Consider the following 72,089-nt stretch of genomic DNA (forward strand, 5'->3'; position numbering starts at 1 on the left):
AACAGGTAAACCAGCCAACAACAACTACAGCAGAACTACATGTCTGTCTAGTTGTGGTATGGAGTGGTCGAGCCAGTGTAGTGTTGTTATGCCAGAGTCCAGACAGCAGTTCCTGTAAAATTGCGGCTATGTGGCTTGCTGCATACAATTAGATATGCTTTGTCTGTCTGTGTCAAAGAGGTATGCTACATTAGGTTGCTTCATTCACTCGGTGGTGCCTGCCTTGACCGTCTGCATGGTCCTGGCCTGCTGTGTGCTAATTACTATCCTTGAAAAGGAGACTCAGAGTACGCACTTTAGAAATGATGCTTGTATGTAATACTGTCTCCTCTGAAACTGAAAGTGTTATTTTTGCACTACACACCGTACCTTATATTTTTTTCTCCGTGGTGTTTTAATATCACTTCCTGATTTTCCATCAACAATTACAGGCCGGCTTTTACCATGTGCGATGGAAAAAACTATCAACTGAGGCTTACCATTAGCGATCCGCAATTCCGCATCCGCCAGGCTGGCAGTGGATGGTGTGTCTGGTCACCAAGATTGATCGACAGAGCGTCAGATGGAATGGAGGAGTACAGCGAATAAGAGGAATAGCTGGATGCATGCAACTTCCCAAATTGAACAGGACAACTACAACATACAGTTACAGTATCCTCTTCACATCTCCTTATCTTTTAAATAATGTTATTGTTGTGAACTTCTATGAGTGTGACTCTGTGCGTTTGTTTGCTCTCTGCTTCAAATTCATCCCTCCAGCTATTTGATAAGTTTCTTTGCTATTTTTAAAACTAATTCAATGCACTAATAAGTGTTTATTCTCTCTGAGGGCAGATAGGCAAATCGCCTGGTTGTAGGTGCGCCGGACCCCAGACTCCCGATACAAGGCCCGGCACACCTTCCCCCATAGCTGGCCATGCTCCCGGAGCCCGTACCCGGCACCGGGCCTGCCGCAACGGTCTTAGGGAGGTGGCGCTGGACGTAGAAAATCAGTGCGGCCACCTCCACTGCGCTGAAGATCTCTCAGGCTACTACTGCCTCCCCCCTTAAGCGCCCGCACGCAAAGCACCCCGCGAACATGCAAAAATAAAAAATTCCACAAATTCGCAGATTTTGCGGACCGCAAACTCGCTTTTGCATGAATTCGGGAACCAAGAATTCGCAAATTTCGCCCATACTTACTTAAGTGGTCCAAGGAGAGCAAGAGACAGAAGAAAGGCCAATTACCTAGAGAGAACCAATTGTGGCATAATAAATCTGAGGGCAGAATAGCTCACGTTCACCTCAGCTTTACAAAACCATAGGAAACAAGGGTGTAGAGTTGCATATCTTTCGATCCCTCCATTATTCCCCCCATTCTGCAGAAAGAATGCTGGGCCATTATGGACTTGGGGGCACAGCCAAATGCCTGGATACCTTGTGGGCGCTGACAGCCACAGTGGCAAAAACACAATTCAGGACAGGATGGAACAACCTTCCCAGGCGTTCTGAATTTTGTTTTTTGAAAAGAAAATCCCTCTGGTCCTTGCCCCAGAAGCAATATGGTAGGGAGAGGGGGGCGATATTGTTGCACACAGTATTCAGGGCACTATATTTCTGTCGCACAATGTTTAAAGTAAAAAGAAGCATTTCTTCAACATGCAGAAGCATTTCAGATTATTTTTGTAAAATGCACACACTGAACTCACGTATTGAAAGGTGGTTTCATATTTGATAACGAAGAAAAACGATGCTCTATAAAATAACATATTTGGCTGGGATCACACAATATGATAAAAATGAAGCACCAGGATTGGTCAGAGGTTTTCTGGTTTCACATTATGCAATTCACACACTAGGGCCTTAATTTATGGGGTTTTGGATTAGGGTAGTGCTGCTCTACGTCAAAGTTAAACTTAAGGAATGTGCCATAGTTATCCTACACATTGCATTCGTGACCTTTCCCCCTGTGCTAGCGCTGTTTCAGCAGCCTAGTGCCAAAGCAGGCAGTAAGTGCAAAAAATGCCTGTGTTGTCAGCAGGATTGTTTTTATGCAGGAAGGGGCCCTTTGCGGCACAAAAACAATCCTGCGTGGCTCAGGAAAGAGGAAAGAACTAGAAAAATAAAGTCTCCTTGTGAGGCATAAGGTGTTGGTGCATTCTCAGGTTTACTTGGTTTTGTAAATATGGAAAGCATCAAAATCCATGGGTGTTGCTTGGGAACACCCACTGCATCGCCCATGGAATGCCTCCCTAGCGCGGGGTAAGGCAACAAAGCAATTTACACTGCATTGCCTTACTCCATAACTATGCAGCAATTCAAAGCCACGCAAAGTGGCTTTGCGTGATCTCATAGATATGATTTTGTAGTTTGCGCCGATGAGCATCTCAAAAAGAGACGCTCTGCTGGCGCAAGGGCCTCATAAATATGGACCAAGATGGCCATCTCTTTCTTTCCTTTTTAACATTAAAGTTTTATGCATTGGTTTAATTCTAGGTGCCTGATGGTTAGAGCGTGGGTGGCAGGCAGAAGCCAAATTAATGCTCAGCTTGTTATGGGTTTGAAGGTACAAGAGGGCCTTGAGCTGAGCCAGACGAGGCCAGCGTCAAGCCTCTGGCTAAAGCCTGGCTCAAGCCTTGAGTGGCTCGCCCACCTTTATGCTGCAACTTTTTATGTTAAATTACGTCAGTCTGCAGGTCAGTTACTAGTTAGGCAGGCCTGCCTGAACTTTCTATGTGAGTACAACAGTTTTAGAGTCCTAATTATTCATTAGGGCTCGCCTGCTGTGCGCACATGCGCATAGCTGGCGAAGCTCTAATGTGGCTTATCCAGTGGTTAACCACCACTGGCGATTCCACTGGCGATTTCATGAAGTGCATGTGCTTTTTAGGTGATTGCGCAAGCGCAAGCCCTAAAACGCGCGTGCACAATGCCACCAGCCGCCTGCCTGCCTGCCTCGCATTAGCACATCAAAGGCAGCCCTCCCAGAGCATTTCTCACCCCCTAATTATACTTTCAGTTTCACGGCCGGAGGCCGTGTCTCCTTTTAAAAGTTGTTTAACTTGTTTCTTTCAAAGTCCGTCCTGATAAATTTTGGTAAACTTTATTTATTTATGCGGTTTTTATATAGCGCAGACTTTACCCGAAGGTGTCAGAGCGCTTCCAGGAACAGAACTGATACATGAGAACATTACAAGCCCCATCCCACCAGAATTTCAACGCTTCAAAAGCAGCAAATTTGAATACACCAGAAACATTATTTGAGAATAATTCAACTCCAATAAGTCTGCCTACTCCACAGACGCTCTCCTTCTGCCCAGGTGTGGGCCTGCACTGGCCCCTATGGGCTGGCTTGAAAAATGCACGCGGGGGCAGAAAGAAGGGTGGAACTTGCGAGTCTACTGCTGCCATGAGACTCCCGGACCTCGTTGGAGTCTCTCAGAGTGAACGACAATCTCATTATCTCACTCGTTCTCGTGTGACCCAAACCTTTGCCTAAATGGCCGGAAATGATCTCAAGTCCAGTTTAAATAATACGAAATGTGTCCTTTGGAGAAAAGGCCTATGTTTGGTAATCATGTGCGTGCACGTCTGTGGGAAAGTAGGTGAAAAAAACATGTGTGTGCCTTTGTGTGAAAGAGCACGTGTGTATATGGATGTCTATTTAGATTAATAAAATGCAGGATGTGTATGCGTGTCTGAGTTTGTCTGAAATTCGGTGTGTATAGATAGGTGTGTTTGTACCTGTGTATCTGTTCGTGTGCCGGTTGCGTACGCGTTTTTTTTTATTTTAAACTTTTTACATAGCGCTATCTTGACCCGTAAGTATCAGAACGCGTTACATACACACAGTAAACAGCAGAAGTGTTTGCATTACTTTATCTGTGTGCGGTGTATCTGCTCCTGTGTGCGTGTGCAGAATAATATTGAGTGAGTGCATGTGTTTGTGCCCGAGTTTTTGTCCGCGCCTGGTCATGTCTCTTGTGAGGGTCTTCTCTTACTGAGATGTGTGTGACTGTGCTTCCACGACTTTCTATTGGTCTCTGGTGTCTGTATTTGATTGAAAGTGGCCGTTAGCATGGTCGCGTGCATTTGTGTGAGTTTTAACTCCCTGTGTTTTTTTCTTTAATTTCTTTTTTTAATGCAGTTTTATATAGCGCGGACTTTACCCAAAGCAAAGGAGCGCATTACAATAGAACCAAGTACGATGCATTAGGAGAATTACACACTAACAAGTAACAAATACAATCAGGCTAATCAATAAAAAGGTAAAGATCAATTAAGAGGTGCAAGAAATAGGTTAATTCCGGTATGGGAGACATATTTACAGTGTTGCATTCATGTGTGTGACTATTGGTGCACGGAGTGTGTTTGTGTGTGCTCGTTTACTAAAATTTGAGTTTACATATGTTTGTCTAGTCCGACGAGCGGGCCATGTACCTTCTTTTGTGTGCAGGTCTCTGACTTTAGTGTGTTTGTGTTTACATCTGTGTGCAATTGATACCTGTATGTGAGTTCGTGGATGTGCGTGCCCCTATGACGAAGTGTTCGTTTCTGTGTCTCTACCAGTCTGTGGAATTTCACACTCACACCCTCAACCCCCCTCACAACCCTCTCACCCTCACTCACCCTCACACCCCTCACCCTCACACCCCTCACCCTCAGACCCCTCACCCTCAGACCCCTCACCCACCCACACCCTTACCCTCACCCCCTCACCCTGACACACCCCGTCACCCTCACACCCTCACCCCCTCACCCTCCTCACACCCCCTCACTCACCCTCACACACCTTCACACCTCCTCACACACCCACTCACCCACTCTTAGCCTCACCCCCTCACCCTCACACACCCTCAGTCACCCTCACACTTCCTCACCATCACACACCCTCACATCCTCTCACCCTCACAAACCCTCACCCACTCTCACACCCTCACCCACCCTCACACCCTCACCCACCCTCACACCCTCACCCGCCCTCACCCACCCTCACCCACCCTCACACCCTCACACCCTCACCCACCCTCACCCTAACACCCTCACTCATCCTCACCCTCACACACCCTCACTCACCCTCACACCATCACCCCCCTTCACCCTCACACACCCTTACCCTCATCCCCTCACCCTCACACCCCCTAACCCTCACACCCCCTACACCCCCTAACCCTCACACCCCCTAACCCTCACACCCCCTAACCCTCACACCCCCTAACCCCCACACCCCCTAACCCTCACACCCCCTAACCCTCACACCCCCTCACCCTCACCCCCTCACCCTCACCCCCTCACCCCCTCACCCCCTCACCCTCACCCCCTCACCCCCCCACCCTCACCCCCCTCACCCCCCTCATTCACCCTCACACACCCTCACCCTCTCACACACCCTCTCACACACCCCCTCACACACCCCCTCACTCACCCCCTCACACACCCCCTCACTCACCCTCTCACACACCCCTCACTCACCCTCTCACTCACCCTCTCACACCCGCTCACCCTCACCCTCCCTCACCCTCCCTCACCCCCTCACCCTCCCTCACCCTCCCTCCCCCTCACCCTCACCCCCCTTACCCTCACCCCCCTCACCCTCACCCTCACCCCCCTCACTCTCATCCCCCTCACCCTCACCCCCCTCACCCTCACCCCCTCACCCTCACCCCCTCACCCCCCTCACCCCCACCCCCCTCACCCTCACACCCCTCACCCTCACACCCCTCACCCTCACACCCCTCACCCTCACACCCCTCACCCTCACCCCCCTCACCCTCACCCTCACCCCACTCACGCTCACACCCCTCACCCTCACACCCCTCACCCTCACAACCCTCACCCTCACACCCCTCACCCTCACACCCCTCACCCTCACACCTCTCACCCTCACACCACTCACCCTCACACCACTCAGTGCTACAACACATATTGTGTTACAATAGGTGTCACATTTGCGAAAGATAAAACTATTGGCATTGTAAATAACAAAGCTATTAATTTCGCTATTTTCAAAACAAGCACATAAATAAAAAAGTGTCCTTTACAATACCAATAGCTCAAACTTTCCTAATGCGAGACCTATTGCATTGCTGTGCTTCTCTCCCCTGCTGCACTCTCCTGCTCTCTAGAGATGTGGCCTAACGACCAGAGCTGCCATCTAAGTCACGTAAATACAAAACATGTTGCATTCCAAATGCTATAGGTGTCACATCCGCAAAAGTTATAACTATTGGCATTGTAAATGACAAAGCTATCAATTTAGCTATTTTAAAAAGCAACAAATAAATAAAACCTTTGTCATTTACAAGACCAATAGCTCCAACTTTTCTAATGCGAGACCTATTGCATTTCCAATGCTTGTTTTTAAATGAGTTCATTCTGGAACTTGTAGTTGTATTTCTTTTTTATATTTCTTTGTAGGGAGGCTCGTATTGTGCTAGACATATCATCGTCCTGCGACTTCAGGTCTTTTGGCAGAAGCAAATATAAAAATAAGAGTCCTATAAGTACAATGATCCTCAAGAGGGGTTATGAAAGTTACAAAAAACAATCAGTTCAGCGGTAGTCAGGTCACTGGAAACGGAGGCTAAGAAATCCTAAAATAGAAGTCAGGGTTCTAAAGAATGGTGCTGTGGGCCACAGAACTGTTACTTTTATATGGGTGATCCCAAATTGGCAGTAATGTATGAAACTGGGAATAAACATAGTGTTTTGTATTTTTCTTGAACCTGAGGTAGTTTGATGGCATTCTTAAAGTGAGTCTTAACCTCTTCGATGCGTCTGACGGCCGCTGGTCGTCCAACGTCATGCTGGGAGTGTGCGGAGGACGGCCGGGGTCCACCCGAACCACGCACGCATCATTTTTTTCAGCACTGAGGTGAAATGTCCGCTGCAGCGATGCGGCTAAGGGTGGGATCCTCCATTTTATGGTGTCTTCCTCTAAATTTAATTTTCTTGGAATCTTTTGGTCTGGTTGAATAAATATTCTTGGATCACAGGTTCATAGAAAGTCAATAGTGGGAGATCAGATTTTGAAGGTACTTTAGGCATCTTTTTCAGAAGGACTAGCTCATGATGCATAACATCTTAAACTGTATTGTTCGTTTTTGGATAGCCAGTGGGCTGATTTCAGTGCAAATCTAGAGTACACATGCTTTTTAAGGCTGTAACACATGTTGTCATCCTGGTTCTGGGAGGTTTGGGTAAGCCAGCATTCATTATGTTGTAGTAGTTCAACCTCAGTAATACAAATGTCATTGTTAATTCGAAAAAGAGGTTGACATGTAGTAGCAATTGAATTCTTCTCAGCAAGCGCAGTTGGTACCTTATACTTCCAGCCACAGCATTAATCTTGGAAACAAAGGGCATTTCAGTATCAAATATTTTGTGGTGGATTTGGGCCTTAGCCCAGCAGAGTACAACTCCTGATTTAATGAATTCCATTGAACTCTGCACCCAATCACATGCTCTTAAGGGGCGTGGCTATGGAGCCAATGAGGGAGGACGCGTGAGCTACGAGCTCCGCGCCGGCCCCGATAATTATCCTCGATCAGGATATCAAATTGAAGCCCTGGGCACCTGGAAGGTCAACAGCGGGAGGCTGGAGGCCCTAACGGCGGACTTGGGGATTTTAGGCAATCAAGAGCCTGGAGAATAGCCGAAACAAGCTGGGTGCCCGGATGCCGCAGATGGCGATGCAGTATAGCGGTGAGATGAGTGGAAGTGCTGCGGAGCGGCGTTGAGAGCACGGAGCGGACTGGAGAGGTGAAACAGGAATCGATCATCAGGACCCCGATGCAGCGCTGCGGTTCCGGAGTCACCTGGGGAGAGCAGAGGATTGAAACCGACTTCGGCTGAGGTCTCGCAATGCTGGCCTGGCCGAGAGAAGCAAAACTAAGATGGTGGTGAGGGCGCAGGTGTGAGCCCAGTAGCGGAACGGCACCCGTCCAGCAGAGAAACCAGGCGCGACTGCAGGGGGAGTAGGACACCATCCGTGGACACCTGGACTGGCGCCGCCACGGAGGAGAAGGTTGGTGGCCCCTGGGGACCTGGGGCAGCCCTCTGCAATTGCGAAGCTGAGACTGCTGTGGTGCGGTGCGCTTGAGGACAGGAGCAGTGGGAACAACTCTCACAGGGAGCTGGCAATGTAATAGGCCATGGAAAGGAGCAGAGGCACTGGGGTTGGCCCGATCATTGCACGAGGGCCCTGCTGGGCGGCCGCCATTCTGAAGGCATCACGAGCAGGGGAAGGAGGACAGGGAGAGAGGCCGCAGCCCCCGTGTGGGCAAGGAGGCCTGCATGAAACTGGACAGGGGTGCGGTGGATTGAAGCACCCAGCGATCACTCTGGACGGTGGCTGCCTGAACTAGAGGATGGAAATGGACACTGGCTGGGGCCTTGGGTAAAGGCAGAGCCAGAGGGCACTAGGGGCTGGAAGGGAATACCAGCGCGACGCAGTCAAGGGAGCTGAAGCGACAGCGCTGGAGCGGGAATCTGCCCTGCTGATTGACACCCTATCAGTCCGCAGTGGTTGCGGAGCAAGGGTCGGACTGCAGGGTGGTGCAGAGGTCCATCATCTTGGGCTCTTGCGGTAGTGGAGCCATTGCCGAGCAGAGAGAACAATCTGACGCGGCTAGGCGGGACTGAGGTCCTGAGCGTGAGGGTACTGTGGCCGGCCCAGGCTGGAAACTCCTTTGAAGCGGGGCTGGAGGCCTCGCCAGCAATAATGCGGAATGATTGGGTAGTGGAAGCACCGCTCCAGTGGTGACTGGGGTCGTCTGCGGCTGCATGAGGAGGGTAAAGAGCGGAGACAGCAGGGACGGCTAGTCTACCCGGGGAGTCAATGGGCCACTGTGGACTGCCACGAAAGAGGTGGACCACTGGAGGAGAGCCTAACTGATAACTGGGTCTTCCGGTACGAACAACCATGGGGAAGATCAGAGGGAAACAAGCGGGGGCACCATTGGAGCAGGAAGAAGATGCAGGTTCCTCGGGCACGCAGGAGGGGAACCCACCCGGATCGGAAGGGATGGTCCAGCAACAAGTGGAACAATCAGATGCAGGCAGTGGGCACCTACCACACGTGACGGCTGGGACCGCGGACGAGATCGTGGATGGGTAACAATGCGGCTCACTGTGCATGGGCTGAAGGCTGAGAGAAGAGATGGACTCGGCCCTGGGATGCTTCCCCTAGATTTAGTAGACTATTGATTGACTATTAGTGGATGGAGGGGTCTAGCGAGGTCGGCCGAGTACGCAATTTGGTGATTCCGTTATAGTGTAGCCTCAAATGGGGCAATTTGGCTCTCACGGGGGCCGAGCGCAGATGGGTTGCAGGCTGGGGGACCGTCCATCTGAAGCTCTGGGCACACTCCCCTATTCTTGGGTGGGTATAGCTCCTTAGGGGATTTTACTGAAGGAGCAGTTTAAATATAAGTTTGGATGGGTACTAGTGTTGTAGCGCCTGTTCTGGGGTGGGATATTTGGGGTAGTTCTTGGGGATTGGATGGGGTAGATAGAGCCACTGGTGTGATCTTGTGTGGGGAATGTCAGTTTGGGACGTCATGGTCCCACAATGGGAACGTTACATGATTTGAAATGTGTTACCTGGAATGGGCAGGGGCTTCATTCAATGCAGCGGCAATACAAGGTGCATGCCTACTTGGTTCGGCGGGGAGCACATATAGCCTTTCTCCAAGATACGCATATCAATCGGTCTGAGGGGCTAGCACTGAAGCGTAGATGGAGGGGGAAGTTATTCTATGCGACCTACTCTGCTTTTGCCAGGCGGGCTCTGATATGGATCTGAGCAGGTGTTCCTTTTGAGATGACGCAACAACTAGTAGGCCCAGAGGGAAGATTTGTATGGAGTATGAAGATTTCGATGGAGTAGAGTTGATGCTGTGTAGCGTATACGCCCCCAATGTGGACCGAATTTCCTTCTTTGATAGTTTTTCTGGGAGCCTAGCAGGGCACCATTCACCGCTTTTGAACGCTCCAGTCCATAAGCTATCCAAGGTGAGAAATGCATGGCAACATAATTGGGGGCTGGTGGATACGTGACATGCACGTCATTTGGAGGAGCGAGATTATTCCCACTATTCGGCCCTCCATGATCTGCACTTGCGGATTGACGCAGTGTTGTGTAGTCCCGAAGTCCATGCCAAAGTAATTCACAGTGAGTATTTGACTAGGACGATATCAGATCATAACCCATTATTGGTGGGATTAAGATGGGACCGAGTGATTCTGACCTGGTGACTCCGACCGGAAGCACTGGAGGACCCGGTTTTCTGCGAGGACCTGAGGGCTGGTATTGGCCGGTACTTTGATGAGAATGAGGGGATGGCAACGTCGGCAGCAGTCGTATGGGATGCTTTTAAACTAGTAGTCCGGGCCTCTGTATTGGTAAATTGACAGTGGTGAGGAAAAAAAAACAATCTGGCAGATTTGGAAACGGCAGAGAAGCAGCTACGAAGAGTAGAGAGAGCCCGCCCTGGGGATCCGGGAGCCCAGAATGCGGTCTTGGAGGCTAGCGAAGCGGAGGCGGTGCAGGTGGAAAGACTCCGCTACTTTGACCACAGGTCCTACAGAGCAAGGGTGCATGCTGAGGGAGACAAGTCAGGGACCCTGCTGGCGTGGCTGTCTAACCCGAACCCCCGTGGGACACCCATACTGGGCTTGACAGCTCCGACAGGAGGCATGGTATAAACACAACAAGGGATAAATAGCTTATTTATGGACTATTACACTGCGCTCTACAGCAGAAAACTGGACCAGGGAGCAAACGATATAGGGGAGTTTTTAGCGGAATTGGACTTGCCACGCTTGAAGAAAGAGCAGGAAGACTCGTTGAGGTGTGAGATCTCGCTTGGGGAAATTAGGAGTGCAATCAAATATATGGCACACAATAAAACGCCTGGGGTGGATGGGCTACCCATAGAATTCTTTTCCACGTATGTGGATAATTTAGCCCCGCGCCTACAAGTGGTGTATCAGAAGGCACGGAAAGTGGGGCACCTACCGGCGACTACTCGTGAGGCAATTATTGTTCCCCTTTTCAAACCGGGGAGAGAGCCGTCCAACATGAAAGCATTTTGTCCTCTCTCAATGTTAACTACCGACTACAAAATTTTGAGTAGGATCTTGGCATCTCGGCTCCTCCCGTACATGGCGGGTTTCATCCCCAAACAGAATACGTCTATTAACGTACGCCGCTTACTCTGAATTTTGGGAGAGGACCACGGTTTCTCACCTATCGCAATGGTTCTCTCAGTCGAAATTGAAAAGGCTTTTGATAGTCTGGAATGGCCGTTTCTGTTCCAGGTAATGCGGATAATGGGTCTGGGAGAGGACTTCGTGGGATGGACCAAGATTTTAGACAATTCAGCAACGGCCCGGGTGCGGACAGGGGCGGTGATATCCGTGAGTTGTTTGGTGGGTATGGGAACGTGACAGGGTTGCTCCCTGTCTCTACTGCTGTTTGCATTAGCGATTGAGCCATTAGCTGCACAAGCCAGGTCGGGGAGGCATTATGCTGGCGTAGACTTATGCTGGGACAAGCAGTACATCTCGCTATATGCTGTCGATTTGCTCATGTTTCTGGCAGCCCCGGGAGAGGCCTTAACTGGGGCAACAAGGCTCCTGTACAGGTTTGGTGAGGTATCCAGGCTACAAGTGAACTGGGCGAAGACTTGCCTGTTCCCGGTGCGTCAGACAATGGAGAACCCCGGTTCCCTGGAAGGAATACGATGGGAGCCTCACTGCCTATCCTACCTTGGGAATAATATCTACCACAGGCAGGAGGACCTCCTGGAGGGCAATGTGGGCAGAGCAATACAGGGAATTAGGGGGAGTATGGCATTCTGCAGCACGCTGCTACTGTCAGTGGCGGGCCGAGTGGCACTCCTGAAAATTGTGGCACTGCCCAGGCTGCTATACTATTTTAGGACTCCCTGTCTGGATTCCAGGCTCGATGTTTAGAACGCTCCGGTCCTTGATGGGGGGATTCTTATGGGGGAATGGTAGACGGCGAGTGGCGCTAGCCACGATAATGCGACCCCGGGCGGAGGGTGGATGGGCGGCCCCAGACTTTGAATTGTATTATTTGGCCGCTCAGTTGCAATGGCTTACCCAAGAGGTAGCAAGGGAGTTCAGGGGACCGGATGGCCCGACGGACCGATGGATCCCACGCCATGTCTTACCCTTCGTTGTTTTCTATCACCCGGCTGCAGATAGGTTCGTTGACCCATGAGGAGCGGACACTGCGATCATGCTGGAACCGCGGCCTACGTAGAAGTTGAATAACTCGACCATATGCCCTGGAGATACCTTTGGGCATGTGCACAGCTTTCCCGCATGGGGGGACTGGTTCCGCGCTGGCGATATGGCAGGAGCAGGGGTTGCAAATGATTGGGGATCTGTATGAGGGGGGAGCTCTTCTGCCATTTCAGGCTATGCAGGACAGATATGAACTCCCCAGGGGTGATTTTCTATTGCAAGTGGCCCTAGTCACAGCTATTCAGCGGCATTGGGGGGGAGGATTATCGGCACCGCAGATGTCCTTGCCCTGTCAGTATGTCGAGATAGCGGCAGGGACGGTTAAGGCTATAACATGCTTATATAGGCGGATGACGGAAGAAGGGCTGCAGCCGCTGACTCAATTGCAGGCGAAATGGAAGGCGGACCTGGGTAAAGAAATCCCAGAAGTGATATGGGCTAAGATAGTAGAAAGAGCTTGAAAAAGCATGCGTACTGCTAGATTCCAACTCATTCATTTTTATATATTGCATAGAGCTTATCTCACCACAGCGCAGATTAATAAATATTTTAATGTCGATACGGCCCGATAACCCCAATATTAATCGGATGCGGCGGACTTTGTCCATATGATGTGGAGTTGTCCGCAGCTGGGAAAGTATTGGGAGGAGATGGTTGTGGTGCTGTGTGGAGGGACGGATAGGCAACTGGAACCCCACATGTGGGCGTGTCTGCTGCACTGGTTCCCTCACACGGCTCTGACGAAAGTCCGGCAGTGAACAAAGCTTGTCCCTTGGAACATGCCTCTGTATGCAGATGCCACTAGTGCAGTCCCAAGCCTTTGACACCTGTGGTAATATGGTTCCATAACAGGTTACATAGCTTAGAGCCTCCAGTGGCTATTAGGTGATTAAGAGCAGAGACAGAGACTGCTTTCAACAAAAATATTTACTTGGTTATGAGAAGATCTGGGTGACTCTTCATAGGTATCGTAGACCACCTCAAGGCCACTCGCCATGATTAAACAAAGTGAAAGCTGCCCCTGGGCCTGGGAGACAACTTCCCCTTTGCAAATCAGTCACCACCCCAAGTTTGTAACAGATTAATAGTTTGTGAGTGTGGTTTTGCTTTCAAACCCACTGATGCTTTGCTTTATGGCTCGCAAATGGGAGGGGAAAGCACTTTTGACTTCCCATTTATGTGAGAAATTGGGGTGTTGGTTGATGGGGTGTTAACCGTTCTCAAGCAACAACCACAATTCTTGTCAGGGTGAACCACAAAAGTCATTAAATTAACCTGTGCTTAGCCCTCTGGTAATTTAGCACAAAAGCAGTCAGGCTTAAGTTGGATGCACTGTGCCAAGTATTTATGCAGCATACAACACACAGTAATAAAGGGAAAACACAACACAAGAAAAAATCCCACACCAATTTAGAAAAATAGAGTTACATTTAAGAAATAAAATGAGACCAGAACAACAAAATCCTATCAGTAGAACTGGAGCTATGCAATTTTAAAGGTGTGGCTAAAAGTAGCTCCAAGAGGCAGAAAGCATTTACTGTGGTGATCTGGTGGCGCTGGACCGGGACAAAGTCACAAGTTCAGGCCGACTGCGATCAAGTGCAGGTTGGATATGGAGACCAGATTAGTTTAGCTACAAAGTTATCTTCTCAAAGTCCGGTAAGAAGAGTTTAAAACTTCAGGATTTCACAGGATGAAATCAACTGATATCAGCCAAGGGTCCAGGAGCTGGGGAGCTACTTCTTAGGGGCCAGGGACTCACTCCAGCAGAGGCTAGCAGGGTTTAGTCTGGGGGTCAGTTGCAGGTCCAGACCATTCCAGTTGTAGGTCCAGGCAGAGCCAATTGCAGCAGGTCAGCTGCTGGGAGGCCTCCTCTGAAGCTTGTTGTGTTCCTGTAGCTCAGAACAGGAGGTCAGCAAATTGACACTAGGAGTCAATATGATAGTCCTCCTAGGGTCAAGGAGATGGAACTCTCTCCTTCAAGAAGCAAGACAGGCCACAAGCAGCAAGGCAGTCCTCAGAAGAACAATGCAGGCCTCAAGCATCAGGGAAGTCCTGTGGTAGCATGGTGGCAGCAGCCAGTCCTCTGAGAAACAAGGCTGGCCTCAAGCAGAATACTGTTCTCTGAGCAACAAGGCAGGCCTCAAACAGCATGCAGTCCTCTTGAGTACAAAGCAGTCCTTCTGTATGCTTCCGCCAATCCAGGAGTGAACTGAAGAGTTGCTCTGAGGGTCCACAATTTTACCTGATGCCAGCTTTTACTTGGAAGAAACATCTAGAGTACCCTAGCCAAACACACAGACACATACAGATGTTTTTGGAATTGCCTTATTCACTGCCCAGGTCCCGAGATGTCTGGGGGTGATAAAAACCTGGTGTCAAGTTCTTTGTGTGTGCGTGTTGTGGTAGTTCTTTTGAAATTTAAGCAGGGCGGGGAATAGCTCTGCCCCTCTCATGCTGACAAGAAGGCCCTCTCCCAGCTATACTCAGGTCCTACTGTTCACAGCCTGGGTCCAATATGCATTCCTGATGGGGGAGCAAATAACAGGCCCAGGCAGTCGGAAGCTTCTAGAGAAAGAAAGTCCAAAAATTGTAATTGAAAATTCAACTTTACCATTAAGGGTTTTAAATTATGATTCATTTGAGTCTGAACATGACATTTCTTCCTGCTTCCAAAGAAAAGTTATCCCTTATTAAATGTAATAAGATAACTAAGTATGGGCGGAAAATTCATTCCGCTCGCGAATTTGTGGATTTTCCGCGACTTCGCGATCCGCGAATCACTTGAAATCGCTGCAAAATCCGCAAATTCGCGAGAGGGATGAATTTTGCTCAGGAAGCACTTACAGGGTTACAGCAGGTGCCCAAGTTGAAGCTAATTTCTTTGTAACCATTTACAAAATGGCTACAAAGAAATTAACTTCAACTTGGGCACCTGCTGTAACCCTGCAAGGTCTTCCTGAGCGGCGCCTCCTTGCCTACTTGCAACTATTCTCTGACCCTGCTCTGACCCTCGAAACAGGGTCAGAGAATAGTTACAAGTAGACAACGAGGCTCCTACAGGAAGCACTTACAGATAGGCGCTTAGAGGCCTGCAGGTGATTAGGCGCGGTATAAAATTAAAATAACAATAACAATAACAATATCGATAAAGCCGGTGCCTGAGTTGAAGGTCAAATTCAGTAACTCTTTAATCAGCCCAAAAAAAATGTGCGTTTTGTCGAGGCTGGGCAGGTGTGTGTTCTCCCCATATCTACCGTCGAAAATTAGCTATGAAGCTTGATGGAGGCCTTTGCATCCTTGACTTTCACGAGCTCTATCCCCGTGCAGTTCCTGTGACCACAAGCTTCTTTCTCCCCATCTGCTGCTCTGATCGGTGCCTGTCCTTTTATACACACAAGAGGCATGTGAACTCGCATAGAAGCCCCCCCGTTTGCCCCCCACACACACTAGCGGTGTGCACCGTCTTCCCGCCCTTTAGCCACTATGATGGACAGCTCACTCGAGGGACCCCGGCACACTTCGGCGCGATGGTAAAGTTATTCAGCCCCCAAAAAATGTGCGTTTTGTCCAGGCTGGGCAGGTGTGTGTTCTCCCCATATCTACCGTCGAAAATTAGCTATGATGCTTGATGGAGGCCTTTGCATCCTTGCCTTTCACGAGCTCTATCCCCGTGCAGTTCCTGAGACCACAAGCTTCTTTCTCCCCGGATCTGCTGCTCTGATCGGTGCCTGTCCTTTTATACACACAAGAGGCATGTGAACTTGCATAGAAGCCCCCCCGTTTACCCCCCCACACACACTAGCGGTGTGCACCGTTTCCCCGCCCTTTAGCCACTATGATGGACAGCTCACTCGAGGGACCCCGGCGCCCTTCAGCGCGATGGCAAAGTTAATCAGCCCCAAAAAAATGTGTGCTTTGTCGAGACTGGGCAGGTGTGTGTTATCCCCATATCTACCGTCGAAAATTAGCTGTGATGCTTTTTGGAGCCCTTTGCATCCTTGACTTTCACAAGCTCTATCCCCGTGCAGTTCCTGTGACCACAAGCTTCTTTCTCCCCATCTGCTGCTCTGATCGGTGCCTGTCCTTTTATACACACAAGAGGCATGTGAATTTGCATAGAAGCCCCCCCGTTTGCCCCCCCACACACACACTAGCAGTGGTGCAAAATCTAAAAAAAATCTGCGATTTCTCGGGAAAATCCGTAAATTTGTTGATTTCTTTGCGATTTCGCGCGAATATCCGAACCGCCGATTCGCAAAATTCACCCATACTTAGAGATAACCCTATGTTGTCATATGGGAGAGAAAGCCCTCACAGTAGTGAAAAACACATTTAGTTTTTTTTCTCTCGCAATCAGGACATGTAAAAACTTAAAAACACATGTATTACTTTTTAATACAATGCACTGTGCCCTATGGGCTGTTTAGGGCCTACTTTGGGGGTGGCTTTTGTGTATTAAAAAGGAAGGTTTAGGCTTGGCAAAAGTTTTATTTTATACCTCACACTAGGGGGTTATCAGGGAATAACAACCTACCAAAAGATGTACTATCGCTATCTATATACTAATACACCCAAGGTATGTCTGGACTCTACAGAGATAAGAAAGTGAAACAAAGGTTTGTGTTATATGTTGTCTGTAAACGAGAAACAGTCTTAGGACAAGAACCCTCACTCAGCCATAGATAACCTGATTAATCATCGAATTCCCTCCTCACACTAGGACCGCAAGGTGACTGGTGTGGGCTACAACTCTCCAACGGAGAAGCGCAGAGGTGTTTTAGGTCAGATGAGCAGGTGGTTTTGAGTGAGGGGCAGAGTGTAAATAAAATAAGAATGCGATGTGGACTCAATGTCAACTTTATTCTGGGGCCCCAAGTAAGAGGATGTGACGAAGGGTTAGTGAAAATGCCCCTTATATATCATTGGTCTGGTCAACATGGGGACGTGGCCAAGAGGCGGATGGGAACAGACGCATGAGCACGGAGCTCCGCGCCGACCCTGACCCTGTAGAGGGGCTGTGTAAGAACCCCCCCCAATGACCTCAGCGAAGTAGTAGGGGTACCTGGGGGCTCCGGTGCTGCTATTTCGGCATGGGAGGGACGCCGCAGTGGGGCGATCAGCGAAGGGCCGCCCGGACCGCGGGTCGAACCCAAGATGGCGGCGTGAAGGCTCCGGCTGCCTGTGGGAACTGTGCAGCCCGTGAGGCTCCACGGGGGACCTGGTGCTGCGGGATTGACCTGGCGCCGCTTGATATCGTGTCTTGTGGCAGGAGTGAGGAGGCGGCGAGACGCGGAGGGCTTGGGGTCCCAGCGGCTGAGGTGGCCGTCTGCGACCAAAATGGCGGCCGCTTTGACTGGCTGAGGACTGCAGCGGTGAGGACCTGAAGCTGCCAGCAGGGCTGGAGGACTTGTGTACCGCTGTGGTGCCTGGGCGGCTGACAGGTACCTGAGCAGGAGGAGCAGCTCAGGCAGCGAGGGGAGCTCGGTGGAAGGCAGCCTCCCTTCCCTATACGCTTCAGGAACAGTAGCGGAGGTGATGCGTGAGCCTGGGGCGTGCCGCGGGCACGGCCAAGTGTTACTGGTGCGTGCGAGAGAGCGAGGGTCAGACCGCGGATCCACTGGGACTCTGCCTGCATTGTGGAGGACAATGGAGGTGAAAATAGAAGCGACCATTGGGGGAGCAGCCTGGAATTACACCCGGGGCTGGCGGCGGTGTTGACTAGTTGCAGGCAGTATGGGGATTTCCTGATAGCGGAGAGACGGACTGACCAGAGACAGTTGGAGCATGGGAGACAGATGATCTGCAGCTGAGGACACCTGGAGACATCACTGGGGAACTAGGGACCTGAGAAGCTACTGGCATACGGGTCCAGCGGAGCGCTGAGACTGCAGCAAGCAGGCCCGGAGTGAAGCCTTGGCACTGGGGCACTAATGTGGCACTGACCCTGTGGAGATCGCGGGGTAACTAAGGTACTGTATGTGGTGTGGCCTGTTTGATGGGACTTTTGGGGGGAAGCTAAGCCACAGCACGATTCTTGATAATGCAGTGACCAGAGAGCAGGGCATAGTTGGCTGCTGCTGTTTGACTGTGTCCGTGCCCTCCCCATCTTGAAACCTTCCCAGTCGGCAACAGAGAGGGAGGGTGGAGTGAAGGTGCCTGGCTAGTCAGCAGGGCACTGTGAAAGAGCGCAGCAGATCTGTAGCCTGGAGAGGGTGCGAGGGCAGCCACCAGTGGGAGACCCTGGTAGGGAGTGGACCGAGCAGGGCCACAGTAGAAGATACGGGCTGGAGCAAGTAGTGAGCAGAACGACCGGAAGGCTCTCACCGGTGCGGGGTGGCGCTGCGTATCTGGCAGGTGGCACGGCGCACAGCGGAAGAACCTGCCCATCACTGATGCATGAGGCGGAGCACCACGGGACCCTCCCACGAAGGGAACGCGGTGACCATTGACGACGGGCCTTGTGTGAGCTGCACTTCGGGACGGGGACTTTGGAGGCCCGGTCGACTGCTGGCCTGAGCTGAGGGCTGGATCAGGGGCAGTGCTGAGGACCGGTGGAGAGCGGAGTGCGGCTCTGCTTGGGGTGTGCCTTTGGAAGAGGGCGAAGAACGCCGAGGGACTGGCGTACTACCGCGCTTGATCGGGCTGTGGAGTGAGATGCCGCTAAAAGCTTGCGACTGATAGTGGTCCCACCTCTGGGGACGTGCGGGATTAGTGACCCCGTGAGACCATGGTTAAGCCAAGAGGGAAGCAGGTGGACGCGCCAACGGACCAGGATGAGGAGACAGTGTCTGGAGAGGCTTCCAAGGGTATGCAAGTACAATCAGAGAGGATGCTCCAGCAGCAGGTTGATCAAACACTAAAGGCCATTACAGATACCAGGGAAGCACTGCAGTTGGACATCGCACATGTGGCGCAGGGATTAGGGCTGCTTCGGGCGGACCATGCCAAACTGGCAGATAAGGTGAAACAAACGGAAACGACTGTGTAAACCTTGGGGCCTGCTCAGAAGTCGATGGAGGCGCAGATGATGGACTTTCAGACCTGGCTGCAGACGCTGGAGAGGCGGGCAGAGGACGCGGAAGGGCGGAACCGGAGAAACAATATTCGCATCGTTGGGCTGCCCAAAGGGGGTGACGGGACTTACATGGTGGACTTCCTAGAGGAGTGGCTGAAGGCAACTGTTGCACCGGAGGGTTTGCTTGAATCAACGAGAGAGAGAGGACTAGATAAGCTAGACCATATCCCCTGGGTTATATATATATATATCAATAAGGACTAGCTAGTTTAAGGGAAGTAGGGGACTCAGAGTAGTACGTCAAATAAGGAGAATCGTTGTTTTCCTTATAAAGCCCTCACCCACCGACCTAGTCGGTGGCATGCTTCATCATCGGGCCGACCACAGTGGCACCGAATGTGCCCCGGTGTGCTTCAACGCCAGGTAACTGCGGAGCTGGTATGTTGCTGAGTGTGCAGTGAATAGGGTGAGAAAGGTGAAGATTAAAAAGCTATACAGTGGGTCCCAGTACCCGAGGGTAAAAATATTTTAATGAACTGGGCCTTTGTTAGCAGATAAAAGGCAGGTAGACGTTAATTGGAGTGCTAATTATGACCTCCGGCGTCTAGTGTGGTCTACATGTTTCAGCCAGTGCCTTGTAGATTTTAAGCTGGCTTTCCTCAGGACCGTTTTAATATGTGAAAAACGTGCAGATTAAATAATAAAATTAAATTTAAGTGGTTGTGTTGTCTTTTGGCTAAGTGAAGCGCACACTAAGGCGCTATAACTGTTAGAGGGGGATTCCCTCAAGCTTGACTACAGATAACACATAGGACAAAGACAAGACGTACATGGAAGAGTCATGTTAGTTTGGTATTTGATATACCACAACATATGCAGACTTATAAGGTGGTGTACGACCTATAATCGGCTATTGTGGGTTCATGCCATGGGCACGAAGCTGGTGAGGGTTTTTAAGTGAAACCGGTAGTGTTGGTGGTGGGCTAGAGAGCGTATTTACAAGGTGAGATACAGGTAAGTATAATACTAAGTCCTCACTCTGTTTTGTCTTGTAAAAAGCTTCATGGGTCGCCTGGCAGAGAAAGAGACCCTGTTGGAATAATAACTTGTTCACAATATGTCCAGCCTTTAGGGAGAAAGAGTAGTGGCTTACCCTTTTCGTAGCTGTAGCGGTTCTATTGTACTCACGAGTATTGCAGTCTAGTTCCTCCTTGGACCTATTCGTCCTTCCGCGGCACCCGTTGTGAGAGAGGAGGGCCGCCCGGTCTCTTATTTGTAGTATTTAATTGATTGGTTTCACCTGTAGTTGATGGAAAGAGAGGGAGGGATGCGCGCTGTTCGCCGTGTCATGATCTGGGCCTTTGCGCATGCGTCGGAGAATAGCGGGAGTTCTGCGCATGCGAGGCTGTTTAGCGCATGCGTGTTGCGCCGAGTGAAGTACACTGTTGGCCAAAGTATGGGCAGATTGAGTTATCGGCTCACGTTGTGCATGGCGATGTAGTGTGGCGCATTCAAGGACAGTCAGAGTTGTGGCTTCAAGTCATAGAGTTGTATGACTGAGGCAAGGGTGGGTATTACCATGATGGGTGATAGTCCCCACACGAGCATGGCCGAACACGGGGGTGAGTGAGGGCTGTTCATGAGTGCACAGTGTGCAAGGGGGACATGTAATTTAGGGCACCCATAAGGGGTACTCTAGGGAGGAGGGAGAGAGGAGGGATGGGGGCGCTCATGCAGTGATGCCCTGGCACAGATATCACAGCTGTTTGTGGGATATCTTCTACATCAGAGAGATTATTTACACAGTTAAAGAGTTCCATGGTATGGCATCGTTAAGTATAACAACAATTCGTAGGGGAGGGTCCGAGGGAAAAGTTTAACGACCTGACAGGTAAATACCCCCAGTGTAACAACGTAAAGAACAAGAGTACCTGTCAGTCGAGTGACGCTGAGTTGCTTCAGCTAACGCTGGACAAGCTGCACAGAAACAGAACAAGTCAAAGGCTAACAATCAAATTGACTATCAACAATTGCTGTTTAAGTCCTATCAGCCCACCCAACTGGCGGAGCCTCATCATGTAGGACACTCAAACCATGGTCAGTCTGCAAACGCCCAGATGTATTTTGGCAATGCATCACTTAGTCATGGTCAGAACATCGCAAATGTTAATACAAGAGGTGAAGCTGATGTGTGCAGTGCAAAAATTATATTTCAAGTGAAGTGGATAAAATGGCTGCCAAGGCAAACAAAGACCTTTAATAGTGATTGCCCGGACGTCAGATTAAAAATAGTGTAGTGACAGTGTGAAATAATCACTGTCTGGCATTGCTTGGTGGAAAACAAAAATCAGGCCAACATGTTTCTGCCATGTTGTGTAAGTTCACTGGCATTCATCAGGGCCAAGCTCTCATATGCTACTGCAAATGCACTATCAAATGTGTCAAATAAAGTAAGAAAAATTAAACAATAAACCATATTACAAGTGGAATAAGAGTGGTCGTTCACGACCATCCTACCGCATCTTCTTAATTTGCTCAGTGGATGCAGTTGGTCTTCCCTATGATAAAAGTCAAAAAGAGGGAAAAACCGTGTAGAAGGTGTAGACACATGATACTTTTTAAGACATAAACAACATTTTACACCTTAAGTATAAACTTAGTGACACGTGTTATTACTGTGCAAAACCAGCGATAGTTTAAGCAGAACTCAGACAAGTCCATCACTAATTTATAATGGTCATTCAAGGAGTGCGTGATATAGCGTCACCGACAGTTATTCTATATAATATTTCAGGAACTTAGGTGTAACACTTACCCATCAATCTGTGGGAAGTAAGCCTCACCTCACCCGGCAACTGCTCGGAAGGATAAGGCCCGCTCTAGACGTGTAAATAAAGACAGTTCTTAAATTAGATCACTGTCAAGATTTTAGTACTGTGTACTGTCTACCTAACCCAATAATTTTCTGATCTGCCCACACATGGTACCCCACCACGATGAGCCAGATGTAAGCACTAGACGACTAGCTTCTATCCCAACCTTTATGCATATATCTAGTTTGTGTTGCCTGCTGTAAAGTAGCTCAGTTTTAAACTATACTGAACAGTTGCGCAGTATTGATGTTGAGAAAACGAGAGTAATTCCCCCGTCCTGACGAACATCCCTCTAGTCATAACTGGCATTGTTGGGCTAATGTCCTTATTAAATGACCAAAACTTAATGCCAACAACCATCCAAACTTTCTAATCCCATCTTACCTGTCCGTCGGTACCTCACGGCGGGAACTCGAGCCGAAGGGGAGGCACCGACGGACCGGTTGGGCCCAGTTTTATATTAGCGCTGAGTGATTAATTTGTTGCAGCTGGTCTTCGCAACGGTGTAACGGCGCATGGGCGCTATTCTGACTCTATCTACCGCAAGCGCAGATGTCACCAGTAGTAGTAAGCCTTCCATTGTCTGGTTTGATGTTCAGGTCAAGAAAAGCTAGTTCGGTGGAACTACTAGTACTTGTAAATCGTAAGTAGGAGTCTTGGTGGTTGATCCAGAGCATGAAGTTGTCCAGCTGTTCTTGATTTCCGGAGGGTTTATCATCTTTCTTTACATTGGAAGGGGCTCACAGGGTGCCGGCCAAGCCCTTGTCTCCTAGGAGACCGCTGAGGCCGGTGGTGGCCAAACTGCTCCATTATAAAGACAGGGATCTCCTGCTGAACAGAGCAAGGACAGGGGGACCCTATACAGTGGGCAACAGCAAGGTGACACTATTCCCGGACTACACGCTTGAGGTTCAGCGCGGGAGGGTGTCGTTTGTGGCAGTTAGGAGAGCATTGTGGGACAAAGCTATTCAATACTCTCTAATGTACCCGGCACGTCTGAAGATCATGATGGATGGCAAGATGTCCTCTCATGACAGCCCGGAGGGAGCCTGGGAGCCTGGGACTGGCTGGAGTTGTACAAAGCAGGTATCGGAGACCCAGGAAGTGTTGTGGGGGCTGGGACGGAGGGACCTCGACCTCGCAGACTGAGACGCAATCGGAGACGTCAGCCAACAGCCCAGAAGCCGACAGAGACACAAACGAAGACGGAGAGGGTAGCGGCGCTGCATGCTGTCACGGCCATTTCACAGATAGGAGGGGGCACCCCCCGGCAAGGTTGAAATCGGACGGTGGGTCTCTGGAGGAAGACGATAAGCACTCGGAGGCTGGGAGCTTGAAGCTGTCACAAGTGACTGCTGGGACAGCGGATGAGATCGTAGATGAGTGATGTTGACTCTGGACATGGGAGGGGCTCTGGTGGGGGGATGGCAGGGAGGGGGGCCGGCAGGGGAAGAGGTTGACACAGACTAGTTTGCTGGGGTCTGTAGCACGTGGGGGGTGGTGGAAAATGTGATGTAAAAGACTAGAAGATACGAGGCCCCCGAGGGGACTGGCATATTATGCTGGGGTTTGAGCGCGGGCTGGAGGTCTATGGAGTGTCCCGTTCTCTGAGGCTGAGGGCTCACCTCCCGTAATTTTGGGTGGGAGTAGTTCCCTGAGAGTGTCGGGGAGTGATTAGATTCGTAGTTTGGATGGGTTCTAATGTTGTAGCGCCTGTTCTGGGGGGGAACTGTGGGGGGCTGGGCTAGGTTTGGGGGTAGTTAGAGATACTGGTGTGCTCTTTGATAGAGGGCGGGTGCGGGGAAGGTCTATCTGACTCATGGGGACATTGCATGACCTGAAATGTATAACTTGGAATGTGCGAGGGCTTCACTCCATGCAGAAGCGTCACAAGGTGCATGCATTCCTAGTTAGGCGGGGGGTGCAGGTGGCACTCCTCCAAGAAACGCATATCAACCTGTCCGAGGGGGCGGCATTAAGGAAGAGATGGAGAGGGCATGTATTTTGCACGACTTATTCGGCGTACGCAAGGGGTGCCCTGGTGTGGATAAGAGCGGGGATCCCGTTTCAGCCCACGCAGCAACTGATTGACCCAGAAGGGAGGTTTGTGGGGGTGATGTATGTGGCATTGTGCAGTGTGTATGCCCCAAATGTTGCTTAAATACCAAAAGGGGGTTACCCTTCAACCGGAAAAGGGATGGGTTACAATGTCAAAAAACAGCAGGTTTCCCTTTTCCTCACTTTATCAAGGATAATGATCCTCATGGGTCACTAGATCTTAGTGCGCCCTTCCCACTCAACATGAGTATGGTCAATGCGAGAGTTACCAAATGTACAAAACTATTTTGGGACAATTTGTTTGTTTTATTTTTAACTATAAAGTGACCAAAAAGAATTGTTTGCAATAAAATGTGATTGTTTATGATTTTAATGGAAAAGTTTTTTTAATTGTGATTACTGATTTGGAAATAATGTACACCATGACCCAAATAGAATACTGATATTTTAACCATTTTTTCAATAAATCATTGAAATTTTAAACTCATGTGTGAGAATGTGCTCTTGTGGAAGAATTGTCCCGAAATAGTTTTGTACATTTGGTAACTCTCACATTGACCATAAAGTGAGGAAAAGGGAAACCGGCTGTTTGTTGCCCCAAATGTTGACCAGCCATCCTTTTTTGAGAGCTTATCTGGGAGCTTGGTGCCCTATTTGACCGGGGCAACTATATTGGGGGGGGGGGATTTTAACTCCATAGCAGATGTGGACAAAGACAGGTCCTACCCTCCCTTCTCGGGTGCCCCGGTGCATCGGAACTCCAAGGCGAGGAGAATGTGGCAAACTAATTGGGGCCTAATCGACGTTTGGCGGACCCAGCACAAGCACTTTAGCGCTGGTTAGCAGTGGTAAAGTGATTATACTCCTAAAAGCCAACAAAAATAGGCTCAGAAAACATCCTCCTATTTGCACATCGGAAAATCACTTTCCAAGTCAGAAGTAATTTTCTACGCACCAAAGCAATTTTTGTACACTGCAACATAGACTTGTACAGTTGTACAGCCTTTAATTTTGTGAAACGTTGACTTTAGGACTACAAGATCCTTTGTACATTGTCTCAGGACTTCTATTTGTGTTTGACTTGAGCCACATCAGAATATTTCCAATATTGATCATTAGTTTCCAATTGCATACATTCCAACATTCAAATCTGGTGTAGTGGCTAAACTGCTGAATTTGGAGCAGGGGGGGGGCTGTGACTGACAAAAAAATCGTGCTACTCACTTAATATCTCTATGATATAAAATGTAAATAAGTTAAATATATTTGCATTGTTCAAAGATATAAATCCCCACTTGGCGTTCTCAATCTCCCAAAACTGCCCACGCCCTGTAATGTACAACACTCCATTACTCTTCTTAGCAGTGCTTGAAATGGAAACTCAGAAGCGCCGTACTCACAATCACAAACTACCTGTTTGCTACTGAGAATAATTTTTCCATTAAAAGTATTGCACCCTAGCTCAGAAGTCCAGGTACTCTCATTCAAAGTTAAGAAGTGCAGTTACTCAGCACCTGAGAGTACCTGCCAATTAAAAACTCTGGCTTTTAGTTTTTAGCCAAGTTTGACAACCTACATCAATTATAATACACAGATATGTGCTCCTCTCTTTCTTTTCCGCAGGCCCTTCTATTCTGTTTCTATGGGACACCTGGGCCCAAAGTCTTTCCTCTCTGTCCCCACTCCTCTCTCTACCTGGCCTTAAGTACTCCCTTTTCTCTCTTGCTGACTCTGTTTCTCTTAGAGGTAGGCAACCCACCTTGAGTGCATAACAAGCCCATCTTTCAAGTGGCTTCTACCGCCACACTCCCTCTGCCAGGATGTGGCTTTACGGCCAGAGCTGCCTAATCTGGCACTGGAGAACCGGAGTTCAGGTCACAATGTTGACTCCACATCCTGTGATTCTGGGCAAATCACTTAATCTCCCTGGGCCTATAAAAAATGAACATGACCATGTGTAATGTAACTGATCCTCATGTAAAGCCCCAATACCTTTGGATTGAGTTTGCGCTTTATAAAATCTTCAGAAAGGAGCACAAATAAGTCAAACAGAGCATCAAAATAAAAAGGAGAGAGATACCAATTTAGTGGCTGATTTTTAGAAAGTGAACCCAAAAACCCTGCATGAATTGAGGTTTACCTGCTTAAATTGTGTGATCTTAGGTAAAAAATGTATTTCACCAAAACACCCTTTTCCTCATTATTGTGTATGAAAGCACTTTCCAAACTGTGAGTTCTGAATACAAGTGGTACAAAACCCTATTGTGTTTGATTTAACAGACTATAATGTTGCTGTGTAATAATATGGGCCACGCACAGGGTTTACATGACAACTGTCTTGTCTCATAGTTCACTAATTAATAGACATGTTTAAAAACTATTACTTTTAGTTAATATTTTTCAGTGCAGTACTATAATGTGACATATTAATGTCAAGCTTACGCATCTTAAAGAGATACACTTTAGAATTCTGAAGACACTTTATCATATTTTACGTGATGCTTGTATAATTTACATAGCAAACATTTTCAGAGCTCGGCTCACTCACGGGCTCTAGGAGCCAACCAGACCCTTGGCTCAGCTCTGATTCGTTTTGACCTGTTAATTTGCTGGCTCGCCCACCTCTAGTTTTTCTGTCTTTACCTGGCTGCCAACTTGAAGAACCATCTCACTGTGGGAGGAGGGAACAGGGCCTTAAAGGGGACGGGCCTCATGCTGAGAAGTACCTACAAGGCACTTTTGAAACATCCCCCCGACCCCCAAAAAAAGCTTGCTGAGGCTGGTGCCGATGTTCTGGGGTGTTTTTCACACCCCTTATTGGACATCTGCAGTTCAATGCCTCGGAAAATGAAATGGAAAACCACTACTTTCAGTGGTTTTCAGCTTGTTTTCCCTGCCACCGTGTGATATGGGCTTTTCACCAGGAGACCGTGTGATGGGTGTCGATCTTGTGTGTCACACGGTGGTGCCACCGTGTGAGTTGGCAGGTATGTGGCCTTAAGTACTCTACTACTCGCCAACCCCTTCTCTCTGGCTGTGTGGGAATGCCATGTGTTGGCGCTGCGCACAGCCTGCCCGGCTGCACCTTCCCAGCAGCTGTGGAGTTCCGCGGTGCTGGTTCTGTTAGCAGAAAACCTATAGTAAACGAAGTGGTCCCCGAAGAAGCTCCAGATGGGTTCCCTATAATAGGGCCATTATATGTAGAATTAAAAAGCCGGGGAATGTGGCAGTAAAAGCCCAACGACTCGCAGATCACATCTCTTTGCTTTGAGCTTTCGTCTGCATGGCTGCATCTGCAATAAACGTGAATTAAGCATCTGCGATAACCGTTCATCACATGTTTATCAAATAATAATGAGGGGATAAATCGGCAAGGCAGGCAGCTGGAGCGCGGCGAGAACAGTATGGCAGCCGTAAACGGGACGGGCTGTGCTCAGCGGGGCCATGCGCTACCAGATTCTACCGCTGGCTCTCCGCGCCTCTCCCGCCATTACTGTACACAAGCGAGCCCTGAGAGAGAAACACAGCGGCGCCGCGCATGCGCTTTATGCGCACGGCCCTACACCACCTCACACACTGCTCCCGCCATTAATCTAAACTGCGCAGGCCTTTCAAATACCGGTAATGAAACACCTACACACTGAGCGTACTCCACACCAGTGGAACAGAGACAGACACATCCATGTACATTCGTGTGCTGCTTGTGAACACGTGGCACGTAATTTATTTGTAAAGCACTTTTGCTGAGAGATTTGGTGCTAGAATGTTGTGGAAGGCGTGTGGCCAAGCAGACCTGCTGCCATTAGCCCTCAATACAACAGATATCAGCAGAGATGGGATTACAGGACAACTTGATACCAAAGCTTCATGAAAGCTATGCCATTTTGCCTACAAAAAGTTGTGCTAAAGGTACACTTGCAGGGAAAAAAGCTGCATACTTTTGTAACTTGTGCATAGTAAAGATCCACAAAAGGAAAGCCAGCAGAAAATTCAAAGTGAGCTTCAATTATCCTGTCATACTATGAAACTCCTTTCACAACGCAGAGAAAAAAAAAACTTTGTACCTGCGAAGTTTGATTGGCCTAGTTCTGAATGTTTACAATTCACAAAAGTTGCACATGCTTCTCGAATTAATGTCATGCCAAGATTTTCTCAGCATAGCCAGATTGGTTTAGCTTCAGTGCTTCTTACGGATTCGTCTTTACCTTGTCATCCTCAGAGATGTTCTTCACTAACAGGTAAAACCCCTCATTTGGTTGCTGCATTATTGGCTAAATGTGTGGTAAATTGATTAATACTTATTTTAGCAATTGGCACATATACTGAATGTTACATTCATGATGTTGTTATAGTACTGTGATACTGCATAAAATCACAGAAATATTGTGGCATGTTATCATTAGTTTTCTATATAGATATGTACACTATGTATACAAAATCTGATTTAGATAATATACATATTTTGAGAAAACAGCACTGCTTTACAAGGAAAGGCAGTTGGGCTAATGAATGTGTGTGGCAAGTTGCAGTGTTTGTTTGTTGTTTCTGTGTTGCATAGTCAGCAGCTGTGATGGTGCACGGAGTGAGCTGGACAAATAGAACTGGAACACATGGCTTATCTGCTCCCCGACCCCTTCTAGAGATGCCACTGAAATAGTTTGCGGAGTCCCAGGGTAATAAGGGTTTATTGGTCTCCAGTTTGTGTAAATTGACGCTTTTTACCCCTAGTTCCGGGATCACCTTACGATTGGACCAAGCACTGAGCACGAACTAAATGCCCATACCACTTGAACCCCAAGACTGTGAGGCAGAGACTTCCAAGGCTTATTGGGAGATATAATGTGGGCTGGACCTCAAATCTCAGCAGTGACTATGATAACACTAACACTACCAAGCCAGCCTGTGCTGTATCTTTAAAATAAAAATATGTTTTTCTCTATGAATAGGTAAATACTAAAGCTAAACATATAAACGCACACATGGAAAGCTCAAGCAATGTGAAACATGCTTTTTAGAATAACCAGATCATGCTGACTGACTTTGATACAGATCATTCACCACCAATAACTTCTGCCACAGTCGTTTGGGAAATGTTATCAACAGAAATAAGATTTGCCTACATACTTTGACAGGGGGTTTCCTAATAACTAAGTCTCTACCTACAGGTTTTGTCAAGAGGGTCTTTCGCAAGAGTGGACTTCTCCCTACAGGGATTTCCTAGTGAATTGCCCTCTGCCTTAAGACTTTGACTATGCTGCTAGGCTTTCTCACAAAGTCTATGAGGACATTTGTAACTAAGGAGTAGCTCGCTCCCTTCCTCCCACCCTCTCTCCCAAGTTACAATTGCAGACTGGGATGTGCCTAGCGAGTAGCTTGTTGATATCAGCTGCAAGCGCGTCACACCTACGGCTCTCCCACCTGACCAAGCTTTACGCTGCTCAGTCCGCAGTTTAAACACGCCCACTCGAGCCCTGCACTCCCCGAAACATAGCAAAGAACATACAATGATCACATTGGTGAGCAAAAGATTTTGAGCATTGGAATCCCTGCCGTGCAGTGATAGGGATCGACTAGAGCTTCTGCGTAAAACCACTAAATGCAGTTTAGTGTTTTTAAAGCCACTGAGTATGGTCAAGATTTTATGGGGTGGCACATTACAGGGGCCTTATCTAAGAACCTTCTGCAGTACATAATGTGTCCCATACTGCAACAGCCACAGAGAAATGGGGAACCTGGCAGGGCCCACAGAGGGTCTTGTAAGATAACATCCTCACATCTTGTTATGCACTTTAACATATAAATGCACATATCACTTTGTGTACTGATATATTTTATAATCAAATATGGCTGTTGTTTCTTAAGGATATGAAGCCTAATTTAGCCTCAGTTATGCATAGCTCTGGTAGGCCCAGAATCCATTTTATTTAGGTTAGTACATTTGGACATTTCTGCAAAGCATAACCTTGTTTTTAGTGTGAGGAGCTAGAAGCGGGTTTTTGGAGAATAATAAAACTCAGTTTTGTATTCATGGATGATATCTTCTCCTCAAGAACATTTCACACTTTCTTCAATAGAAGAGCTGGCAATTGTGCATTAGATGCGCTTTTGCTGAAAGTAACACGTTTCTGTAACATGATTAGATTCTTTAGACATGTATTGAGAGAAAGTATACATAATCTGTTCTAAATTGCATGTATTTTAGCATTACATGCTCTAACTGGCCGTGTTTATCGAGAGGTCTGGTAGGTTAAAATTAAAGTTGTCTTTTGATTATTTTCTTTGTTTCGCACTCTTTTAGCATAAAATGCATCTTAGACTTTTGGCTTCCTGACATGTTGAGCTTTATTGTTAACATGGGATATTGACTCAGGCTTGACCCCAGCCTGAAGAGGAGGCCTGCGATCAAGAGTTCCCTCACTGACACTAAGCTCTCACTTACAGTGCTAGGTAACCCTAGCACCCACAGCAGAGTAACTCCCTGTATTTATTGTCTTCGGAACCAATCAGTTGTTTGCAGCGTTCATTTTTTGGGAGCACCTCCAATCAGATCTACAAAAGACACGCACTGGAGCTGGTTCCAGGAAGTTACAGACATTTTGCTTAATCTCAGGCACCCTGCTCTAGTCATAGCCTTTGTCACCCAAATGCAGTAGAAAGAAGGGACGGAACTGGTAGTGTGCTGACAAGGAACAAGAGGCTAAACAAGGAAGGACAAAGCAACCTTGATCCCAAACTACTGAACTCTGACTGTAGTGACATTCCTGGGAGAAGCGCTAAGAAGGTTCTGGAGCTCACTGACAAGAGGCACAAAGGAAAGGAAAACATCCACTCCCCAACCGCAGGCCGCTATAGGCCAGCCACCGTTAACACCTCCGATGAAGTTCTTGAATCTTCCAGGCCTGCCTAAAGGTCAACAAAGGGACCCGGGCAGCCTCATCAGAATACTGTCTCCATTTTGGGTAGCGAGCCACACAAAGGAATCCCAAGATGGATCCCTGTGTGCAGACAGTAAAACATACACACATGATCTCCACTAACTTTACCTCATACATATGGAGTGACCACACGCTCCAGATATGTCCAACACACACAGAAGGAAGAAGACTTTTGTGGGAGATAATCAGACCTGGATCAGCCTGTAGGATTCTCTCTCCTGAAAGTGAGAATCCTACAGGCTGAAAAAAGTGCTGTCCCTTCTTCGAGAATTAATGTTGTCAACACCCACCATCTCTCTCATCCTGCTGAGAGGACAGCAGTCACTCTCGAAAGGAGGAGTGAACATTTGGTACCACTCCTGACCCCTTAGCCATGCTCCGGAATCTCAAACCATGGGAGGTCTCCATGAATACAGGAGGTACTCTAAGTCTGGGTGAGAAAAGTGGACCCAAATGGTGTCCAAAAATGCATGCAGATCACACAGTTGATCTTAATAGAGGACACTATTATGTCAGAGAGATGAAATAGAGAAGATACAGAGTCTTTGAGACTAGAAAACAGTACCCATCAGCCCACTCAAAAGCGGAGTATCGTCATCTGGGTAGTGGGAGAGAAGGTGTCCTTTAGGCTTATCCTCAGCCGAAGTCTAAGGTTGCCTGATCCTGGACCCTTAGGTCGAAACATCCAACCCACAGAAGACAGGATGTGAGCAGACAGGGCAAAAGAAAAGTTGCAGTGCAGAAAATAAAGGAAAAGTGCTCCTAGTGGTTAAAAATGCCTAGTTTGATGACATAAGGTAACTTTATTGGATTTGACCATCAAATTGGCATCATTAAAAGCAGTATGCTGATAGCATGGAAGAAATTGCTATCTATCATGCGTGTTACTTGGTCGACATGTTTCAGCCTTTAACGGCTTTCTTCAGGACCTATGATAAGCTACCGCAACACATACTTATCGTGAATAACGACCAATGTCCCATGGATTCAAAGGATAAAGGTGTATCTTCTCCTGTATAAACAGTATAGGAAACAAAAATTAAGACATCATGTTAAGATATATACATAATGTAATACACATACCATGATTATGTTGTTAGAGGGTATTCGAATCAGTACTCACCCTAACTGTAGGGAGAGAAAACCTCACCTCGCCTGGCAACTGCTCAGGTAAGAAGGAGGCCACGCACTAGAAAGAAGTGCATGAAAAAGAAATTAGTTATCAAAAAACTTATGATAACACGCGTTCCAGACAGCAACACCACAAAGGCAGATTAATAGGACCAGATCTTTAAGAGAGACTGGCAAATTCCCTCTCTAAACAAATAGAGTTGCAAAAGGCCATTAGAAACCATAAAGGTTTCTTGAAAATGACCGTGGCTTAGATCAGCGTGTTAGCGCTAAACAAATGCGAGGAGAAGCACTCAGCTAGCTGTGGCCCTGAGAAATTCAAAGCGCGAGTGGAGAGCTCCAAACAACCTACCTCTCCGTCGTTGCCTCGGGTCCGAAGGCTGAGCCGAGGGGGAGGTAACGAACTCACGTAGTGTGAGTGTTTTTAGAGAAAAGCGGCGGACCTGAGAGAAGCCTCTCTTCAAGTACCCCGCTATTGGTTAGATGGCGTGAGCCAATTATTTAGGTATCGGCAAAGTAGGCAGGAAGCGCGCACTGTGTGACGCCTTCGAATGGTTTGTATGTTATTGGCTGCAAATCAAAACAGAAACGCCAGCGTGTGTCTCTGGGATGTGCTTCCGGGAGGCGGACTTGCACGGAGACGGTACATGGAAGAAGACCATTGGTTGAAAGGATCAGCCAATGGCTGTGTCTTAATGAGTAAACACACCGTGTAATGTGGTGTGAATTCATATGAGTACAAACGCGGAGGCGCATTTGTAACCCCGTCAAACACGGTAATTGATGTCAACTACAGCGAAAGAATGTACAATCGTGTATAGAGACAGAGGGTATCGTCCCATATACGGGGCAGAGTATTGTACAATTGGTGTATCTCCGGGATGTGCTTCCGGGAGGCGGAATTGCACGGAGACGGTACATGGAAGAAGACCATTGGTTGAAAGGATCAGCCAATGGCTGTGTCTTAATGAGTAAATACACCGTGTAATGTGGTGTGAACTCATACGAGTACAAACGCGGAGGCGCATTTGTAACCCCGTCAAACACGGTAATTGATGTCAACTACAGCGGAAGAATGTACAATCGTGTATAGAGACAGAGGGTATCGTCCCATATACGGGGCAGAGTATTGTACAATTGATCATGATGTACATTGCCTTACGTGGTGTACCCACACGTGAGCTGTCAATAGGCAAGAACCCACTTAAAACTGATCATACATTAAGAAGTGTTGCCCCTGAAAGGTAAAGTAAGTTTATTAGAATCATTTGGGGTCATAAATAACTCTCAGAGTCATTCAGATGCGTCCAAAGGGCGGACGTCATAATGGGATCATGCGCGGAGCATTTACATCGGAAAGTGTCATCCATCACACCTTCATGTCTACAGCAGTTAAAGACAAAAAAGCGTAGCCGTGATGGATCATGGGGAGGTATCAAGAAGCTAGTTAACTCAGCGAGGAAAAATCACTGTGTGAGCAACCTCGAAGGATGGAGGTGGTTCAAATATGTCGGTGCAGCGGAAGTCTGTACAGCTGCGTGTCAGATGTAGTGTTTACCTATATCTGAAAAGGGCAGTGTACATGTGGGTAGCGGAAATGTGCCTATTCAGACATGATATAGCTGTGTGTGCTGTATGAGATGGTGCAGAGGGTCGCCACAAGAATAAAATAGCAGCTGAAGGGCCACACCGTCGTGGACAGTTCAAAAGGTAGAGCAGGGGCCTAAATTCAGTCTGGCTCAAAGGGCAGTTCCAATCAGCAATACCATGGCAGATTTTGACGGATTAGGTTTTGACGATGAGACTTTATCATCCATCCTATCAGAGAATCCGAGTATGCTAGACCACCTTCCAACGCCTACACCCACCATAGTGGCAGATTGGGAGACGGTACTCAACCTCAAAAAAAGTCATTCCCGCACCATTATACATGGACAGATCATGGCGGAGTATTTACACGGCAAATGTACACCGACAGGTCTTATAGTGACCAATGCGCCAAGGCTCTTTCTCACAGATAAGGCCTTTGTTAAGGATTGGTCTCTAATAGCCTGGCGCTGCACCAGAGATTGGCTCATTTTAATCATCACCACAGCCAAAAGAATTGCGGATGCCATTCTGGTCGAAATCCAGGTCCTTGAAGGACAAATCCAGACCACTTTAACAGCTAAGAAATTCGAAAAACAACAAGAGGACTCTAACAAGGCCAATAAGGAGTATAAAGAACCCATTTTTTGGGCCAAAATGGAAAAGTTCAAAAAAGATTTGGCAAAATTTTCCCATGAGAAAATATATCCATACATCAGTGATAACTACACTCCCACTGATTCTCACAAACAGAAGAATACTCAGGGCTCCTCCTATGCCACATCCTCAGACACCGACTCCTCTAGCTCAGACAATGAGGAAACCAACCTACCAAGGGGCAGAGGCCGAAACAATCGATCCAATAGGAGATACAATGGACGGGGCAATATGTATCAGACAGGACCATGGTGGCCACCCGCCCCATGGGGTTACCCTCAATTTCCCCCACCTATGTCTCATTATCCTATGCAGCCTCAGTACTTTGAGAACCAGGCTTTTTTAGGACAAGGCCGTGGTTGGAACCGAGGCAAGCGGAGAGGCCAGGGACAAGGCCACGTGCAATGGGCAGTCGATCAAGATCCTCCGACGACCCACAACAAACGAGGCCAGTAGACTCGCCCACACAGCCCCGTGAAGATCTGGTTGTAAATTTGAGCAGCCGGGTCATTACCCCTAGCGAACAGGAGGTTCTCAATAAGGGCCTTGGATTTGTTCCAACAAACTGTGGTGAACCTTTTCTGTTAAGGAGTGAAATTGAGCGTTTCTTCAGGACTATCAGGCTACACTATTTCTTTAAGGATAAAGAGCCTGCTACACCGATTGATGATGTGAGTACAGGGCTTAAAGTCAAATCCACTTTTATGCCTCTACTACAGCAAGTACCACCCAAGGTTGGCACTTTCGAGGCAGCAGTGCTGCAGGATTTGAAATCTATTGATTTCTCCAAAGAAGGGAATTTCCAGAATCTCTCTAGACGAGACAGAGCCGCCTTACAGACTCTCTCCAAGGACACTACTATAGTGATCAAACCGGCGGACAAGGGGGGAGCTATTGTCGTGCAAGATACCACTACATACCGCACTGAATGTCTTAGACAATTAGCTAATACACAATTTTACACCCCTCTTACCATCAATCCCACTGCCAGACTCACGAATGAGATCAAATATCTAGTGGAAGAAGCCAGCACTGAGGGATGGATCACCCCACAAGAGGCTAATTTTTTAGTCACAAAATGTCCCACGGTTCCATATTTTTACACTCTTCCTAAGATTCATAAACCGGCCAGACCACCTCCCGGCCGACCCATCATTTCGGGTATTGGATCTTTGTTAGAACCGCTATCAACTTTTGTGGATGTTTTTCTAAGTCCAATTGTCAAAACCATGCCTACATACCTCCAGGATACAAAGGACATCCTACGCAAACTACCTGATGTCGTTTTCGACACCAACACAGATATCTTAGCAAGTTTTGATGTCGAATCATTGTATACCTGCATACCGCAAACCGAGACACTAGAGACGGTCAAAACTCTCCTAGAAGATTTCTCAAGGGACAGTGTTACTCCCGTCCAATTTATAATGGAATTGGCAAGGATTGCTATGACTGAAAACTTTTTTGCCTTCGAGGAATCACTGTATTTACAGATCTCGGGGACGTCTATGGGCAGCAAATTCGCACCGAGTTTAGCGAATCTCTATGTCCATCATTTTGAGACTCAACATGTACTGAATAACACCAATCCACACTATCAACAACTGAAATTGTGGAAGCGGTACATTGATGATATCATAGTAGTCTGGCAAGGAGACACACAATCATTACAGCTTTTTCAGGAATGGCTGAATGCACAGAACCCTTATCTCAGGTTCACTTTGGAGTTCAGTAGAACCGAACTTCCTTTTCTTGATTTGACGATTTTTCCACAAGAAGGACATCTGGCGAGCTCTTTATACCGCAAACCGATGGCACGCAACTCATTGCTTAGGTTTGATAGCCATCATCCCCGCTCCCTGAGGGAGAACCTTCCATTTGGTCAGTTCCTCAGGGTTCGGAGAAACTGTTCTGACACGGCTGATTTTCGTTTAAAAGCTGGAGACCTCTCCAGTAAGTTGAGAGCGCGACGCTACCCCAAATCATTGGTTCGCAGAAGCCTTAAGCGTGCTGCCAATAACCACCGTGAGGCCCTACTAGAACCACCAGTGGAAAAACCACCCATCAACCGAATGGTATGTGTCACAACATACAACACCTCTTCGTCTACCATCCAAAAAATTATCAGACAAAGATGGCGTATTCTTAACAGCTCAGGCGAACGCATTCCTGTACCAATGTTCTCTTTCAAGAGAGGAGCAAACCTAAGAGATGCTCTTGTACATACAAGACCTCGGGACATTTTGGCTGAATCCACTCCCAACTTGTGGAATCTTCCTCCAGTACAGGGACATCATCCCTGCGGAAACTGCTCAGTGTGTGCCCAAACAAAGAAGACCTTTGAGGTTGACATTGGTACCAACCGCCCATGGATACTCAGGCACCACACAAATTGCAACAGCGACAAGGTTATTTACCAAATCACTTGTCCATGCGGCCTCAAGTATATAGGCATGACAGCAAGGAAAATCAAATTGCGCATCCAAGAGCATAAGAGCACTATTAGACGCAACAAACAGGCCACCCGCCTTACTACACATTTCCTTGAGAAAAAACATCATCCTGACGAACTCAAGTGGTTGATCTTAGAACAACCCCACATACCCAGCCACATAACTGACATTCCATTGTTCCTCCTCAGGAAAGAGCAAAGGTGGGTTTTCAAACTGCGCACTGACAGCGAAGGTTTAAATGATGATATCCCTTGGATGCAACTATGAGCATTCAATAGGTGGGCGGGACTGATATCCTGTCATGCCCATTCTTGGTAGATTCATATACATCCTCCCTTTGAGCCAGACTGAATTTAGGCCCCTGCTCTACCTTTTGAACTGTCCACGACGGTGTGGCCCTTCAGCTGCTATTTTATTCTTGTGGCGACCCTCTGCACCATCTCATACAGCACACACAGCTATATCATGTCTGAATAGGCACATTTCCGCTACCCACATGTACACTGCCCTTTTCAGATATAGGTAAACACTACATCTGACACGCAGCTGTACAGACTTCCGCTGCACCGACATTTTTGAACCACCTCCATCCTTCGAGGTTGCTCACACAGTGATTTTTCCTCGCTGAGTTAACTAGCTTCTTGATACCTCCCCATGATCCATCACGGCTACGCTTTTTTGTCTTTAACTGCTGTAGACATGAAGGTGTGATGGATGACACTTTCCGATGTAAATGCTCCGCGCATGATCCCACTATGACGTCCGCCCTTTGGACGCATCTGAATGACTCTGAGAGTTATTTATGACCCCAAATGATTCTAATAAACTTACTTTACCTTTCAGGGGCAACACTTCTTAATGTATGATCAGTTTTAAGTGGGTTCTTGCCTATTGACAGCTCACGTGTGGGTACACCACGTAAGGCAATGTACATCATGATCAATTGTACAATACTCTGCCCCGTATATGGGACGATACCCTCTGTCTCTATACACGATTGTACATTCTTCCGCTGTAGTTGACATCAATTACCGTGTTTGACGGGGTTACAAATGCGCCTCCGCGTTTGTACTCGTATGAGTTCACACCACATTACACGGTGTATTTACTCATTAAGACACAGCCATTGGCTGATCCTTTCAACCAATGGTCTTCTTCCATGTACCGTCTCCGTGCAATTCCGCCTCCCGGAAGCACATCCCGGAGATACACCAATTGTACAATACTCTGCCCCGTATATGGGACGATACCCTCTGTCTCTATACACGATTGTACATTCTTTCGCTGTAGTTGACATCAATTACCGTGTTTGACGGGGTTACAAATGCGCCTCCGCGTTTGTACTCGTATGAATTCACACCACATTACACGGTGTGTTTACTCATTAAGACACAGCCATTGGCTGATCCTTTCAACCAATGGTCTTCTTCCATGTACCGTCTCCGTGCAAGTCCGCCTCCCGGAAGCACATCCCAGAGACACACGCTGGCGTTTCTGTTTTGATTTGCAGCCAATAACATACAAACCATTCGAAGGCGTCACACAGTGCGCGCTTCCTGCCTACTTTGCCGATACCTAAATAATTGGCTCACGCCATCTAACCAATAGCGGGGTACTTGAAGAGAGGCTTCTCTCAGGTCCGCCGCTTTTCTCTAAAAACACTCACACTACGTGAGTTCGTTACCTCCCCCTCGGCTCAGCCTTCGGACCCGAGGCAACGACGGAGAGGTAGGTTGTTTGGAGCTCTCCACTCGCGCTTTGAATTTCTCAGGGCCACAGCTAGCTGAGTGCTTCTCCTCGCATTTGTTTAGCGCTAACACGCTGATCTAAGCCACGGTCATTTTCAAGAAACCTTTATGGTTTCTAATGGCCTTTTGCAACTCTATTTGTTTAGAGAGGGAATTTGCCAGTCTCTCTTAAAGATCTGGTCCTATTAATCTGCCTTTGTGGTGTTGCTGTCTGGAACGCGTGTTATCATAAGTTTTTTGATAACTAATTTCTTTTTCATGCACTTCTTTCTAGTGCGTGGCCTCCTTCTTACCTGAGCAGTTGCCAGGCGAGGTGAGGTTTTCTCTCCCTACAGTTAGGGTGAGTACTGATTCGAATACCCTCTAACAACATAATCATGGTATGTGTATTACATTATGTATATATCTTAACATGATGTCTTAATTTTTGTTTCCTATACTGTTTATACAGGAGAAGATACACCTTTATCCTTTGAATCCATGGGACATTGGTCGTTATTCACGATAAGTATGTGTTGCGGTAGCTTATCATAGGTCCTGAAGAAAGCCGTTAAAGGCTGAAACATGTCGACCAAGTAACACGCATGATAGATAGCAATTTCTTCCATGCTATCAGCATACTGCTTTTAATGATGCCAATTTGATGGTCAAATCCAATAAAGTTACCTTATGTCATCAAACTAGGCATTTTTAACCACTAGGAGCACTTTTCCTTTATTTTCTGCACTGCAACTTTTCTTTTGCCCTGTCTGCTCACATCCTGTCTTCTGTGGGTTGGATGTTTCGACCTAAGGGTCCAGGATCAGGCAACCTTAGACTTCGGCTGAGGATAAGCCTAAAGGACACCTTCTCTCCCACTACCCAGATGACGATACTCCGCTTTTGAGTGGGCTGATGGGTACTGTTTTCTAGTCTCAAAGACTCTGTATCTTCTCTATTTCATCTCTCTGACATAATAGTGTCCTCTATTAAGATCAACTGTGTGATCTGCATGCATTTTTGGACACCATTTGGGTCCACTTTTCTCACCCAGACTTAGAGTACCTCCTGTGTTTTTTCGCTATACAAGTTGGGGGACTAGGTACCTTCTCTGTCTATAAACTATTTCCCCTCGGACCCTCCAAATACTCTGTATATTGTAGGTCTCCATGAATGCCCGGTCCACCAAGGCAAAAATCAAAAACCTGTAGAGACTTACTCTGCCTTTACCAGCAGTGTAACACAGAGTAGGGGTTCACACTTTCCAGAGCCATGTAGCGGACATTTCTGTTTCAGCATCTTTTCTGCTCGCATTTACCCATGCACAATCTTCTGAGATTCTTGTAGTGCAAGTATCCCTTAAGTCTGCCCCTCGCATAAACGTACGCACAGACCTCTCTGCGTTTTACTGAGATAATCTCTCCATGCACATAAGTATTTCTGCCTCTCTCAGGCCTGGATTCTTGTTTTACCTATCATGAATTAGCCTTGCAAGCACTGTGCAGTACATTGCAAGTGTGCTACTAAGGTCTGGTTCTCCTCCAACTGTGGTGATGGCACTTGCCGAGTAATATATATATATATATATATATATATATATATATATATATATATATATATATATATATATATATATATATATATATATATATATATATATATATATATATATATATATATATATATATATATGGGGCGTATTGCCCGTATAATCTTGCTTCACACCCTCAGTGGGCGTAAAACTGTCCAAGAGCGCACATCATGCAGCATTTCTGGTTTTCACAGCATTCGGTCCCGACATTTTAAATTTCTATCATAACCCATTAATTTTGGCAGCTTTATGTTTTATTTTTTGGCGTTGAGTTTTGCTATGCTGCTCGTGGAAGGTGCAGAATTACAGTGGAGTAGGGCCAATCTCCTTACTTGTATCTTAAATGGATCTGCAACTTACTGACATATAAAAGACCAATTACATTTTTTTTAAAGGCATAACAGCACAATAAGCTGCACATTACTGGAAACATGCCATCCACCACATTGACAGTACCTTTGAGCTGGCATACAGCAGTCCTGTTTTAAAATTTCAAATTTGGTACCAAACCAGTTTAGATGGACACAGTCATCTTGCTTCTGCAAGCGAATTACACATTTGGCGGGCCCATGTCAAAGGATGTTTTTACAAACTCATGAGAAGCCTTGTAAGGGCCCCAAAAGGCACCTTTAGTACCACTTCAGTTGGACCTAAATGTCAAAAGAACCGACCATTACACTATTGTCCGGCCATTAATGTTCTGGGTGAGACTTTGGCAAACACCAGAATTGCTTGACTATAGGAAAGGGTTAAAAGAGGTAATGTGTATGGATGTATCGAATTCCAATGTTTGGCTAAAACATCTTAGATTGTGGTTAACCAAGATAGGTTTATCTCAATTTTGGGAGAATCTGGAAAAGTTACTGTACAACTCTAAAAAAATGGTGAAAATGGCCTTTTGGGGTTTTATTAATAACCAAATGACTAATGGAAATAGTGGTGGGACTTTAGTAAAGAACTTCCTAAGCTTCAAGGACGAGCCTCTTTTTGAGAATTTCCTAGATGAAGTTGAGCCCCCGCTAGCTAAAACCCTTTTTATGAAACTAAGATATGGTAACCTTTTGACCAACTCAACCCTGGCACGCTGGTCTAGAAGGAGCAATGTTGTTGATGATTCAACGACCAGCGAAACATGTACTATGTGCGAGGGTAATTTCAAGGAGGATGACCAGCACATCCTTTTCTTCTGCCCAGCCTACGTGGTGTCCAGAAGAAAGTGGATCAAACCTTTATGCAATCTTTTGGGAATAAGGTCATGCAAGATGGCACTAAGAATGATCAAATCTGATACAACCCGAACAATAGTACTTAGTGTCAGCAGATTTCTGCTTTCTACCCACTTTGTGCGCAGGAAAAAAGGCCTAAAGCTATAAGGACAAAGTTGTATACCACTTGTTCACTTGGTTTTATTTGTTTAGTGGTTTGATTGTGTGTATTTTTATGGTTAATTTTTCAGCTCCTTGTCCAAATGTTCCACTAGCAAGGTATGCTGCTACGTTTTATACTTGTCTTTTTTAAACTGTATTGATTTTATTAGCCATTTGTTCAGTTGTTTAAAAATGGGGTTTGACATGTATTTTATAAATGAAATGTGTTTGCTGTGCAAATCTTTTATGGCCATGTAGTGCCGAAATAAAGATCAATTGATTGATTGAATTACACATTCTCCGATTCTAAGACGCAAACGGAAGTTGGTTAGATGAAAAGTGACATAGGCACAAACACAACAAGTGAAATGCCAAACGCAAAACGTTGGCCATACAATTTTACAAAAAAATAACAGGCAGAACAATAGAGCGAATTACACGTTTTGCATACAAAGTTCATGTTTCTCTATTCAGCTTTTCTTCCAATTGTGGTTGCTCTTTGCAGTTTCAGAACGGAGACCTGGAGCTGGACTGCTCGTCCCCAGGGACTGGCCATGCGCCAGGTCTGCAAGCCACGAAAACAGAGTGCCCGAGGTTGCCCCTGTGCCATGACCCTGACCTGCGCTGCCCTGGCCGGGCGGAAGCGTGTGCCTGGCTCTCAGTTCGGGGGTCTCCTTGTTACTCCTCTGTCTGTTTAAGGTGAAGGTGAAGGGGCCTCCAGATGGCCTATGGACTTGGAGGTCAATGGCTGCACCAGCAGGGCGAGGTCTCTGACCTTTCCTTGCCCCCTTCTAGCCACTCTACTGATGTAACCTTTGAACTCCCGCAAGCTGCTTCCATTTGTTTCTCAAACGGATCTTTTACTTAGATAACTCTGTGAAGAGTGTCTTCCTGGAGCCCGAGGCCCGTGTCCATCTCTGCCCCGCCCTTTCCACACCTCTGCCCAACACGCCTCAGCGTAGCCTTCACTTTCTCTGCATAGCGCCCACATCTGTGCCCAAAATGCCCTTCTAATGAAAATTAGTATCTTTGACTTCTATGGGAACTGCCACCTATTTTAACACATAACATGCTTACAGTTGTGCTCATTAGGCCCGAATTTGTGTCACCAGCTCATCTAGGAACACTGGCCTCTTTCTATCTCTACAATGTCTCAAGTCATGCCTACAAGGCCTGCGTCGCACCTGGTTGGACCAGCAGCCTGTGCCAATTTGCATTATGTACACAGTGACGCACATCACCAGGCATGGCCGCTTCCCTCGCTTACTCCGTGTTCTGTTGCCCTCTCTCTTGTTGGCAGAGCCATGGCTGCCAGGACTCAACCAATAGCCAAGACTTCTGATGGGAGCTGCAACATGTTGTGCTGCATCTGTTTTACAGTTGCGGGTGTTACACAGTTTGACCTTCCATGCCTCAGTGGTAGTTGGGCCTGTATCCAGCGCTTTAAATCGGCAGGTACTGTGCACCTGCACGTCTTCAAGGAGAGTGGTAGAATACCCGTGCTTCTATGCACTGCTGCAACACAATTAATAGTAGAGTACCGACACGTCTCAGGAGAAAACAGGTACTCTATAGAGTGAGTACCAGCATTTCTGTATGTCCTTTTAAAGCTCTGCCTGTTTCTATATCATCAGATTGAATTTACCACCTCTGACTCTCTTTGTCATGCCAAAAGTAAATCCTGGCGAACCTGGACTGGTGTTCTTGACCTCGCTGGGCTGCCTGTGCACTTTGGTATGCCATCCACAATCCTACACGGCTTGTCTTGGATGGTTAACCTTTGATTCTAATGGGACTTGTCCTCATGCTCATAATTATGATTTCCACAGCTGTGCCTCTCTGGTCTGTATTAGTACCTTAGATCATGGTTGGGACTGGTCTCTATCTCACTACATTCAGGCCTACATGGCATGGTGGACTGGAGCCTAAGGCCTCTGCCGGTTTGCTGCTGATGATCACCAATATTTTGCCCTTTGTTGAGCCCGCCAGGGTTTAACTAGTGCCCTCATCTTTTCTGGAATTATCAATCAATCACAGGCATTTATATAGCGCGCTACTTACCCGGAGGGTCTCAAGGCGCGAATTATGACCATTGCCCAGTTGCTGCACATCAACAGGCTTGTTCGACAGGCATTGACTTGTACCGAGTCTTCTGATGGAACAGGCCTTTGTACAGGCAGGAGAGGCCATTCTCTTTCTGGCAAGAAGGACTGGTCTCAGAGCAGGATGAACTCAGGCATAGATCTATGACAGTCGAGGCCTTTATCATTTTGGGGCTTGTTTAAACTGCATTCACAGGGCTGATTTTGGTTTCCAGCTGGTCCCTGCCTTTTTCTCTCTGGATCATACACACAGCTGTGCCTGCATATGCAGCACCTGTACTGTTAGACTTTACCAGTTTTTTGATGGCCTTAGGACTCTCTGCACTTTAACCCTGCTAACCAGCGGTAAAGTGCATATGCTCTCTCTTCTAAACTTGGTAAAATGCTCATATACATGATTGCCACCTTTAATTTACTCACAAGACTCTACTATATGGTACTGCTGGTACTCTGGGCCTGTAAACTTAATGCTATCAGTGGGCTGCAGCACCCATTGTACTACCCACTAAGTAACCCTGTAGAGCATGTCAGGCCTGCTACTGCAGGCTAAGTTTGCAAAATGAAAATTCCCATTTCAATCTGCAAATTGAAACTTTTACCAGTCTTCTACATTGCCTTTTAATGCTTATACGTCACCCCTAAGAAAGGCTTTAAAAGGCCCTAGGGCAGGGTGTATGGTATGTAAAAAGTAGGCTTTTTATATTTAATGATTTACATTTCTAGCAGTGAAAATTCTCCAACAAATTTTTCACTGTGGCAAGACTGGTCTCCTATAGACCAACACTGGTGTATGGTATTACATTTAAAAAAGGCTAGTTTCTGTTTGGGTGCAGCTAGAGAAATATTTCAAAGCCTAATTTTAAACGTAATTTAAAATCCAACCTAATAATAAAGTCGAATTTTATTTTACTTTTTTTAATTACATTGTGACAAAGGAAATCAAATGGACTCTGTATTTTCAGTACTTATAGAGTTAGGAGGATCTTCACTCCATAACTCATAGATAACATACATTTATTATGCCAATAACTGTAACTCTTTCTTTTTTTAACATCCAAACACACAGCTCTGGAGCTTAGTTCCTACCCACACATTCCCTATCCACACCACAAATAATTCCGCACAAAACCACATAATACAACTCAACAACACAACTATACAACATCCATCCAATCCACACCACACACTTCCACACCATGCCACAAAATTCTACAGCACACCACATAATTACACTCCACTACATACAACTCCACAACACAAAATATCATTCAACATAATTACACACCATAACACACAATGCCACTCCACATAATTCCAGTACACTCAATACCACATAATTACTATCCACATAATTCCACAACACAACACAACACATCACATAATTCTACTACACAAATGCACTCCACACAACATAATTCCACACCATTTAATTCCACACCACACAATTCCACAACTAATCCAATCTATCTCACATAACTCCCGTACACACCACATACATACCCTCCATAACACACGAATAAAAGACATTGCCATTTACAATGCCAATAGCTATAACTCAAACAAATGTGAGTCCTATTGCATTTCCAATGCTTGTTGTAATTTTGATATGATTTGGTTTATTAAAGTTTACTCTATTTTTTTTAATTCATTTGGGGATTTATTTTATTGTTTTGTATTTCAACTGTAGTACTGTTTTAGTACTGCATAAATACTTTACACATTGCCTCTAAATTAAGCCTGACTGTTTTGTGCCAAGCACCCAGAGGGTTACGCATGTGTTTATTTAGTGACATTTGTGGTACACCCTGACAAGGATTGTGATTAGTATCAATTTCTTACACCACCCTATGCACATGGCCTGCACTGCGCAAGTTGTTCTGTTAACGTCCCCTAGCATGAAGTGCCCTTTCTCACCAGAAGGGTCATCAATGCCCCAATTGTCACTCATTGCCTGTGTAACAGGGGCCACTGAGGGTTTGTTGGACACCATGTGTATCTTTACCTGGGGTCCACTGAATCCATGTCATCCTGGGCGACCCAAAAACCTCTAAGAAGCCTAGCAGACAGAGATGACAGGGGCTGTGGACAGATACCTTCCCCTCAATGTATTTGTGCGCACGGTTCTCTTTTTACCAACATAATAAACAGGAGCGCTTTAGAACATCTTTAAAAAACCTTTTGATTTTTCATTCAGGCTCCAGTCGACCATGCATGTTGTTTTCTTCTACATTAGACTCACTCACCTGTCTCCCATTCACGCCCTCCTCACCTCACACATGCAGAGCCACATGCCACCATAAACAACACCAACCACATCACTGGTTACATTACATGGTGATATTACATATCACCTTCCTATTGACATTATTAATGACATCACTACGGACAAAGTATCACTTTTTAATTATGATGTGTTGCTAAACACAATTGCTTACTGGTACAAATACTGTCAATTTACCAGGAGTCAATTTGGGAGGTGAGGTATGGTTGTCATGGTGGGGGTAAGAGTTAGGGTTTATATTCCAGGCCATACCTGTCCAATTTCAGAGGGTTTAGGTTTTGGCTTATATCTGTAATGTCACTTCAACTGTGTTTCTTTCAGCGAATATTTATATATGTGCTCAGTGTAATATGGTATTTCTTACAATGGTTGAGTGGGGGAAGGAGCCATGATTCACTACACACAAAGGCCCTCCCCTCTCTGACTCATAGTAATGAAAACCATATTGCATACATACAGCCTATCAGCATGTATGATTTATGTAAACATTAAAAACAAAAAAAATTACCAATAACCAAAACCTAAGGGGTTTACCACGAGGTACAGGACCGCCAACTCCGACTGCCATACTCATGACGTTCATCACCCTTGGGAAAGAGAGGGGAAAGTACAAACATAACAAGCACTAGAAATGCAATAGGTCTCGCATTAGGAAAGTTTGAGCAATTGGTATTGTAAATGACACTTTTTTTATTTATGTGTTGGTTTTGAAAATAGCAAAAGTAATAGCTTTGTCAGTTACAATGTCAATAGTTTTAACTTTCGCAAATGTGACACCTATAGCATTTGTAATGCAATGTGTGTTGTATTTACGTGACTTAGATGTATTGATATTGCAAATAACAATGGCTTTAAATTTTGTAAATAATTAATACTTAAATAAAATGTATTGTAATTTATAATGGAAATAGCTTAAACGTTTGTAAATAACTTTTGTAAGATTATGTTCAGTGTATTTTATTGTGACGAAAATCCAAGAACATTGCATTTGCACCTACACACACACACAGCCACACACACACACACACACACACACACACACACACACACACACACACACACACACACACATAGATGTGGTGGTGGAGGATCTGGGGGATATGGTGGTGGTGGATGTGGTGGTGGTGGTGGATGAGGTGGTGATGGTGGTGGATGTGGGGGTGGATGTGGGGGTGGATGTGGGGGTGGATGTGGTGGTGGAGGTAGTGGTGGAGGTGGTGGTGGATGTGGTGGATATGGTGGATGTGGTGGTGGATGTGGTGGTGGATGTGGTGGTGGATGTGGTGGTGGATGTGGTGGTGGTGAGTGTGGTGGATGTGGTGGGGATGTGGCGGTGGTTGTGGCGGTGGATGTGGCGGTGGATATGGCGGTGGATGTGGCGGTGGATGTCATGGTGGATGTGGAGGTGATGGTGGATGTGGTGGTGGATGTGGTGGTGGATGCGGTGGTGGATGCGGTGGATGTGGTGGTGGATGCGGTGGTGGTGGTGGATGTGGTGGTGGTGGTGGTGGATGGGGTGGTGGATGTGGCGGTGGATGTCATGGTGGATGTGGAGGTGATGGTGGATGTGGTGGTGATGGTGGATGTGGTGGTGGATGTGGTGGTGGATGTGGTGGTGGATGCGGTGGTGGATGCAGTGGTGGATGCAGTGGATGTGGTTGTGGTGGATGCGGTGGATGTGGTGGTGGTGGATGCAGTGGATGTGGTGGTGGATGTGGTGGTGTATGTGGTGGTGATGGTGGATGTGGCGGTGGATGTGGCATGACATTTTTATTATATACAGAGGGGTACTTATTTTGTACCAATCACTGACCGATGTTAATGTAAGGGTTGTAGATGGTGGGTTGCGCATGCCTTGTTTTCATTTCCATTATAATGACAATAATCCTTTCTTTGACCCTGTGCTCAATCAACGTGGACTGTATTATAGTTTATACAAGGGGCTTAGATAAAGAAATAGGAGAGGCGAGGAGGAAGGGAAACTGGGGTAAGAAACAAGCGACGGAGGAGAACAAGACGGAGGGCATTGCTGGGGGGAGGAGAAATGCGACACGGCGGGCAGGGGAGGGGGCGGAGCGGGAAGAGAGGCGATGAGGGCGTGAAGGTCTCACATGAGGGGGCGTGGTATCTTAAGTCGTGTTGCTTTGGGAGGCAAGATTAAAAATGTGTAAGCACATCTCTTTCGTAGGGAGTTAAACAAAGTTAAAACAACTGGCTCCAAAGGTTTTGCTTAAGTATGTGTGAAGTAATTAGCTGTCTGCCTCTGCTTTCTTCCATTGCACTGGCATCTAGGTGTTAGGCTCAGATGGCTTGAACAAAAGACGGGCTGATGGTCTTTTAAATCAGGCCTTTGTTTCTGCCCAGCTGGATGTTAAAATAAAGCCCCCTCCCTTCCACGCAGGTTAATACAGACAAATGCCGGCACTGCTGAATGATGTCCCAGCGTCCGAAAACAACACCAGAAGAAATTCAGCATGTTTTACTGAGCCAGAAATATCCGCCATATAACCCTTCTCTCCAACACTGTTTGGAATCGATCGGCTGATTTTTAAAATTACAAGTGGTCAGAGGGATAAATCTGACGGCAAAGAAGAAAAGGAACGCGAGGCTTAAGGAGATTAATGTAGGGATGGATTTGACAGAGAAAAACAGATATTTGAGATTATAACATTTCAAAGCAATGTGTCACCCGGAGATGGGGACATTAGATCCACAGAGTAGGAGAGAAAAGAAATGGTTTACTTTTTTGCTTTGGGTTATTTTACATTTGGGAATTTCGAGCATCATTTGCTTAATGTAAAATCAATTTTTAAAGTGGGGTCCGCAGCACCTACTCATGGGGTCCTTGAAAATTAAACAATATAAACTTGCTGATAAAAGAAAAATGCACATAAATAGCCACATTGAAGAAAAAAAAAACTCTACAAATGAAAATAAATGTGAAATTGCAGACAAAGAAATGAAGCTTGTAACTTGGCATGCTTAAGACGCGGCCGTGAAACTGAAAGTACGGCCGACCGGCCGTTACTCTTTTGCTTTGGGTTATTTTACATTTGGGAATTTCGAGCATCATTTGCTTAATGTAAATCGATTTTTAAAGTGGGGTCCGCAGCACATACTCATGGGGTCCTTGAAAATTAAACAATATAAACTTGCTGATAAAATAAAAATGCACATAAATAGCCACATTGAAGAAAAAAAACTCTATAAATGAAAATAAATGTGAAATTGCAGACAAAGAAATGAAGCTTGTAACTTGGCATGCTTGAGACGCGGCCGTGAAACTGAAAGTGCGGCCGACCGGCCGTGAATAATTAGGGGGTGAGAAATGCGCTGGGAGGGCTGCCTTTGATGTGGTAATGTGAGGCAGGCAGGCAGGCGGCTGGTGGCATTGTGCACGCTCTTTTTAGGGCTTGCGCTTGCGCAATGACCTAAAAAGCACATGCACTGCATCGGATCGCCAGTGGAATCGCCAGTTAGGTAAACTCTCGATAAGCCCCTGTATATCTTCGCTCCCGCTCAATGCGCATGCGCATTGAGATAGGTCGCCCGACCTAAAAAGGACACAGAAACCAAACGAAATAGGAAGAAGAAAACAATAAAGAAAGACATTGGTTCTTCCCCTCCAGGACTTAAGAGCGGAAGAGGAAGAAACATGGCATGAGAAAGGACAAGAAACCAGTAACCCATGGAAGCAATGAGGAGGAGGATGTGAAGCAGAAGACCCCGAGGAAGACTGAAGCGGGAGTGACGACGAGACCAGAGGGACAGTAGAGACTTGTCTCCAAACCTCAGAAAAAGGAGGTTACGGAGGATGAGAAGCACACAACTTAAGACAAGAGATGCTAGCAGCCCCCACCACACTCCTGGAGGGGCATGACTGTCACAAGTGGGTACCTGCTTACAACCCTGGATGTGCAGGTCAAGCGGGAGAAGGGACTACAGAGTGAGCTAAACAATTTGAACAACAAATACATTGATTGACCCAAGGTTGAAAACGTGGACAGGCTTTTAGTTTCTTTTGCAGATATTTGAGTACATTATTTGGTTTGTTTATCTGTCTTAAAACAAATTTAATGAATGGGAAGCTCGGAGACTGAGCTTTGTTGATTTGAGTTCTCACAGCAAATACTTAAAAGAAAAGACAGAAAATAGCCCTTGAGACAGAGGTCTTCAAACGTTTGTAGGTTGAGCCCCCCAGCTGAATTTATTTAGATGATGGGTCCCCACACCATCTGACAGAAATTTCTGAAATCGACCGCCACGCGCACATTCCGGGCATATCCAGGAAATAATGTTCAATACAATAAGAGTGTTTAGTAAACTGCAGGTTTGTGAGTGGGTGTGGTGAAATGACAGAGGCTTATTACACAGCTCAAAACACCACTTTCCAAGATAAAAAGTGCGCAAATTGTTTTTACTAGGATGCTTTGTTTTACACATGACATGGATTGATAATAACACCACCAACATAAATGTGACAGATGTGCCTGTTTTTCAGAGACGGTCAATCTGTGGATGGATTTTTGCTACTGCCATCCTCAGGTTGGGCTCCACATCCAGTCTTCAATGGTACATAGTCTTTAATACCGCAAGTGATGAGAACCCAATCTCACATAAAGAGGACGAGCTGAAAGGCAAGAGAGTTTTGATAGCAGTTTCTCCCAAAGCTGAATATTCTGCAGACTTTTTTAGCCAAGACTGGGACTGTAATGGAGACAGGGTTTTGTCAGATGTTTAGAGCACTCCCTAGCTCAGAGCTGGTACACGAGAAACAAATCTTCTCTAGAAATCATTGACAAACATTTTAGGCAGCATTATAATGGGATAATTGCCCACCAACCAGTTATGGATCCAAAGACAGTTGAAAGCCCACAGAGTAGGCGCTGAACAAACACCTAATTGAGAATTCTTTAGTGGTAGGATAAGTTACTTGCCTGAAGCAGTGGGGGTTCGGAACACGTCAGGCGTATGTTTAAAAAAAATAGAACTAGTAATAAATTAATGATGTTGTCTAGTTTACTTCAGAGTAATGTTGTCTGACAGTCTTTGTGATGGCAGGGACAGGTTAGGGGTTTTGGGTGCCCTGGGTCAAACCTATTTTGGGGGCCCCTGTTCAGTACAGCTTTGAGTTTAAATGATTTACTTTCAGCTCTGTCATACCCTATTTGGACAGGCTACAAACGGTGCACAGGCACTGTAGTCGAAATTCTAAAAAGCGTTATCATCTAATATTCAGAGATAGTGATGTGTTTTCACTGTTGTAACCAAGCAGCAGCCCACTAATTTTACAGTGAATAATATCTGTGATATCCTCCAATTTCTCACTAGTGAAGACCCGCTCGGATCGAACTTTTTTATGGTTTACTTTTTTATGGTTGTTACATGAAACAAACACATTTCTCTGCAAATAGTAATAGACTCCCTCACATCAATTACATTAAAAAGAAATTAAACAAAACAGTATTTGCAATAATCTGCTTAGGAATTATTCCAGTCCATCAGGGCAAAAACAGAACTGTCTCTATCAAGGGGCCCATGGAAGTATGGATTGCAGTGCATTTAGATGTCTACTATTGTAACTTAGGACGAAAACCATAATGGGGCACAACATGCCCATACTTGTGTACAGGGGTGAGTGAGGTGACCATATGAATTTGGGTGCGCATGTTAGTGCAGAGTGGGCTGAATGAATGTATGGTTAGTGGTAGGCTTATTGGAGGGAGATTGCAGATTGAGCAGTGAGGGGGACAGGTGAGTGAAGTGTCACGAGTACAGGTTGAGTATTGTGCTTGTGTGACTGCATGGTGAGGTACAGGGTGAACAGCGCAAGTGCGTTGTGAGTGCAGAGTGATCACTGTGAGTGGAGGGTAAGTGAGTGAATGGTGTGAGTGCATGATGATCAGTGTGATTGCAGAGTGAGCGGGTGAATGGTGTGAGTGCATGGTGATCAGTGTGAGCAAATTGTGATCGCTGTGAGGGCAGAGTGATCACTGTGAGTGGAGGGTAAGTGGGTGAATGGTGTGAGTGCATCAAGATCAGTGTGAGTGCTGGGTGAGGGTGAAAGTGAAGGGCGAGAATGAGGAGTGAGTGGTCTGAATGCAGGGTGCATTACCAGACACTTGAAGTAATTCAGCATGTTATTGACGGCAGCGTAGGGTTTCAAATGTGTTAAACTATTGCTATTATGGCAGTAACCAGGGATCAGGGTAGAGGAAATAAATAATGTGCTGATCCCTCAACAAACTTCCAGTCTTATGATTAGGGTTGCCAGCTCATTATTTTGATGTCACAGATGGTATAAAAATAAGGAGTCACCTAAAGCTGTATTTTCAGCACTTGTCTGTGCAAACTTTGACCAGAAAATATAAATAGAAAGAACTTTTAATTGTTTTATAGAGCTGCCTGAATGATCCATGACTGATAATAAAAGGGAACAAAGACAGAAAAGTCTCATTACAAATGAATACATACTTCTTATTTATAACCATATTTAGCAATGTGCAGGCTATTTAAACAACACTTGGCTGGCAGGCATTTTGCGCTCCTGCCTGTGTAATTTAAAAATAAACTTTTAGGGATGTTTTTGGGATTTTGGGGGCCCTGGGCCAAATGTATTTTTGGGGCCCCTGTTTGGACCAGCTTTGATTTTCTGATCCAGTCTCAGCTCTTTCATGCCTTCTTTGGTCAAATTCTAAATGTGTGTACATCTAATATTCAGGGATAGTGATGTGTGTTTTCAGTATGTACACAACGGCAGTTCAATAATATTACTGCAAATAATCTCTGTCACACCCTACCATTTCTCATATGTGAGGTCCTGTATTGAGCTAAAATCTACTTTTTTAATGGATGTTGCACGACAAATAAACACATTTTGTCTGCAAAATGTCTGTAATAGACTCTTACACATTAAAAATGAATGATAGAAAAACATAATTTACAACATTGTGTTTAAAATTATTCAAGGTCATGAAGGCAAGACTCTGTAGAACAGGGCTGGCTCTTTTACCCCTCACCCCCATTGAAAGGCTGGGGCCCTGGGCCAGAGCCCAATTTGGCTATGCCTTTAAACTCTTCTGGAAACTTTGGGGCATATTACCTACATCTTTGGCTAGCCGGTGATTCGTAGATGAGCACGCAGGACGTCCGTCGACCCACAATCCAAGGGATCAGAGAGGAGGTTTTCCCCTGACAGCGGGTACCTGTGTATAAACCCCGGGACCCAGCCTGTAATCTAATTGCGCAGGATCAGGAGCGAAGCTTAAAGACGTGATTCTTTACTACTGCGTGTTCACGCACTAGCATTTTTAACTGATTTGTACAGTCATCCAACTGAAGAAATATACCACCACAAAGACGTGTTTACGCCTTAGAACATTATAGAGTACCTTAATGCGTATCTGAACGCATTTTTAAAAAGAATTCGCTGGACGAATTCCTGGCTTTGGCGCATAGGAGGCGGAATACCCCATGCAATATAGGCCATACCTTGCATACGTCTGAGAATCTATTTGGGAAACTATATTGTTCACTGTCCTGATGAAGGCGGATTAATATGCTTACACCGCCGAAACGCGTCGACGCCTAAGGAGTGAATCTAGGAATAAACACGAAAGGGGAAACCAAATTTGTTGTCTCTCTATGAATGGTTTCTACCCTTACCTTCTTGCACACTCCTTTTTTATTGAATGTTGTTGTTTGTATCGATTATTACACCGTCCGTATATGTTTCCCAAATTTCTGTTTTTATTTAATGTGATGTTTTTTAATAAACTGTTTTTATAATTTGAAATGTTTTGAGAGTGTTTTCACACAGGGAGGTTGTATCGCGTTTATCTACATTGCTTCGATGTAAATTGTTGTTTGTATGCTTGTGAGTACTTTTGTACTGTTGCCATTTTCATCCAAAGGGAATTTTTGTCTGACTAGCATATTACCTACAAACAGCGATATTTATCGCTAAGTAGGGTTAGTGGCAAAATTATTATCGCCGCGCTTCACCGATTTTTATCGCTGAGATAACTTGCTATTAGCAAGGTTTATCTCAAAAGCGATAAAAATCAGGCGATATGCGTGAATATCGCTGACAATACAGCGATATTCACGCATTAGCGTGAAACAGCTCTTAGACATGTTATCCACCTCCCATTGGATAACATGGCTAAGAACTGGTATTAGCAGGCGTTAGCTTTTGGAGATATTCGCACTTAGCGCGAATATTTCCATCGCTTCGCCTTTGTAGGTAATAGGCGATAGCGATGTTAGCGACTGTTTTCAGTCGCTAACATGTTGGCACGCCCACTTTGCATGTCATTAGCGATAATTATCGCTGACATGCAAAGCGGGCCCCAAAATGCTCTCTATCGCCTACAAGCTGTCGCTAACTGGTGTTAGCGACGGCTTGGTAATTGGGCAATGAAATTTTCGCCGCTTTAGCGGGAAAAAGTCCCGCTAAAGCGGCGAAAAGGCCCTTGGTAATATGCCCCTTTGTCTCCTTTCTGGGAAGAGCAACTCTCCCAGGAGGGGGTAATTCATAGAGCTGAAATGCTTCAGCTGCAGTGGGAGGCAAGAAGTCTCCTCTGCTAAAATGGTTTTAGCAGAGGAGATCCCACTGCAGATAAAGCATTTCAGCTCTATGAATTAACCACCTCCTGGGAGAGTTAACAAGACAAAAGAACGGGCACCTAATGCCCAATCTATCTCCCCTTCCTCCCCCCTCCAACCATACCAAGAAGACTTGCAATGGACGCAGGGAGCAAAGATCAGATTGGAGTGGAGTGCGCGCCCCCTCTGGGATGGTGTCGAACCCCTGCCCCACAGTTTGAAGAACTCTGCCTTAAGAGAAGGAAAAATGAATAATGGGAGCAATGGGTTTACAGAAGTAAGACAGCTAACCAGGGAAAGGCTTAAAGACATAGGGAACGAGAGAAAAAGCTAGAGTGTTTAAAGAAAGAGACAATAGGTCAAGTCAAATACTTACCTCTACTCTTTTTTTATAATGCTGAGGAACACTCCTGTCATCTGAAGAAGATAAGGGTTAAAGACTCCTTTATATCTTTATGTGTCACCATAAGAACTATTGTTTTGGACGAAAGGACAATCCATTTGGATCAACCATCGGACATTTGATCAACCGACTTACATAATAAAAAGGATACAACAATATCCTGTGAATGGTAAAAGGATTGGCCACCCTTTTATAACAGGGTTCTTTTAATGCAGTGAAATAAAAAAAACGTAATAAGTAGGTTTTGTGAATACAGCTCTATTTGTTTTATTCTTTTAAGCAATCTCTAAGATACTAATTTGTGTTCCTCAAGTGAGTTAAGCTCTAAAGTGAAGTGGTAATAGCTACTTTTTACTCTACCAATAAATGTGTAAACCTGTGTTTATTAGTACATTCACGGGCCTCACATATTTTCATTGGTATGACAATAAATGTGACCCAAAAACGCATTATTTAGAGCATGGGTACTAGCAAACCTTCTATGGGGGGCCAAATTTACAGTGTGGTTTGTGTCCGAGGGCCCCACGGGTGGGGGCGGGGTCAGTGGGGGAAGGGGTGGGGCTAGAGCAACAAAAGAAACTGTGACCAACACAGGTCCCTGCAGCAGATGCCTTCGTCCACTGAGCCACCAGACTCAGCATACACACATCTCTCTCTCCCTCTCTCCCTCCCTCTCTCCCTCCATCTCTCCCTATTTCTCCCTCTGTCTGACTCAGACGGTCTCACTCCCTCTCACTACCTCTCTCTCCCTCTCTCTCTCCCTGACTCCCTCTGTCTCACTCACTCTCACTGTCTCCCTCCCTCTCTCTCTGTCTCCCTCTCCCTCTCTCTCTATTTCCCTCTCTCTCCTTCCCTCTCCCTCTCTGTCTCCCTCTCTCTCCTTCCCTCTCCCTCTCTGTTTCCCTCACTCTGTCTCCCTCCTCACTCTCTCTCCCTCCTCACTCTGTCTCCTTCTTCCCTCTGTCGCCCTCCTCCCTCTGTCACCCTCGCCCTTCCTCTTCCCTCCCTCTGTGTGTCACCCTCCTCCCTCCCTCTGTCACCCTCCTTCCTCCCTTCCTCCTCCCTCCCTCCTCCCTCCCTCTGTCTGTCACCCTCCTCCCTCCCTCCTGCCTCCCTCTGTCACCCTCCTCCATCCCTCCTCCCTCCCTCTGTCTGTTACCCTCCTCCCTCTGTCTGTCACCCTCCTCCCTCCCTCTGTCTGTCACCCTCCTCCCTACTTTCTCCCTCCTCGCTCCCTCTGTCTGTCACCCTCCTCACTCCCTCCCTCCTTCCTCTGTCTGTCACTCTCCTCCCTCCCTCTGTCACCCTCTGTCTGCCTCCCTCTCCATTTCTCTGTCTCCCTCCCTCTCCCTTTCTCTGTCTCCCTCCCTCTCCCTTTCTCTGTCTCCCCTCCCTCCCTCTCCCTCTCTTTGTCTCCCTCCCTCTCTCTGCCTCCCTCCCTCTCCCTCTCTTTGTCGCCCTCTGTCTGTCTCCCTCTGTTTCCCTCCCTCTCCCTCTCTTTGTCTCCCTCTGTGTGTCTCCCTCTGTCTCCCTCTCTTTGTCTCCCTTCCTCTAGCTCCCCCCTCCCACTGTCTCCCTCCTTCCTCTGTCTCCCTCCTCCCTCTGTCTCCCTCCTCCCTCTGTCTCCCTCCTCCCTCTCTCTCCCTCCTCGCTCTGCCTCCCTCCTCCCCCTGTCTGTCGCCCTGTCTCTGTCTCGATCTGTCTGGCTCCCTCCCTCTGTTTGTCTCCCTCTGTCTCCCTCTGTCTGTCTCCCTCTGTCACCCTTTCCCTCCCTCTGTCACCCTCTCCCTCCCTCTCTCGGTCTCCCTCCCGCTGTCTGTCTCCCTCCCTCTGTCTGTCTCCCTCCCTCTGTCTGTCTCCATCTGTCTACCTCCCTCTGTCTGTCTCCATCTGTCTCCCTCCATATGTCTCCCTCCCTCTCCCTTTTTCTCTCTCCCTTTCTCTGTCTCCCTTTCCCTCCCTCCCTCGCTCTCCCTCTGTCTGCCTCCCTTTCCATCCATCCCTCGCTCTCCCTCTGTCTGCCTCCCTCTTCCTCCCTCGTTTCCCTCCCTCCCTCACTCTCCCTCTGTCTGCTTCCCATTCCCTCCCTCTCTTGCTCTCCCTCCCTTTCCCTCCCCCTCTCTCCCGCCCCCTCCCTTTCCCTCCCTCCATGTCTCCCTCCCTCCATCTCCATCCCTCCCTCCCTTTCCCTCTGTTTGCCTCCCTTTCCCTCCCTCCCACGCTCTCCCTCTGTCTGCCTCCCTTTCCTTCCCTCCCTCGCTCTCCCTGTCTGCCTCCCTTTCCCTCCCTCCCTCCCTCCCTCTCCCTCTGTCTGCCTCCCTTTCCCTCCCTCCCTCGCTCTCCCTCTGTCTGTGCCTGCCTCCCTCTCCCTCCCTCCCTCCATCTCCCTCTGTCTGCCTCCCTTTACCTCCCTCCCTCGCTCTCCCTCCCTCTCCCACCCTTTCCCTCCCTCGCTCTCCCTCCCCCTCCCTTTCCCTCCCTGTCTCCCTCCCTCCACCTCTCTCTCTCGCTCTCCCTCTGTATGCCTCCGTTTCCCTCCCTCCTTTCCCTCCCTCCCTCTCCCTGCGTCTGCCTCCCTTTACCTTCCTCCTTCAGTCTCCCTCTGTCTGCCTCCCTTTCCTCCCTCCCACCCTCGCTCTCGCTCTCCCTCCCTCTCCCTCCCTCCCTCACTCTCTCTCTCTGTCTGCCTCCCTTTCCCTCCCTCCCTCGCTCTCCCTCCCTTTCCCTCCCTCCCTCGCTCTTCCTCCCTTTCCCTCCCTCCCTCGCTCTCCCTCTGTCTGTGTCTGCCTCCCTTTCCCTCCCTCCCTCGCTCTCCCTCTGTCTGCCTCCCTTTCCCTGTCTCCGTCACTCTCGCTCGCTCTCGCTCCCTTTCCCTCCCTCCCTCGCTCTCCGTCCCTTTCCCTCCCTCCCATTCCCTCCCTCCCTCTCCCTCCCTCCCTCTCTCCCACTCCCTTCCTCGCTCTCCCTCTGTCTCCCTCCCTTTCCCCCCTCCCTCTGTCTCCCTCCCTTCCTCTACCTCCCTCTGTCACCCTCTTCATCTCACCCTGCCTGTGTATGACCAGGCTGAGACAGCTTCCGGACACACACACACACACACACACACACACACACACACACACACACACACACACACACACACACACACACCTGCACTTGAGCACTTCACAGGTCTTTAAAAGACCATTTATATGTTAATGGGGCTTTTGTATTTCACCTCTTACGCCCCTGCAGCTCCACTCTGACTATCACGGGAATGCCCGGGCCCCCACAGAGCAGCAGAGTCTCAGTGCGCAGTGTTTGCAGACACTCTTTAAATTTTTTTTTTCAACACGGGTAAATTGGCTACAAGGTCCACGGGCCGCCAAGGCAGGCTTGCCGGGCCGCTGGCGGCCCGCGGGCCGTACTATGAGTACCTGTGATTTAGAGCAAATGTACCAATAAACACAGACTCGCACTTTTAGTACTACAGCACAAAGCTTGTATTCTAATTTATTGCCACAGTACGGCAAAATTTACATTGGAAAATACTTTTTACTGCCTCACAGATTGCAGGTAGTAATTACTTCACAGGGGAATAACTTTCCTAATAGTCACAGGGTTTTTTCAGTCTGATTCTACCATGCTGCACAAATGTATCCCCCTGCATCCTGGTTCTGATTAAATAATTTTTTTGTATGAAAAAGTATACATGAACAATACCATAGCATATCCCATATATACACTAGTGTTTCCCAAACTGTGGGTCACAGTTTGGGAAATACTGGTGGGTTGGAAGCCGATTTTTGGTGGGCAGCGAAAGTCTAAGCAATACATAAAGATGCCTTTAAATTCTGTATTTATATTGTTACATTTGATGCACTTCAAAGATAGAGTCAAATGTCAGGTTATGTCTTCTGACAAATTGCTGCATATATTTTAACATAGGGATTGGTGTTTACAAACTCTTCTCACTTTGCAGTCAGAGAAGGAAAAGTAAAGTGAATTATGTGACAATCCTGCTGGGGCACAGAGAGTTTGAAAGGAAAAGCTATAGGATGTCTTTTTTTGTGACACACACTTCAAATGTAAATACTTGTAAAGGAACTGTACACATTCAGCAGTTAGGAAAGCAAAAATGAAGCACATATTTTTGTAATTCTCAAGTGCGATGGAAGCAAAGATTTTAATAGGATCAAAACATAAAAAGACACTCTACTTGGTTATGCACAAATCACAAATATTCATTGAAAGCCAATTATACACATTATCACTTGTGTGCAGTATAGTTTTTTACGAGTAAAACTGCATGTCTGTGCAAATTCAGAGGCCATCTTAATGGAAAATGTGCTGTCTGTAAATGGCAGTGTACTGCCACACAATGCTTTAGTTACATTTAAAATTCGCCCACCTCCTTTCCATTAAAGCTAGATGGGCCATGAAACTTTGTCATTCCAAAAAGTGGGTCGTGGTTCTGAATAGATTGGGAAACACTAAAATATGCAGTTGTGCAGAGTATAATATGGTGTTTAATACCAACGAAATTGTAGAATAGGATCTCCATTACCTGAGTAACATCATAGTTGAGTTAGCCCATAAAACGTGTCTTGCTCTGCTGCCTATAGAATGAGATCATGAGATTTGCGCCATTTTTAGGTCTCGCCTGTCGATGCGCATGCGCATCGAGCAAGGCGAGAGTATTGGGACTTATCCGCTCTTTATCCACACTGCAAGGAATCGTGGCGATTCCTTGCAGTGCCCGTGACTTTTAAGCTCAATGCGCATGCGCATTGAGCTTAAAAGCGCGTGCACGTCCGTCTTTGTTTACCCGCTCCGCCCCCTCCCCTTCCCGCCGTGTCGCATTTCTCCTCCCCCCCTCCCCTCTCTTCCCTCCGGCTTGTTTCTTTATTTGACCCGCTCCCCCCCCTCCCCTTCCCGCCGTGTCGCATTTCTCCTCCCCCCTCCCCTCTCTTCCCTCCGGCTTCTTTTTTGTTTATTTTACCCGCCGTGTCGCCGTGTCTCCGATCCTTTCGCTTGTTTAGTTTTCTGTTACAACTTGTAAGCGAGTATCTCGTCGTCTTATGCTTCGTGCAGTGGTTTCCAATCCTAGCCCAGGCCTCTGGTGGCAGGATGCGCGCTCAGCATTTTAGTTTTCTGTTACAACTTGTAAGCGAGTATCTCGTCGTCTTATGCTTCGTGCAGTGGTTTCCAATCCTAGCCCAGGCCTCTGGTGGCAGGATGCGCGCTCAGCATTGCCTGCACCGCACACTTATGCCCTCCCTTCTCCATCTGTCACACACCGTCTCCCCGTTAGCCCCTCCCTGTCCTGTAATTCCGTGCAGTTCCTGCATCCGCAGTGCTGCGCTCCCTCGGAACTGGCTCGTGGCTACAGAGCGCATTGCCGCGGCGGGTCGCGCTGCGCGTGGACATGCAGCGCGCGAACAGGCAGCGCGCACTGTTTATTTCAAGCCCTTTCTAATGAATATTTTATTAAGGAATAAATGTTATGCGAGTCCCGCACCCAAGTGGCTTTCCCTGAGGGGCCGATCCATTGATCATCAAGCATCTTAATGAAACCGAAATGTTTAACCCCTGCCGCGCCCCCGCCGGTTCTGTAGAGTTTGAGACCTGCGGGCACCTTCTCCCCCTTTTACTGCTTTTATTTGACTTTATCCCATCAATCAACGTCCCTCTTTTATATTGTTTAAGGCATTACATTAGCGCCACTGTGTACACACTCATCAAATATTGCATTCCTCAAACCTGTTCTTGGCGCTTTAAAGAACTGTGCCCTGAAGTGCATTTCCCTGCCAGTGTTTTGATGTATTTCATGTATTTTCCGTTTTAAGAACGCGCATTATATGTGTACCAAGTAGGTTAACTATCACGGCCTTTCCATCTCCCCATATCCAAACTGCATAGAAACGGAGCAGTAATCGCAGTGTATCGCTTAACAAATCACCAAAAAGTACAGCGTTACCTAACTACGCTCTGATTCGCTACAACACTAGAGTGCCCCACACAGCCTTAGATAAATACTCACCCTCAACCCCTCACCCTCACTCACCCTCACCCTCACTCACCCTCAACCCCTCACCCTCAACCCCTCACCCTCACTCACCCTCACTCACCCTCACCCTCACTCACCCTCAACCCCTCACCCTCACTCACCCTCACTCACCCTCAACCCCTCACCCTCACTCACCCTCACCCACCCTCACCCTCACCCTCACTCACCCTCAACCCCTCACCCTCACTCACCCTCAACCCCTCACCCTCACCCTCACTCACCCTCAACCCCTCACCCTCAACCCCTCACTCACCCTCACTCTCACTCACCCTCAACCCCTCACCCTCACCCTCACTCACCCTCACTCACCCTCACTCACCCTCAACCCCTCACCCTCACTCACCCTCACCCTCACTCACCCTCAACCCCTCACCCTCACTCACCCTCAACCCCTCACCCTCACTCACCCTCACTCACCCTCAACCCCTCACCCTCAACCCCTCACCCTCACTCACCCTCACCCTCACTCACCCTCAACCCCTCACCCTCACTCACCCTCACCCTCACTCACCCTCACCCTCACTCACCCTCAACCCCTCACCCTCACTCACCCTCACTCACCCTCAACCCCTCACCCTCACTCACCCTCACCCACCCTCACCCTCAACCCCTCACCCTCACTCACCCTCAACCCCTCACCCTCACCCTCACTCACCCTCAACCCCTAACCCTCAACCCCTCACTCACCCTCACTCTCACTCACCCTCACCCTCACTCACCCTCACTCACCCTCACCCTCACTCACCCTCAACCCCTCACCCTCACTCACCCTCGCCCTCACTCACCCTCAACTCCTCACCCTCACTCACCCTCAACCCCTCACCCTCACCCTCACTCACCCTCACTCACCCTCAACCCCTCACCCTCAACCCCTCACCCTCACTCACCCTCACCCTCACTCACCCTCAACCCCTCACCCTCACTCACCCTCAACCCCTCAACCTCACCCACCCTCACCCTCACTCACCCTCAACCCCTCACCCTCACTCACCCTCAACCCCTCACCCTCACTCACCCTCAACCCCTCACCCTCAACCCCTCACTCACCCTCACTCTCACTCACCCTCAACCCCTCACCCTCACCCTCACTCACCCTCACTCACCCTCAACCCCTCACCCTCACTCACCCTCACTCACCCTCACCCTCACTCACCCTCAACCCCTCACCCTCACTCACCCTCACCCTCACTCACCCTCAACCCCTCACCCTCACTCACCCTCAACCCCTCACCCTCACTCACCCTCACTCACCCTCAACCCCTCACCCTCAACCCCTCACCCTCACTCACCCTCACCCTCACTCACCCTCAACCCCTCACCCTCACTCACCCTCAACCCCTCACCCACCCTCACCCTCACCCTCACTCACCCTCAACCCCTCACCCTCACTCACCCTCAACCCCTCACCCTCACTCACCCTCAACCCCTCACCCTCACCCCCTCACTCACCCTCACTCTCACTCACCCTCAACCCCTCACCCTCACCCTCACTCACCCTCACTCACCCTCAACCCCTCACCCTCACTCACCCTCACCCTCACTCACCCTCAACCCCTCACCCTCACTCACCCTCACTCACCCTCACCCTCACTCACCCTCAACCCCCCACCCTCACTCACACTCACTCACCCTCACCCTCACTCACCCTCACCCTCACTCACCCTCAACCCCTCACCCTCACTCACCCTCAACCCCTCACCCTCAACCCCTCACTCACCCTCACTCTCACTCATCCTCACTCACCCTCAACCCCTCACCCTCACTCACCCTCAACCCCTCACCCACCCTCAACCCCTCACCCTCACTCACCCTCAACCCCTCACCCTCACTCACCCTCAACCCCTCACCCTCACTCACCCTCACTCACCCTCAACCCCTCACCCTCAACCCCTCACCCTCACTCACCCTCACTCACCCTCAACCCCTCACCCTCACCCTCACTCACCCTCAACCCCTCACCCTCAACCCCTCACCCTCACTCACCCTCAACCCCTCACCCTCAACCCCTCACTCACCCTCACTCTCACTCACCCTCAACCCCTCACCCTCACCCTCACTCACCCTCACTCACCCTCACCCTCTCTCACCCTCAACCCCTCACCCTCACTCACCCTCACCCTCACTCACCCTCAACCCCTCACCCTCACTCACCCTCAACCCCTCACCCTCAACCCCTCACTCACCCTCACTCTCACTCACCCTCAACCCCTCACCCTCACTCACCCTCACTCACCCTCACCCTCACTCACCCTCAACCCCTCACCCTCACTCACCCTCACCCTCAACCCCTCACCCTCACTCACCCTCAACCCCTCACCCTCACTCACCCTCAACCCCTCACCCTCACTCACCCTCAACCCCTCACCCTCAACCCCTCACCCTCACCCTCACTCACCCTCAACCCCTCACCCTCACTCACCCTCACCCTCACTCACCCTCACCCTCACTCACCCTCACCCTCACTCACCCTCAACCCCTCACCCTCACTCACCCTCAACCCCTCACCCTCACTCACCCTCACCCACCCTCACCCTCAACCCCTCACCCTCACTCACCCTCAACCCCTCACCCTCACTCACCCTCAACCCCTCACCCTCAACCCCTCACTCACCCTCACCCTCACTCACCCTCACTCACCCTCACCCTCACTCACCCTCAACCCCTCACCCTCACTCACCCTCACCCTCACTCAGCCTCAACCCCTCACCCTAACCCTCACTCACCCTCAACCCCTCACCCTCACCCTCACTCACCCTCAACCCCTCACCCCCTCACCCTCACCCCCTCACCCTCAACCCCTCACCCTCACTCACCCTCACTCACCCTCAACCCCTCACTCACCCTCACCCACCCTCACCCTCAACCCCTCACCCTCACTCAGCGCAACCACAGCATCTTCACTAAATATATTTAATACACTTTAAGCTATTGGCAATATAAAATAAAATCCATTTTATTTACGTATTAATTTTTTTTTTTTTAAAGCCATTGATTTTTTTTATATCAATACATATAAGTCACATATAAGTCCCGTTAATACAAAACATGTTGCCTTACAAATGCTAGAGGTGTCACATTTAGAAAAATTATAACTATTGGCTTTGTAAAGAAGAAAGCTATTAATTTAGCTATTTAGAAAAAACAACACATAAATAAAAAACAAAAAAATAATTAACACCTATAGCTCAAACTTTCCTACTGCGAGACCTATTGCATTTCCAATGCTTGTTTTACTTTCTCCCCTTCCAAGAGGATTGTCGGTCCTAGCATGATTGGGAATCTTCTTGGAAGGAATATGATGGAAAAATGAAAGAAAGTAAGTAAAATGCAGAAGTGAAGAAAGATACTCAGAAAAAATATAGGACATATGAATTGGCATTTTTTAAACTGAAGTTCAACTATTACATTTTCCTGCCTTTTATTATAAAACTCTCTTGGGCGGTTGAACCCCCATTACCCTTTTAGTGGACAGGCTTGCTACAGTTTAAAAGTATTGCAACATTCGCTCTTCAGACCATATATTTCATTTTTGAAAACGGTGCTGTCAAATGCACTTATTGAACTTTTTTGTTCAAATTGTACTCGGGGATGGAACATTCTGAACCCACTTGCATGAGATCTGACTCATTGCCTCGCATACTTGCTTTGTGCAACTTGAGGCGGGTATTTATACAACACAACTTTCAAAGCTGACACTGATTTTATGTTAATAATACAGGACAGGTAGAAAACGTTAAAACAAGTCCAGGTGGAGTTTATTTATATTTGTACGACCAGCAGCACTTGACACTACAGCAGAGGAAGCCTCTTGGTCACACTGGTGTGTTGCCACTGTGCATGCATAAATGTATTTTCCTTGAAGCGATGCGCATAATATGCACCCAATTACCCAGTCACCACGTTGCATTTACACAGAGCAGAAGTCTGTTATAACCATGGACAGATCTTAACAGCAGCAACTACAATAGTGTACTGAGTTGTTCAAGTCCCCTATCCCCACGTCTGAGTTTAAGTTTTCAGTGTAACTTGGGGGTCAACACTAAGGTTATAGGCTTCATATTTAGAGACTTATAAACCCAAAAATACCTGATCAATTATGAACATTTACCTTACCTCACAAGATGGACTCAATGCCATTCACCTCCTGGTCCAATTGCTCAATTTTCAATAATCGTCAATACACCACATTGCATTTCATCTTGTGAGTATCAAGAGAAAAAATTAGTGAGAGGTCGGAAAGTACCAAGATGAAGCACAAAGTTGAGGTTGCCCACATAAGCAGTTGATATTTAACGACCGCAGTCATCAGTGGGATGTGCGACTAAAAGGTGTGGGATCCTCATAACTGTGTGTTGCAGGTACGAAAGATGACAGCAACCACTTGGTTCGGTGTGATGTACCAGTGAGGTAAAGACTGGTCCCCCCAAGTTGCCGTAAAATAAATGTCAACAAAACATATTGGCCTTTCGTCTTTGAAAATGGCCAAATACATGCCTTTCTTTTAATGTGAGGATACTCACAGCACCGAATAAAATATATGTTTTCGCAAGTGAGGGATACCTCATTTTAATTTAGAGAAGTGAATCTCTCTTTTTTCACCATGGGGTCCAGTGGGTACTGAATGATACAAGCACAAATAGTGCATCTGTACACATATCACTGTTTTTCTTAAATTCTCTGCTTTTCTTCACCTCTTAGAACTTGGACACGTTTTTCTTTCTTTATGGTCAGGAAAGTCACCGATGATGATAATGTGGGCAAATTGGTGAGAACCAACCAGCAGCTCCCATGATGATGCTTACATGAGACACTTTCTGACCTCTCCCTCATTGTTTCATTTATAGGGCTCGCCTATCCTATTCCTCAAGGAATGGATAGGGGAGAATTTTAGTGGGCAAAATCGTTCTCAAACCAATGGGCGGATTTCCGAACGTTCACGTGAACACAAGCACGCGCTTTTCCCTCGGAGAGCTTCACTTCAAAGGGCTCACCCGCCCACTGCTTCACACTTCACGGCCGCCAGGCCGTGTCTCCCATTTCTCCTCCCCCCGTCCACTGCTTCACACTTCACGGCCGCCATGACGTGTCTCGCATTTCTCCTCCCGCCCGTCCCCACAGCAATGCCAAGAGCTTGTTTTCCTAACCATCTAGCGCTTCTCGCCCCTGCTGAGGTGCTTATCCAGAGCGGATCCAAAACAAGCTCTAATTGTAATCCACGGGCTCCCAGCTAGTAGATCCTCAGAATTGGGATTTGTCAGTGTGTGAGAGTAAATGTGTAAACAATATATCACTACTACTTCTTGTCTGTGAGCATGCATACATCAATATCTTATTTCTTGTTTAATTTAATTACTATAGCGATTAGCGCCTGCTTCACGTACATCGTGTGTTTACGCAATGCTTGTTTTATGAGCACTGCGCAAGAAAGGCCTTGTCTTCTTTCAATGCATTCAGAAATATCTACTGGAGCAATGTTGCTAAAAACGCATCTGAAGGAGGGCCTGTCCTGCTATCTAACAGCACCCCGGGAAAGATTCCTCTACAAAAGGTTTGGTCGAGCCGGTTACCCCTAATAAATTGTGCTAACGACACCGTGAGTGGGCTATAACTTTCCGAGTAACTGAGGTCAGTGGGCTAAAGCAAAAATATATCTCCTACTACCACGCTGCATATTGTGATATGTAAAGTTCGTTCTTGAAGTGTTGTTATGCTGGCTACGCCACCTCAGAAATATAAAAAAAGTTTTGGCCAACCACGAGCCATTTTAGGTCCGCGGGGCACTTGTATCACAGAGCATTGCACCTATTACCAATAGTGGGACATGGAGAAGGTTTCAGACGTGCAGGAAGCTGCAGCATGTTTTCGTATTGTTGGCTTTTGTTCGGTTTTAACAGGACCCCTGTGCGCATGTTAGGCTTTGTTTAATGTATGTGCATTTTATACCATTTAATATGCAACAACATGTTCTCCTCCCCCCATGACGTAAGCTGCTAAAATGCCTTGAACAGTATGCCAGAATAGTTTTTGGTGACATCAGGCAAACAGGCTGTGCTGTGCACGGGTGGCTCATGTATTTTTCTTGTTCTTGCAGTAATCGCTCTGGTTAGGCTGGACTTTATTTGAGCCGGCGGCTGCTGGTGGGGCCTGGTGGTTAATTTGAGCCGGTGGCTGCTGGGGTCCATCAGCTCTCATTTTTTGCAGACTGCCTCTTATTTTCATTTAACAGTTGCAGGAGAGGGAAAACAGCGGAAAGAGGGAGTTAGAGAGACGAAAAACCATCACAAAAAAGAATACAGTAGATGCAGGTGTGAGGCAGAAGGTCCCTGGTAGTTAAAGATGCCTAAGATAGTTTCAAGACTACGTAACCTTGCCATTTAGTGCACTGACATCTAGTAGCACTGGCATTTTCTTTAACAAATTTAGCACTGTCTTTATCTACGTACTGGTTATTATTTTGCCTTTTCCACTTAACTCTGAGGTGGCCAGCGGGATTTTGATAACAACGTCTTCACTTGTACATATTTTGCTTATTCAGCTTATAGTGTTAAGTCAGTGGCGAGGTGAGGTGTTGGAATGCAGATTAACCTTTCTTTATAAGGCTCTCTTCTACTTCCTCGGAAGTGTGGGTTGTAAACATCAGGCTGAATCACCGGCCTGGCCCAGCTTGAGGCAGCATAACGGAGCGCTTGATCACAGCGTGTACTGTTCACAGGGAAAGGCTGGGCGTGTCTGAGTTGTTTCTACACATTTTTATTACATGTAAGATCCGTCCACCATTTGATGAAAATAATCTGTAAACTACTTGTACAAACAGCGCCAGGAGTGCGGGAGGGAAGGAGGGGGAGGGGCGTCCCTGAAGCAAGGATGTGTGGACGGAAATCATCCACAGGCCTTCAGAATGGACCCTTGTGGAGCCGGCTGTTCCTTGGAGATGTATCCCATGCACATAAGAGCAAAGCAATGAACCTGGATTACAAATGCAACCCTGAAAAAGAAAACATACTAATTTAGAAATCCCTATCCATTTGTAGCAGTGCCTCACACTACACACTACCTAGTGCGGATAAGTAAACCAAGATATCTTGCGATCTTGGATTTCAACAAATCCAATAACCAAACCAAACAATAATTTGCTCAAATTCTTTCTAAACCAAGATTCACAAATAAGACGGACTGCATTGCTACCCTGCTGTCAGAAAACTGTCCTGTTGATCTGCTGCCTGAGATTGAACTTCTTCCTTGAACACAGGACCACCAGAGCGAATCTAAGGGCTAGTTGTCTGGCCTCCTGTGATAGCTATAGGGCAAAAATAACTCCTGAGACTTGGAACCCTACTGCTGGCCTCTGGAGTGAGTCATACCCCCCACCCCCAGTGGTGCTCTCCAGTTCCTTGACCCTTGGTAATAACGTAGGTGGTACTTCTCCAAAACATATTACATAGGAAATGTTTCAACAAAAACTGCCCAAAGAAGACCAGGACCTAACTGCCAGAAAAAACCCCACAAGGTGCATTGTCAATTGGCCTGACGTCGCAGTAGCCCCCAATATGTTATTCTCCCCAGCAGTAAATCCCTTTTCAGTGAGACCTCTTGACAAAGATCTCTGGCCTCACTGAGTCCTCTTTGGCTACAGCCTGCAACCTTGTCCTGCTGGGGGATTGAGACTTTGAAAATAACTCTGCAAAGGTAGAAAAGTTCACTGTGACCTCGTTCAGCTACTGCCCAATGACGGCAACTCATTGGACACAGTCTGCTACCTTGCCCCACTGAAGACTCTACTATCTCAAGAACTTCCTTCAAGAATTTTTCTAATTCTCAAGGTAAGTCAAGGCTGACTCCAATTCCCCCATTGTATCTGACATGTGCTTCATTGCGGTCGACTTAACTTTTGACTTTGACCCTGTCTTCACTTTGATTCTGCTGATTTATTTTTGGGTAATTTTATTTATTACAATGTACTCTTGTGTTGTATTTTCACTTTATTACTGTTTGTGTGCTACATAAATACTTTCACGTTGCCTCTAAGTTAAGCCTGACTGATTTTGTGTCAAGCTACCAGAGGGTTAAGCACAGGTTAATTTAGTGCCTTTCAACTCAATAGTTGAATTCTAGATCAATTAAATATTAAAGGGTTTTATTGCAAAAAGTGAAAAATAAGCATTAGAGAGTTAATGCCATGAAGGTTCTCAGATGCAAAGTTATAAAGAGTATATAAAAATCAGAAATGATTCTAAGTCTCAATGGGCAGCAAAATCATAAGAAAATCGGGAACCTCATACAATAGGAAAGTCTCCTAAAATCAGGCTCACCCCAAGAATCAAGGGGTTCATACACACAATTCTTGCATGGGAAATTAGCAATATTGCATGCTCATCGTGGGGTGAGCAAAAGTAAATTTCTTTAGCAAATTAGAACACAAGAATAATAATACACATCATTACCTTAACAGATAAGCACCATCTAAGTTTAAAAAAATGCATGGAACACTCTCTATGTTAATGTCATCCAGAGATATTCGAATAAATATTAAACATTCAGACAAAAAGACTTTCTTCTAGTGAATGGATCCAGTGAAGAAACCAAGAAACCAAATGAGAAAGACTCTTATTACAATCTTACGTCTGCACTGTAGCAACTTAACACCAGCAAGGCAACTACTGAAGTGGAAATAGACAATTGTGTCATGAGCTTAACTGCATGCTCTCTGTATGCAGGGGGAAATGGAAATGAGTGATGAGATGGCATCACTCTTGTTCAAGAAGGATATTTCTACATACTTGCCCTAACTAAAGCATATTAAATTTAACTTCTATACATCATTTGAAATTAGATTAAATTCCAATTATAATAATTAATGTTATATATGAAGGATCATGTGTAAAATTGTACATTATAATTATTATTAGTGCCCAAAAAATAGAATCTTAAAAGCAATTCCATAATAGTTAGAAAGATATAAACCCCTAGCTGATGTGGCAAACACAGTCTCAAAGTAATGGTTGAATGATCTGATTCAAATCAACCAAAGGAAGATGAGAGCTGACTCAAAGCCTACCTTCAGTGTATTGTATACAATACATTGGCTGGCTTTGCCAGACCTAAAAAAAACAAATGCATGCCCAGTTACAGTAGAAGTAGTTATTACACAGTTTTTTTTAGCAATTATCTTTTTAAAAAGTAGACAAAGGTGAATGTGAGCCATTTTTAATAAACAATGTATTGCAAATAGATTGTAGCACAACAGTGCACATTTTGCTCATAGTTGCTGGAAGTAGGGCTGTGGGGAGGGGGAGGAGGAGCTGAAGCACCCCCAGTAATAATAATCATCCTGTAGTTCAGAAGGTGAATGAGCAATAAATATTCCTTTACATCTTGTGCTTTACTTGTCAAATTTGCTGCACATTCAAGTATAAATGTAAAGTATCAGGCTATGTCTTCTGACAAATTCCTGCTTATTCGAAACTGGTGCTTACTTTTATTTCTCCGTACTGTAAATTAAGATATTTTGTAAAAGTGTTCTAGGTGATAATCCTGTAGGGGTACAGGAAGTGAAAGGAAAGGTTGTTAGATGTCAGTTTTTTTCCTCATACACAACACTTAATACCATCAAATAAACTATACACATATGTTGGGATGGGACGTTCTCTACAAGAGATTGTACCTCTGACCTGAGTGCCCACCTGTAATACTGTCTAGATCGCTAATGCTGACTTTTTTGTCATAGGCAAACATGGATCATGCAGGTGGCCCATGATGTAGGACTGTCTCACGAATTTCAGCCTTGGTGGACTGAAAGGGGTTCCCAAAGCGCTACCCTCATATTGTATGCCAGAACGGGCTGCAGGTACCAACATTGTAAGAAGTTCGGGCGGTTGCCCGGATGAAGATTGTGGCTGTGAGTGAGGGGGTGCGGTCAAGCCTCCTCAATGTGGGGGAATTATGACTTACCTTGTCAAGGATGGGACCATCTCGGATCACAGGGAAAAGCTAGCAGCGCCACTCGAGGGAGAAAGCCTGCTCCTGCTGGGTGCTGCTGAATATACTATGAGCAGCCCAACTTCACCGAACAGGATCAGGATATGTGAGCACCCGCGGACAGGACACTTACTGCACCACTGATCGTTCAGTACTACAGCAAGGGGTAAGACTTGAACTGGGCCTGTGGGACCCCAGGGGGCTCGCTGCTGATGGTGCTGCAGCAACATAGACACTTGTGACTAATTCATAAAGAGTTAAAGGGGAACACTTGAGTACGGCCTACAAGTGAGCATTTCTTTGATGCAGCCACCAGTGAATGGGGAATAACCCCAACCCTGTTAAAAGGAAAAGCATGGGACAGGGATTTGCCAAACAAAAGCCAGAACCACAACCTCAAGGGGATTGGTTTATCGCTTACGAATGCCATAATTCCTTTGCATGTACAGAGTTAGAAATAAAATATTTATTTTTCTTATACAAGCAAGTGTTTGACTCGCCATTGATTCATTGACTGTACTGGGTGCACTTGAGCTACGAGTTATTTTCACACACCTGTATCTACTCTCCTCCCAGAGAAAGCCTTTGACTGGCACTCCACAGCTCCCATTGAGAGTCAAGTGCAGAAGAAGTACTTTGCCCAGTTGCTCAGGAGCCTTAGTAGGTCTGACCCAGGACATCAGGAATAATATGCCTCAACTATCACAGTTGGGCCCGGTAGCCCCTGTGTGTCCCCTGGCCCTCCGAAAATGCTTCTTACAACATATTTTTCATTATATCAACAATTAAGAAAGCGCATCTAGCGCAATTTATTTGTGATTCTGAATTGTGATAGAAACAAAGATTTCAATAGGATCAAAACAAGTCCAGACACGTTGCTTGATGTTCCTCAAATAATACATTTTTGCTGAAACCCAGTTTCCACACATTATCTTTTTTGCGTTATATAGTTTAACCAGTAAAACTGCATCTCTATGCCATTTTTATGGCCATTCCAACAGAAAATGTGCTGACAGCGTGCTA

Source organism: Lissotriton vulgaris, chromosome 5 (genome assembly GCF_964263255.1).
Source record: "Lissotriton vulgaris chromosome 5, aLisVul1.2, whole genome shotgun sequence".
In the NCBI taxonomy this organism is placed as follows: domain Eukaryota; kingdom Metazoa; phylum Chordata; class Amphibia; order Caudata; family Salamandridae; genus Lissotriton; species Lissotriton vulgaris.